The sequence below is a fragment of the Sceloporus occidentalis genome, unplaced genomic scaffold, assembly GCF_023333645.1.
Source record: "Sceloporus occidentalis isolate IW3139 unplaced genomic scaffold, rSceOcc1.0.p SCAF_210, whole genome shotgun sequence".
Classification (NCBI taxonomy): Eukaryota; Metazoa; Chordata; class Lepidosauria; order Squamata; family Phrynosomatidae; genus Sceloporus; species Sceloporus occidentalis.
In genome coordinates, this window is record NW_028317190.1 from 226,480 (window position 1) to 298,568 (window position 72,089).

General features: G+C 39.6%; 1 protein-coding gene across 1 annotated transcript; it reads left to right on the plus strand.

Annotated features, from left to right (window-relative positions):
- Positions 1-574: 574 nt before the first annotated feature.
- Positions 575-43,424, plus strand: LOC149277542 (protein delta homolog 1-like). The gene is made up of 5 exons (XM_089502746.1): positions 575-596; positions 38,480-38,543; positions 39,811-39,941; positions 41,067-41,208; positions 42,713-43,424. Exons 1-5 carry the CDS (start codon positions 575-577, stop codon positions 43,422-43,424), a joined length of 1,071 nt encoding a protein of 356 aa, XP_089358872.1.
- Positions 43,425-72,089: the final 28,665 nt, after the last annotated feature.

The window sequence follows — 72,089 nt, forward strand, 5'->3', positions numbered from 1 at the left end:
ACGTGGCGCCGTTCCCGCCGATCCGATCCTTGCCTGCCCGAAAAACGTCCTGCAGCAGCCGCTTGACGCTTAGCCGGGGCCGTTGAAAGCTGCTGTGCCGATCCGGAACCTTCGTCTCCTACCCGTTGTTGCACACGGACCTCAGGAGAGACGTCCCTAGATGGCGTACGTACACCATCAACGCCGGAAACGCGTTGCTGAAACTGGAAGACGCTAGAAGCAGGAGAAAGTTCGCCGCCCTCTTCAAGCTCGGACTGTGATCCTGAAGTCCTGCGAACCCGGACACGAGCAGGATGGTCCCTCCGCGCTGCATCACCAGATCCGAGATCAGTATGCCGTTTGCGAGACCCGCTTACATCGCGAACCCCGGCTCTACCGCTCCTAAGGCGACGACGGCATCGCAATTCAACTTCTGGACTCAGCCGTACCGGAGGTCTGGAACGCCGAGCCCGAGGTGCCCGGTCCTGTAGCTCAGGGATAGGAGGACAAGATGGTCCGGCAGTAAGCTCACCCATACGGTCCAGAAGCCAGGATGTCCCATTCTCCAAAGCAGAGGACCTTATCCGCTCAATCAATGACTCAAGGTCTGCCATCAGGTAAAATCAGAAAAACTTTCCTTCTAAATTCAATAAATTGTGATGCTGTGATGCTGTGTGCATTGTTTATATAATGTTCCCTAAACACCTCAGATGCCCATACACCAATCAGTGAGGGTGGGCTGCCCAGCAACAACCAGTGTCCCCTAGCTGACCCCACTGCCCTCTCATTCGCCTATCACAGGCCATGTCATGCCGCCCTTTCTGCCTAGCTGTCTCCAGGGCTCCCTATATGTTTCCAGGCTTTTATTGCACCAACTCAGTCAAACAAACATACAAAGAAAAACCTACTGCTATTTAGGAGGCTTACTAAACAGTAGTCTTAACACAGAATTTACCAGCTAAGCTGGTTTCCAGTATAAAATAAAACAGAATATACCTTATTTGCTCCATTATAAGACGAGGTTTTTTTCAGAGCAAATGCTCTGAAAAATACCCCTCGTCTTCTAATCGGGGTCGTCTTCTAATCAGACCTCAAATAGAGGTCTGATTATGAGACTAAGATCCAGTTCCCCCGCACCACTGCAGGGGACCTGGATCCTCCTGTCTCCCCCCCCCATTTAACACCCCCCCACACACACTTACCGGTGCTTCCTGCTGTATTGCCGGGGCAGCGGGTTGACGTCTACGTGATCCGCGTACACAACGTCCGCTGCAGCCGAAAGGAGGTGTGGCTAGCAGCGGGGTTGTCTGCGTCCATCGCGCATACCTTCCCCAAATGTCAGAGATCAGAGTTCCCCGCGGGGAATTCTGATCTCTGACAGCCGGGGAAGGTATGCGCGATGGACGCAGACAAACCCCCGCTGCCAACTCCACCTCCTTCCGGCTGCAGCGGAAGGAGACGTCAACCCGCTTTTATTATGGGGCAGAGTGGCATATAGGGAGGTATAAGGCATTTCAGGAGGCAGAGTGCCGTTAAGGGGGCATTTAATAGAGCACTCTGCCTCCTGAAATGCCTTATACCTCCCTATATGCCACTCTGCCCCATAATATGCCTTTTAACCCCCTAAATGCCAGAGTGGGATATAGGGGTATAAGGCATTTCTGGAGGCAGAGTGGCACATAGGGGGTCAAAAGGCATACCATGGGGCACAGTGGCATATAGAGGGTTAAAAGGCATATCATGGGCCACAGTGCCATATTGGTGTGGCAAGCCTGGGGGCAGATGTGCGTAACTGGGGGACAGGTTGGAAAATACAAGGAAATAAAAACAAAAAAAATATTTTTCTCAATCATAGCTTTTATTAAAAAAAATAGTTTACATTAATTAACATTTACTGGTAAAACTTTTTTCCTTTAGGCTTTTTCTTTTTTTCCTAAGTTAATATTCAGATTTTGGGGGGGTCGTCTTATAATCAGGGTCGTCTTATAATCGAGCAAATACGGTACTTCCCAAAAGTCATCTCTCCTACCAGCCCACCTTGTAGCACACTGAAGCTCAGGTACACCTCCTGTTCCTTCCAAGATGTGGACAAATTGTAACAGGCTGTTCTCAGTCAGAAAAACCTGGGGCACCTGTGTTAATTTCAGTTAACCCATTAGTCACTGGGATAAACTGCTCTTTCCAATCCCCTGCTTACATAGAAGCCATCTTTCACCCTATCACATATTATACATATGTCCCTTTTTTGCCCTGTGGCCTGGTAGCAAAGACTGTTATGGAGAAACAGTTAATTTATGCAGTGATCGCGTGAATAGAAATCCATGCACATAACTTTCTCTTATACAATAACACCCAACTTCCCTATTTAGGTTGGGACAGGGTTCTTTTCAAGGAAAGGAAGGGCACAATCCACACATGGGACATGGCAAGGACTGGCCTTGGTGGGCAACATCAAGCGCAGGGTAATAAAAGCAAATTTTTTTTCTTTTTTTTCTATTTCCTTAAGATCTTTGCAATGTGAAGCAAGCCCCTTGTGCGCTGTGCCCATAAGTAGTTAAGGATAATACAGTGCTTTGTAGAAATGTTTCCAGACTTGCTTGAGTAATCTGCTATTGGTGTTTAACTTCCTGGGGTAATCTTCTTACTTTGAGAAGCATGGTTTGTTCTTTTATACTTAGGGCATAATAGCCTAGCAAATGGCACAGCCCCAGCCTAGAAGCAGAAGTATCACACGATAACAGAATCCATAATGAATTTTGCCAGAGCTGTCTTGGCAGGATGATACCACTAATACTGTTTTCATGTTAACGTCTCTCAGAATTCTTTAGATGAAAATTATACAGGATTATCGACTGGCTATGTATAAAATTGCTTTCCAAGTTCAGTAAGAATTGCGTTTGACTGTTGACAAGTAACCAAATTAATATGATGTATGGAAATAATGTAAGGGGATTTACACCAATTTGCTGCTCTTGAAGTAATGGTTTTATTACTAAGAAGTACAAGACTAAGCAACAATTGTGGAACTCTGCAATTTCAAAACAAATTACTGATTTATTCAGAGTGAAAGCCTAAAGGTTAGGGAGTTTTACATCATTGATTTAATTGCATCTGGAACCCCAGATTATGTTTCTTAATGGTTTAAAAGTTGGAAAGGCTGATATAGATTAAAATGATCTGCCAGGAGGTAACATTTATAATATCAAGTGAGGTAAGGGGTTGAGAGAGGGTGAGGGAGGGAGTATGTAAGAATGTATGTATATATGTTAGAGTGTATGTACAATAGTTTGAGCATTAATATGTATGTGTAAGTGTGTTTGTGTGTAAGCATGAATGTGTGTGTGTTTTTGTGTGTTAGCATGGATGTGTATGTGTAAGTGTGTGTTAGCAAGAGTGTGTGTGTGTTAGTGTAAATATGTATGTGTAAGTGTGTATGTGTGTAAGCGTGAGAGTGTGTGTAAATATGTATGACAGTGTGTATGTGAGCCACAGGTGGCAGCCACAAGGGGACAATGGGGCCACTTGGCTTTATCTGCCTCCTGGGCCAGAAGTTTCCAGCCCTCCCATGCTACACTTAATGCCAGCTCATTATCTGTTGATTTTGTTACACATATGTTATATATTGTAATGTTTAGATGCTGAACCCCTTGAATTCTATGACATTTTTCAAACCTTAAGTAACACTTGCTATGCAACATTTGCCTGAGGAAGGGACCTAACAACTTGATCTCGAAAGCTTACAATTAAACTCTCAGTTAGCCAATAAATGGTATCATTTTAACTATACTTCTCAATGGCTTACACGGTACAAACCCTTTTATCATTTCAACATGTGCTAGGCATGTTCATTGTAAGAAAAAAAGAAAAGATAAAGGTAGTGCTGCTAAAACAATCAGTGGAAACACCCAGTAATCTAGGAAATAAGAACATGCTGTCTAAAAATCCACTTTCTTAGAAACTAATAGCTATAAAAGGTGCAACAATGTAATTAAGTGATCCACATCATTCCAAATTATGAAGCTCAGAGCCATGAACAAATATAATTTACAATTGTTAATGGGAATACATGGGTTTTTGATTAAAATGGCAACATAATTTGTTTTCAGTGCAGGAGGTTTGACTAATTCATTTTTATCATAATTTTATTGTTGTGTATTCAACATATAGCTATGCTGGAAATTTGGGTGGACAGATTTAAACCCCCCTCAATTTTGGGTTGGCCCTTAGAGGTATCCTGTGTGAGCGGCATCCCAATGTTCTTCATAAATATCTTCAATATCCCCTTAAAGCCCCCCTACATTTCTGGCAGATAGAGAAGAAAAGATACATTTGGATAAAACTATCAACTGTGCTAACCAGGAATGGATGAGGCCAGGCCCGGACTGGGACAAAAAATAGGGGGCACACGTATATACCAATCCACACATACACCAATCCACACATACACCAATCCACACATATATACCAATCCACACATATATACTAATCCATTCTCACTGAATATTTTCCTACCTTTCCTCTTTTCTCCTTACAGCTCCTTTTCCTCCTCTTCGCTCCTCTTCTTCAGTTCTTCTGTCTTCTCTGTCTTCTTCCGGTTCAGAGGGCACGGACAGCGGTGGGCGCGGCTTCAGTGTTGTGCGCCGGGATCTAACAACAAACCCCGGCGCACAGCAGCTGTTGCCGCGCGGATCACAAGGGAGCGGTATCGGAGGTCTTTAGCAGACCTCCGGCTCCCTTGAGCCGTCTCTGGAGGGGTGCCGGGTGCCGCAAGTTGGCACCCCCTGATGAGCGGCACCCGGTGCGGACCGCCCCCTAGAGTGTGACGCCCTGTGCGGTCGCACACCCCAAAGGCCGGTCCTGCTCTAAGGGGCCGGGAAGCCCCCACCAGGGCCGGCCTTAGGGGTTTGCGGCCGCACAGGGTTTAAATTAAAACATCGGGGTTTTTTTTCAACTTTATTTAACATCCTCCATGTTAAATAAAGTTAAAAAAAACTTTATTTAACATGGAGGATGTTAAATAAAGTTAAAAAAACCCCGATGTTTTTGACAGCCCCTAAGTCAATGCGGCCCTGCCGTGGCCCGGCCCACCGGGCAAACGCCCGGTGTGCCCGATGGCCAGTCCGGGCCTGGATGAGGCTCTCCCTGTGGTGTACTGGATGGGAGAAGAGGTTTGGTGCTCTTGCTGCACAGATATCCATGCTAGCTCAGCATTAAGATAGAATGCAGAATAAGTTCTTTGCAGTACTTGTAACACATGTATCATGAATAGGGTCTGCAGAATAGATGGGTTTATTTATAAACACCAGTTGGATACAATCACCAAGATGTCGGTTTCTTTAAATCATTAAAGGGACACTTCAGGCGTCATATGCTCTCTAAAGCATCTCTTCATATGTTTTTTGTTAGAACTATGTTGTTCTTTTACATTATGTTTATAATGAAAGATGACGAGCTAAACAACTATCCAGTCCTCAGATGGACTGCTTGCTTAATACTTTACATGTGTTGATCAGCAATACATCAAAAATATATGTATTCTGTTGCCATTTTCAGGTCAAAGGGTGTTTGTTAACAAATCAGGTAGCTTTAGTCATATGCCTTGATCATCAACCCTCCACTGACCTGTCCAAAGCATTTTTTTTATAACTGTCAAGAAAATAATAAACTGTATAAAACCCCATTATTATTTATGACTGGTGAAATGATAAAATAAAAATATGATATATAGCTTGCTAATCCAGAGGCATAAGAAAGATAAAAGTTACATGACAATGCTTATCAATGCTCGATGAAAAAACAAAAAGATTGGTAAATACTCAATCCAAGAGTCTATAATGTACAATATTTTAACATAATCAATATCCTGAAACATGTGTTAAATGCTGTTGAGGGAGGTGGCAGGAAATGAAAAATAACCAAATATGTAAACGAAAAAAATCTGGCAGATGCAAAGGAGCTAAGAACTATCCAAGTTTGCCCTGGAGTCTCTGAGTGAAGCGCTGCATTTCCTGGCTCTCTAGGTCAGTGCTGTGATTTATTTCTTTACCAAATTAATATGTTGTATACTGTGCTTCTTAGTTTAAATATGATTTGAGCTTCAATTGCGATGAAGAATCAAGAATAAATCAATCACATGGGTGTTGTGATTTATTGTAACTAGGTTTTGTTTTAATCTATTTATTATATGATTTATCTATGACGGTTCTATTTATACATTCAAAGCTCATCTTCCTCACCTCGTTACTATTAAGCAGCCTCTTTCTTGAGACTGTCTTTTGGGGAAGTTTATTTCTGATGTCCTTTGTCTCAACCCTAAACAACTGCTGTCCATAATTTACTTCCTGTGGAGATTTATTGCAGTTACTGTGATTGTTACAATGATTCTGTCTGTTACCGAGACCAGATGTTATCAAAGAAGCAGAATTTATTGCTGTGCCATCCTCTGTCTCATTACCTGTTAGTTTGCTATTTTAGTGGATATCAACTAAATGTAACTCTTCTGTATATATATATATGTCAGATAAGCAAAATTTATATTTAGAGTATGTATACAGAAAAATATGTTAATAGGGGTAATTAATAGGCAAAAGACTTAAAAAGTGGTACATGCTACCTACACATATCCGATAGAAACACTACTCTGATACTCTAAACATCCTGTGCACATAAATTATACATCTTGCTAACAGACTTTAACCTTGAGAACAGGGACCATACTGATAAACTGACCTGTGCCTATCAAATCCAGAGCTTAATATACGATTAGAACTTATCTCAGAGTGAGTGAGTGAGGATGTTTCATGATGTCCCAAATGGTCATGTGATATAAATGTCACAACACTAGTGATGCAAAAAATGTTTTTTCTTCTGCCTGGGCTTCCAGGAGCCACTTTTCTTAGATGACCAAAACTTCTCACTCATGGCTACCAGGCACAGGCTGGCCAGAAGGACAATTCCCCCAGGCCAGTCCAAAATTCTTCACAAAGGGCAAGTCCGACCTGTACCTTGTGAACAATTTTCACAGGGAGGAATGTAGCGGGGTCTCATAACCTGAGGCTATGTGATTCTGTGCTAACAGCGAGGCTTCTCTCACCAGAAGGGAATGATGGATGGAAGGAGGGAATGAGTCAGATGGTAAGGGAGGGAATATGTATGAATGTTAGCATGCGTGTTTTGGTGTGTGTGGGCATGAATGTGTGTGTCTAAGAGTGTTCAAGAGGAAGTGTGTGTTAGCATGAGTGTGCGTGTTCTGAGTATCAGTAAGCGTATATTAGTGTAAGCATATGTAAATGTTTGTATGTGTAAGTGTGTGTGTGCACATATGTGCCAGTGTATATGTGGAGGGGGCAAGGGGCCAATGTACTTTACTTGGCCCTTGGGACAGAAGGTGCACACCCTCCCCTGATGGCTTCTGTTATTAAACACAAAACCTAAGCCAAATTAGTCCCACCTAATATGACATTTGATTGTGAATGCTGGTTCTGTCCTTTTTGTCCTTCCAAGAGTTGTTTGATTTTCTTGTTATTATATCTATCTTACTAGCAACACAACTATTTCACATTTGTGTAACTCATATAGCTCACTATGTATCGTCCTAATATGACAACCGTTGGATCATCTTCTTTGAATGTGGTTTTTCCTTTCTCTGATTCTTGGAGACACCTTCCTCCTCAAGCACACTACTCCATCACAATAACAGGTAATTACTAGAACAATGTTGACATATCGACCTGGGGAAATATCATACACTGGACAGCTAACTGTATATTTTAGTGGGCTAATGAACCACTCAATCTTCAGAAACCTATAAAAAGCCCCCACTTCAAAGTCATCATTGTCCATGTTTCAATAGCTTACCAAGGAAATTGATTGCCGCTCACATGTTAGGAAGTCATGTCCACATGTCAGCTCTTCTGCCAAGTTCAGCTTTAAATTTCAGCAGTGTAACTACATTTCTCTTCCACCCATTCTTGTGTTTTTATAAATTTTTGCGATACAGGAGACACCTTCTCCTGTATTCTAGTGGGGAAACAGGAAGGTATTTGTCTACTACAGAATCAATCTGACTTCCACTTCCTATTTTTTTTTGTCCACATCAGAAGAGATAAGGGTGTCCCTGTGGTTACTTCGATTTTGAGTATAATGTCAATTGTTAATTTCACTTTTCTTTAAATTTTTATTTCTCCCTCTGTTCTTTATAATAAATAATAGTTATTTTGTAATTAGGAAATGAAGCACTTGCTTATGTAAGCGTAGTTATGATGTTAGAGTAGTTATATTAATCACATTTAATAGTGTAAAGTTTACTGCATGCATTGAGAACTCCCGTGGTTTCTCAGAGGTAATTATTATGGATACATATGCAAAGTCTAACTTGAAGTGTGCAATCAGTTTCGTTAATGTATTCTCTCTCTTTTTGTAAAAAATAATCCTGCATCAGCATGTTTAAATATTTATTTTCATGTTTTCCTAACTTATGTTTGTATGTAGAGTTTGAATAGCTGTTGAGACCTCTTCCCCATTGGAAGTATCACAAGCTGTTAGTAATAGATTCTTCATGATTGATGCATTATATAATAGGATTTAGTGGAAATATCCTTTCTTGGATGCTGATACTCTTTTCAAATATCTTACAAGCAATGAGTGTGGTGGCATTTGTATGAATGTAAGAATCAACACCAAAAAGCGTATCAAATGAATACAGCTTCCCTTCCTAATATCGGGAAATTTTGCATTACGAGTCATGGAGGATATGGACACTTAAATTATCAATATTGTTGGGGAGATACATGGGGACACCATATTTTGGATGTATATATATGCAACATGAAAATCAGATGGCTTTTACTTCAGGTGGTTTCTGTTGTCTACTAAACATGATAATTCTGGATGTTCTCATACCAATCAAAATAAAACATTATCGGTGAAAACATGGGCGTAGGAACCGGGGACGGGGACGGGGGAGACAGACCCCCCCCCAGTAACTCATGCGGGGGAGACCGATAATAAAGAAATCCCCCCCAGGGCCGTAGGAACCCCCCCAATAGAAAAGCCACAGGAGGAGAGAGAGGGGTGCCGAGCGGTCATTTTCAGCAACCATTTGGCATCCTTCTGTCTCCTCTGCTCCCTGCCACCACCCGACTGCAGTGGTGGGAACATGAGGCGTCTATCTCTGTGCCGGCGCTTCATGCTGAGTGCAGGCCTTGCGCTCCCACCACAGGACTGCACGGTAAGTGACATAAAAGGGGGGTAGGGAGAGGGTAGCTAGTGAGAAGGGGGGTAGGGAGAGGGAAGCTAGTTAGAAGGGGGGTAGGGAGAGGGTAGCTAGTGAGAAGGGGGGTAGGGAGAGGGTAGCTAGCGAAAAGGGGGTTAGGGAGAGGGTAGCTAGCGAGAAGGGGGGTAGGGAGAGGGTAGCTATTGAGAAGGGGGGTAGGGAAAGGGTAGCTAGCGAGAAGGGGGTAGGGAGGGGTAGATAGCCTGAGAATGGGGAGAGGGGGTAGATAGTGGGAGAGGGGGTAGATAGTGTGAGAAGGGGGAGAGGGGGGATAAAAGTAACAAAAGGGAGTAGTAAGCATATTGAAATAAAGAATGAGAATGAATTAATATGTGGACGAATTGTGTGAATGAGTAAGAGAATGCATTAATCCACGTGTAGATGAATTGTGTGAATGAGTGAAATAATGAATTAATGTGTGGATGAATTGCTTTAATTATTTGTGAGCTGGGCTGTTTGGGACAAAGTTGGCTCACACTGGGCTGTTTGGGGACAAAGTTGTCTCACTCTGGACTGTAATTTGTTTGTGTAATCTGAGTGCTGGTCAGGTTCTATGTGGAGAATGTGGACGCCAGGACTGGCCTTTGGGGTGTGCATCCTGTGATCTATGCCTGTAATTTAGGGGGTTTCTATCTTTAATGCTGAGTTTATATGAGAATTCCAGTTGATTTATACCTGCAAAGCTGGGTTTATGTGTTATTCTGTTGGTCCATATCTGCTTTGCTATGTTTCCATACATTATTTATATATACCTGCAAATACAGGGTTTGTAGGTCTTATTCAGTTAATCTATACATGCACGTGCTGTTTCCATGTGTTGTTTATTTGATCTATACCTGAACTACAGGGAGTAAGTAAAAGAGAAGTGTGGCTTAGTGAATGAGGGACAAAGGGACTCAGGGGATGATTACGGGAGGGGGGTGAGGACCTCTCAATGTCACAGAGTATACACAGAAACAAAGGTTGGAATGCAGCACTCAGTTGTGAGATGGTGCACGAGCCAGGGTACCACCAAGTCCTTCAATAAATCCAAAATAGAGAAGCAGAGGCTCAGCATTCAAATGGTAAGGTGAGTTTATTTCATACAGGCAACATGAAAGACGTGTGTCGAAACATTGCCTGTGTGAAATAAACTCACCTTTTCAGTGCTGAGCCTCTGCTTCTCTATTTTGGATTTAATGTCACAGAGTAGTCAGAAAGAGGGAAGACTGCACTGACTCTCACAGTCTTCCCCTAATCTACAGTCAGTGTGGCACATATATTTTTTGGTGTGGGAGCGGAGGGAGTGATTGCATGCTAGGGAGCATGGAGCGCGGCCAAAGGAAATGCTTGCCTAGGGTCCAATTTTTCAATATATAAAAAAATGTTTTTGTTACAAAGATTAGCTGTTTTTTCCTATCTTTACTGTACATTATTATTATTAACGTACATTATTTTTACCAGTGTTTCAAGATATATATTATTGATTTTTAAGGGTTCCTACGCCCATGGGTGAAAATAATAACTACCAAAATAATGTAAATAAAACAAAATATACTACCCAAATGCACAGCCACAGTCCAAAGAAAGCGCTCTCCAAGACTATAACAAAGGAAAATGGGGCGCTAATGCAGAGGTGAAAGAGAAAAGAAAAAACAATGGTGTAATATGTCAAACAGTGTGACAATATCTGCTAAGTGTGGTTTAATGCCCTCACTAAATATAAATAAAAATATAAGAGAAAGAAATACCAATGGCGTAGCATCCTCACAATTAAACAGCAATTATAAATCTAAAACACTTACAGAAGTAATTTGTGCAAACAGCGCAGTGTAAACAATCCACTCTGAAGTCCTTCAATGAAGTTCTTTAATAAAGTGCAAGATATTTGGGTAGGATACTTCCATAAAGTGCAGAAGCAAAGAAATAAACAAACAAGAATAAATAAATCAATAAGTAAATAGCGTAGAAAATCAAAAAATATGTCCTCAATACGTTTCGTCACACTACAGTCTACATTTTTACTCCTGAGGAAGCCAAAGGGTGAAGAAACAAATTGAGAACGCAGCTGTTTTTCCCAAACCAAAGTCAACCAATAAACTGACCTGAAATACTGTAACCCACAGGCTCGAGGTACAGGGTTTTCTGCCCACCAGACATGCCTCGGATTAGACACCATGTCTTGGCAAGGGTATATGTCTACAATAGTGACTATGAAGCAACATAGACAAGCTTAAAAAAAAAACCTAAAAAAATAACAAGCAATGCAGACAGTTAAAGTTGATCTTCTAATATACTTTTCTTTTTAACTCTGTTTATTGTGAAATATAAGTATTACAATTATTGATATGCTAATTAAAATGAATACTTTCAATATGGCACAAATGAAGGCAGCATTGAATATATTGTTGAATTTTGAGTCTCAATTAGTTAAACCATTTTAACCATTTCATTTGATACCTTTATACGTTTCATAGGCTAGTTACATAAATTTATAGTTCCATAGGAGATAAATTCGTTAGCACTTCTGCTGATGGGGTTCGGAATGTACTTTATTTAGTAAGTGATAAATTATTCCTGACAGCAGATGAAGTGGGGAATCTTCTGATTTGTTTTTCTCAAGTGCTATCAAATTAACGAAGACTATTTTTATCCTGGAATACTCTATTCAGCTGCCAATGTGGTTCCTTTTCCCTAATTGAATGAAAGTATGTTATAGCTTTAGGGTATTTTAAGATTTTATTTTCCATACAGAAATGTGTTTAAAAGCAGAATGTGTTACCTTTGTGATTCTATGCATTTTATTTTGACCTAATATGGGCTAGAAGTGAAAAAAAAAAGTGAAGTGCCAGTCTGATAAATCAAGATTAAAATTCCAACACTCTTCTGGAAATGTGGTCTTTATGCTAAAATACCTAACATGATTCAGTATTTTTTATGTTTTTTTTTAATAATATAGCTACCTGAAAATTAGAATTGATTTATCTTATGGACACTTGTAACACACAGAAATGTAAATGATTTTGCCTTGGAAATATTTATTTGAAATATAATTCATTATTTTATGGTTATGTAAGCCTTATTATTTCTTCTAGTTTTTACACCAGTAGAAACATATATAAAGTGATGAGCCAATCAGAAAGAGAAGGGTGAGTGCATTCTGGTAAGTGTTACACGTACATGGTTATCCATAGTACACAGTATAGCGTGCTGTTGGCCAGCGGCCCACTAGGCTCTGTGTGCCAATGCTGAGTCTGGAAATGATGGCAATATTGCATTATGATATCTGAAGAACTGCTTTGCAAACAGTCTAAAAAACTGCTCAACTGTTGGAAAACATAAAGTAGAGATTTTTTTTAATGAGAAGATAATTCTGTAAATTATTTCAAGGCAACAGATTTCAGCAAAATGCTGTAAGCCTTCAATGATACAATTATTCCATCCTGTGTGAAAAATGCATGATTTGGCTGATGACTATTTTTAGATAGAACATCAAGTACCTAATACAAGCCATGTGATGACATAAAATGTTGTTTTTTATGTAACAAATGTATCTCTTGGAGGGGAGAAGTAACTTTTTAAAGAAGGAAATCAAAAAGTACTTTATGAGAAAGGGCTTTATGAGTACTTATATATAATATGCATTCTTAAAAAAGCACCCTCGAGGAAGCTACAGCTCCAGAGCTGCATCTCCTCGGCTCTTCCATGGTCAGACGATACTTGACACTGATTGGCTGCTTGAAACAGGAAAGTGATTACATTGAAAGCAAAGGGAGTGCTTTTGTTGCACGTGCCTATGTTCGCTAAGCCATGACTGAAGCTGACTGTCAGTGCTTAAACAATGTGTCGGTAGATGTGTTTAGCTGAACACTACTCCTGCACAAGAAATAGCAAGGGGGTGGGGGAAAGAGGCAAATGTATATCGAAGGAATTCTGCAGAATACCTCAATGCATTTGCAAGGGTGACACCATGTAAAGTGACCTCTTAGATATCATATGCATTAAAGCACGTATGATGGCTGGAGTGTCCCATTAAGTGAGGGGTTTATATTCATTGTAACATCTGGTGAGTTAAGTGCAATTTAAAGTATAGTAAATAGCAGTAAGATAAATGAGTTTCCTACATCTATTCTTCTCATTTGGAGTACTCTAAACCCGTCTATGAATGAGAAGTCAGAAGAGAGGTGGTTTCTTGACTTACAGTCAAGGGCAAGCAGTTAAGTATTTATCAGGATAGAATAGGAAGCAGTCTAGCTGTGCCCTATTAGCAATCCGAGTGGGTGGATTATGAGAAGCAGCCTGGGCTGGAACACAAAACGAGCTTGGCTTTCTAACAATAAAATCAGCTGTTGGATTGTGAATTGTGCTGAATTCCAATGTTTTTTCAGGATAAAACAATTTACCACAATCTACAATAAACTTATCTACAATAAAAGACATATATTAACCACATATGAATATTAAAGCAGGTCTGTCACTTTCAGGGATGTGCAATGGGATTTGTATAGGACCTTTTAGTAAATACCCTCATTTTCCTGGGGTTAAATTGCTGATTGTAGTTTCAGACAGCCTTTGTAAGAATTTGGTTATAAGAATGGACAGCACTGCAGGACATGCAGTTGACTGGTTATACAAGTATTATCATCACTTGCCACGTATGTTAGCTTATCCCAAGTATAATAATGTCTTGGTTTTAAATTAAATATCTCAAAATCATTTAAATGTGTAGAATAAATTAACATTAGGTCATTTTGATAAATTATGTTATGCTGAAAGTTTAAAGATGAAAATACCCTTTTAATATGTATATTAATATCTTGTAACTAAGCTGTCGGTATCAGCATTGTGAATTTTAAAGCATGTTGATAAATTAATGGTATCGGAAGATGTGTTGTTGAGACCTAATTTTCATGACAGATGGTCTGGGTATTTTCTCTGTCTTTGTTTTTCCACCCACCTTTACTTTCTGCTGTGAATTAGAAATTTTCCTCTTTGATTTTTCACACACTATTTTTTTTTTATTCATAACAATAGTTTAGTAAAGTCCAAGAGAGAACTAGTATTGTATCATGCCATCAGGACTGGCCCTACCATGGAGCAGAGTGGGACAATTGCCCCAGGCGGCACTTTTGAAGAGACGGCCCTGCATGCCATGGTTTTAAACAGGGCGTATCTTAGTACAAGGCTGCCAAGGGCTCCTTGATCAGGGAGGCCCAGCTGCTGGAGGAACAGGGCTCCCTCTAAGCGGCCCGCAATGAAGAAAGCACAAGGATTTCATACAGACCTCTGTTTCCAGCTCCCTCGCACTGTGTGCAGGTGATTGATGCCAGGGAGCACCAAAACAGAAGTCTGTATGAACAGATTTCACACTTCTACAAGAAGACAGAAAAGGAGAGGAAGAAGGGTAAGAGATGGGGAGAATGGGGAGTGATGAAAGGGAGAAAAAGGGAGAGATGGGAGACAGAATATAAAATGAAAAAGAAGATAGACAAAGAAAAAGGGTATGTGTAGGTTTTGAAAGCATGTGGCTGCAAAGGCCAATGTAGGGCAAAATGTTTCTGTGTAATAGCAAGCATGAATGTGCGTGTTAATGTATGTATGGGTAGGTGTGTGTATTGGCAAGCATTTGTAAGGGCAGCATATATGTGTGTGTATTTTGACAGTCTATGCATTACTATTGCGGTTTTGGGCCTCTATGGAATAGACTGATTCACACATGTTTAACCCAGGGGCACTATCTAGTCTAGCTCTGTGAAAATGTCTGCCATGAACCATGTCCAAGCTTTTCTTGTATGTGTGTTAGTGTGCAATGCTAGAGTGTGTGGGGTGTCAAAGTATGGTGTTAGAATGAGTATACATGTTAGGGGGTCAGTGTACAGTGTTAAACTGTGTGTGTCAGTTTGGGTGTGTATGTTTTTGGGGATGTCAATATTTTGAGGATAGTTTGGAATATCAATTATCGTATGTTTATATGGAATTTTGCATACATTATGTGCATTAAACTTGATTCCATTAAACTTAAGATATAATTTAAGATATCATTTATCCTTAATGTTGTGAATAGGACTTCAGGCACAGAAAATCTTTGGTCTTAGGGTATCTTGTTGATAGTAGAGCGTGACATACCTCAGGTTTATATTTTGCTACATGACTTGGTTCTGTCATATAATAATTTGCACAAGGGAACATATATTATAAATCTGACCTGGAAGAACCACCCGGCCCTGCTAACCTGTGAACACGTTGGGTTAATATTTTAAAAATACTAACCTCCTTTTTCAATATGCTGTCTTGGGCCATGTTACATTAGACCTAAATGATTCCTGTGCAAGTACATATTAAACTGAATATAAAGTTGGTGTAATAAGAAAACATACAGCAAAAGTAATAAAAAAATAAACTTGTTTTTTTCTTTTATTAACTTTTTTAAAGCACATATACAATTTTATCACATTGAACATCACTGTGCTCATTTTTAAGGGTCATATTAAATAAAATAAAAAAGTTGTCCAATAGGTATTTTTATAATGCCATTGACACATGAAAATACCCTTTGTAGTGGTATTTAAGAAGGCAAACCAAAGAAAAAAAATGCTTTGAAAGAAATTTATATTCGGAGAGTCTTAGTGACTCCATTTTTAATTAAATGTACACTGTCTGTCTGGGTGATCAATGGTCCTACAGATCACATACCTACGGCTGCTAATTCTTTGTCCCCCCCCCCGACATATTTCCCAATTTGTGCATTTAGTAGGACATCATTTTCACTTGCCACTTGTTTTAAGTGTTGTGTTACTTTAATACAGATAACGCAGAGCGTTTATTGTGTCAATTAGTTTGGTATGTTAAGCCATAATAAAACTGTGATAACCCAGTCTTTCCACTCACTGTATACATTTAGTGAGAGCGTAAAAGCATTCAACCGTTCATCGTTTCATGACATTTTGAGCATTTACCTTTCCGGCAAACATCTATGGTTGTTTTTTCATTCTCAGATAATTTACTGAGAATGGTTCGATAGATCTCATTGCCACATTTATTACAAGCGACAGCAGATGAGGAAACTCAATTTCTAAAAAGTTTAATGTCTAGCGTCTTAATTGCAGTTTATTTTGCCCCTAAACAACAAAAGCAATACTTTTAATGCAAAAGAAGTACTAAAAGACATATTATGATCTGACAAAGGAAAGTAAGATTTTTAGTGCAGAAATGTTAAGGCATAAACACTGGCAACTTTCCCTACAGCTCTAAAAAAAACAGACGATTAAGAACAAAAGATAGTAAATGGTTGAAAATGGGTGGTGGCTGGGTTTAAAGTAGAACGGGATGTATGTGGGATTGGGCAGAACACCACCATGGTCCTCCTGATGCATTCCATGACACCTATAAAAACAGGTTCTATATGTGCCTTTTGGTTAATCAAGATCCAAAGCAATGGGAAAACTATACTAACCATCAAGATATAAGAGGTTGCAGTTTCTGCAAGTTCATCCTTCTAACTGCCCTATAGCCATTGTGGTTTTCTCCCACCGTAGTCTTTCCTTAGCTCATGTTTGTGGCTCATAGATAACCTGCGGTATAATTTCATGATGTTTTTAATTGGAATATGTAATATTATTATCCAAAGCTGTTAAGAAGAATTAATCAATATGAGTTTATTTGTTTGCTGCTTTAGGTTACAATCATCCATCTGGCCTCTGCAGTATGCATTATACTGCGTGTTAATGGTCCAAAACATTAGTCATTGCAGTTCTATTCAGTCTAATTTATTAAGTATTTTTTTCTACGCAGTTGGTTTAATTAAATTAAATGCCCCACTTTAAGAGGTTTGAAATTCATGTTCAACACAAAGTACACATAAACGCTAGTGCTTACAAAATATTTACCCAGGAAATATTCTAGCAAATGTACAATTACTATACATAAATGTAAGTATTAAAATAATTAGGTATTAAGCAGGAGCAGATTAAGAGCCTGGCCTCGGGTTGGGTACTCACACTAACACACATGCCCAGACACTAAACACCCATACACATGTCCACTAGACATTCAGATTCCTACCAACTTTGTTTTTAAGAAATTATGACAATTTTGTGCAAGAGATTACATACAACAAAAAAGGTTATAGTTAACCATTGCCATTTCAGAGATATGTATACTGAAAAAAAATCCTACCTAAACGTATAATATTATCTTCTAAAATAAAAATAAAAAAGCACGACTTGTAAAACAAAGGCTGTTCCATAAATCCACATTCTCTCAAGAAAGTAAATCTTCCTTACAATAGGTAAAACCTTTTTTTTTTACATTAGATCACTGCTTTATCCCATTCTTTAACCTCAGTAGTCAAGCGAGGATTCGATTACATTTTAGGGCAACTGAGTGAGGTAACATTAGTTTTCTTTTCAAGCCCTTTTTACTTTTATTTAATGTAAGGAAGCTTTAATTAACATCAGGATAGGCATATAGCTCCTGAATCTAATAAAATACCAATGACTGATTCATGTTTGAGTCTTTAGAGCAGGTAAAACAGACAGACAAGATTGTCAGAATGGGACTGATCTGTCACATTCTTTATGTTCCTTTACAAAAAAAAGATAGAAAAAGGAAAATTCCAGGGACACTTTGCCACCAGGAAGGTACATTTTTCCACAATACTGGGTGTTGGAGGTGAACATACACTTTATGGGCAGGACAACAAATGTTATCAACTAATACATATTATAAAAACAAAGCATCATTAACATTCAACTGACAATTAAACATTTAAGTAACTCTAAGGAAAGCTTTGCGTTAAGTTTCTTCTACAGATAAGCAGGTATTATATTATGATTGCAGGCAGTTTTCATTGCAGGGACTTCCTAGTTACTTCTCTGACAGCTGTACATTCTCTCAAACACTAAAACACTCTATCTCTTGCACTCCCACCTCCACTGTTAGTATCTTATCTGCAGCTGCACGAAGAGATCATAGGAGACCAGACAGTACCTGGAGAAGGTGAGTGAGCAGGTAGGGGTAGATACATGGCAAGGTGGGGGCAAGGGTACAGACAGGCAAGGAGAAGACTGTGGAAAATAGGTAGAGTAAGAAAATAAGAACAGGGGGCACAGAGATACCTAGACCTAGGGGGTACAGGTAAGAATGAGGGAGAGCTCTGGGGGCCCAGAGAGAGAGATTTATCTTTGGTCAATAAATTATTTCTCAATAAAAAAGCCCTCCGATTTTTTTTCTGGACAAAAATGAGCCAAAAATGAAACAGACCCTTGCACTAACAGAACCAAACACTCAACACTAATACACATGTATACACACTCACTGGCCACTTTATTAGGTACACCTGTTCACTTGCTTGTTAACACAAATAGCTAATCAGCCAATCACATGGCAGCAACTCAATGCATTTAGGCAGGTAGACATAATTAAGACAACTTGCTGAAGTTCAAACCCAGTTTCAGAATGGGGAAGAAAGGGGATTTAAGTGACTTTAAATGTGTCATGGTTGTTGGTGCCAGACTGGCTGGTCTGAATATTTCAGAAACTGCTGGTATTTTCACGCCCAACCATTTCTAGGGTTTAGAAAGAATGGTCTGAAAAAGAGAAAATATCCAGTGAGCGGCCATTGTGTGGACGAAAATGCCTTGTTGATGTCAGAGGTCAGAAGAGAATGGGCAGACTGGTTCGAGAGGACAGAAAGGCAACAGTAACTCAAATAACCACTCGTTATAACCAAGTTAATGCAGAATACCATCTCTGAATGCACAACACGTCGATCCTTGAAGCAGATGGGCTACAGCAGCAGAAGACCACACCGGGTGCCGCTCCTGTCAGCTAAGAACAGGAAACTGAGGCTACAATTCGTACTACTACAACTACTCTAGGTAAACGAGACTGTATCGACACCTTCTCCGCTTCCCCCAGCAGCTGGCATCTTGGATCCATTTTTTTATTTGTATTTACTATTGCCGTTTTTTATTTGTATTTATTACCTGTTATTAGAGCCTTTTTGACACGCATGCTAACATAACCAGACACACATACATACTCAAAGACACACATACATACCCAGGCACACTTACATTCCCAGACAAATGTGCTAACATACCCATACACACTAACATAACCAGGCACCCCCCCCCCACATGCCTAGATACAATACATTAACATAACCAGACATACACATACTCAGACACACTCAACACACTTACACTGTTGCCACCCTACTCCTGCTCAACCCCATCCCCTCCTAGGGGGGCATAAAGAGGTAACTCTGTGACTTGGTACCTCTTTATCACTATTCATAAAGTATGCTGCTTGCTTTTTCAGGGAGGGGGGTGTATCTGCGCCTGGAATTATGTGGTTATTGTGGTTATTGGTTATTTGAATTATGTAGCAAATTGTGTTGCTATGTGTGTATGCCATTCTCAATATAGATGGAGAAATCTTCCTTTTAGGGATCCATCATGGGGTGGGGGGGTAGTTGGTTTGAACAAAAAAAGAAAACAGTATTAATAAACTATAATGCATCAATGTGAGTGAATAATGTATGAATAAAACCAGTAACAGCAATAAAATGAAACAGCATGTTTACTCAACACTTAAGCGCCCACATTTGAAAAGTCTGAAGCGTGGAGGTAAGTGGCTTCCACAGTGAATGACCAACATTCAATAACATTTTATTGAACCAGGACAATGTTGCCATGATGCTTGGTTCATGCAAATTTTACATTCAAATTTACCTTAATTCATTCAAATTTATCTTAACCAAAACATGTATCTTCATTGTAGATATGCTACTGAAAGCTCATGAGTGATAACTTTTAAATCTTTGACTGATGGTGATAGGAGATCATCCTCTAACTTGAATCATTGCTAGAACTGTTTACTGCACAAACTTTTCCCAGAGTTAGTTAATTAATCATGAACAATTTTGTCTTACTCAATTTTTAAGGGAACATTTTATTATTACATGAAAGAAAAAAAGCACAGAAAGTGAAAACCCTCTTTTATTAATGTATTGTTTTTATAGCACAATGAATGAAATGACCAATCTTTGTGTCTTTCATGCTAAAGAAACTTAATTAAAAAAGGAAAAATATTTCATCTTATACAATATAAACTGCAACTGTGTTTGTTACTACAATCTTGTTGTAATTTGTATTCCTTTTTATATTAAAGGCTTTACATGTACAAAGCTAATAGAATGGCTTTTGTCATTGACTTGGTTACCTGTCCCTGTTTCATTATTACTATGGATATGTCAGGAACCAATTTTTCGCTGCCTGAACCATGGCTTTTTTATACCTGTGGCGTTTACATCTGCGACCACTAGTGGCCACCCTCCGCCCTCTGGAGCACTCAGAACTCAGGTGTGCCTTGGTACCAGGGTTGAGCCCTAGTCTACATCCAGCTGGGCCTTGTTACCTGGATTACCCTGCCTTTATGACCCTGCCCTGCCCTTCAGTCAGGGCCTTTGTATTGAAGTCTATGGACCTTACCTGCTGTGGCTCTGCACCTGTACTGTTCCTGGTTCCCTGCTTTGTGTCCTGATCAAGTGGATTCCCTGCTTTGTGTCCCTCCAAGTGGACTCCCTGCTTTGTGTCCCTCCAAGTGGACTCCCTGCTTTGTGTCCCTCCAAGTGGACTCCCTGCTTTGTGTCCCTCCAAGTGGACTCCCTGCTTTGTGTCCTTCCAAGTGGACTCCCTGCTCTGTGTCCTTCCAAGTGGACTCCCTGCTTTGTGTCCTTCCAAGTGGACTCCCTGCTTTGTGTCCTTCCAAGTGGACTCCCTGCTTTGTGTCCTTCCAAGTGGACTCCCTGCTTTGTGCCCTTCCAAGTGGACTCCCTGCTTTGTGTCCTTCCAAGTGGACTCCCTGCTTTGTGTCCTTCCAAGTGGACTCCCTGCTTTGTGTCCTTTCAAGTGGACTCCCTGCTTTGTGTCCTTCCAAGTGGACTCCCTGCTTTGTGTCCTTCCAAGTGGACTCCCTGCTTTGTGTCCTTCCAAGTGGACTGCCTGCTTTGTGTCCTTCCAAGTGGACTCCCTGCTTTGTGTCCTTCCAAGTGGACTCCCTGCTTTGTGTCCTTCCAAGTGGACTCCCTGCTTTGTGCCCTTCCAAGTGGACTCCCTGCTTTGTGCCCTTCCAAGTGGACTCCCTGCTTTGTGTCCTTCCAAGTGGACTCCCTGTTTTGTGTCCTTCCAAGTGGACTCCCTGCTTTGTGTCCTTTCAAGTGGACTCCCTGCTTTGTGTCCTTCCAAGCGGGCTGTGTGCCTTTCGTACCCTTCCAAGCGGGCTGTGTGCCTTTCGTGCCCTTCCAAGCGGGCTCCCTGCCAAAAGACTTATTACCGGTATTTATTTTGCCATACGTCCGGTTTCTTGCTTTGAGTGCATTACCCTTATTTGCTGGTCCTGTTATTTACATAAAATACACTGCAGTACCTGCCATTCTGCTTGTGGTGTCTTTGTTTGCAAATTAACCACCGTGGGTTACATACTGAACCCCAAGTATCCCCTGCGCATGGGCTCCTACCCGGCCTGATCACCCGTGTCCTGACAGGATCTTCCTTTAGACAGATTGTCTACACTGTCAGTTTTCATCTATCGGATATTCATGATAAGGTAGGTCTATTATTTCTGCTTCTGACAGTTGTGTATAGGTTATATTAATATACTGCACCTTCTAGCATGTATTTCTCTTCCTTCTTCAAAAGCAGTTTTATTTATTGAATGGTACCAATCCCACCTGGAACCTCAGGGGGGTTTTCAGAATATGCCCAAGCCCATTGCCCATGGAAAGTATGGCACAGTGATGATGTTCCTGGGGCAATGCAGGGCCCAGGACAAATTAAAAATACTGTGTGGCCCTTGACTGCTCCATGGATAATTCTGATGTCCGGAAGTTACAGGGCTTTATTAGTGGTCTGACTACAATGTCCGGTAACTGCATGGGCTGATGGGGTATTCTTCCCAGCAGGTACATGATGGTCAATACGGATACACTCGCAATGCTAAATGTTAGGCATTTCAACCCCAAGTGTGGAACTCTGATCAACTGCTCGTCTTCCCATTATGGACAGACCTAGCCCTTAGGCAGAATTTACACAATCACTGGATCCCCCTATGAAGTTCCTTTTGCAAATGACTACTCTAAAAGTCAAGATAAGCCAATATGGAATAGTGTAAATATATACCACTCCACTGTGATTGAGATATGCATAATATGTCCCTAGTCCTTGAAGGTACAGTTTCATAACTAAGTTACACCTGTTTATTCTGTCTTTTTGCCTATCTCCAGCTGAAGTATTAGAATTTATTCAAATATAAACTTACTCCACAAGCCTATAATAGCCCTGAATTTGTGGAAGCATAATCACTTAACAAGCACTAGCAGTGCAGAATTAAATGAAAATCCTTGCTAACAAAATTGCATGCAAACCGTTACAGATAAACCAGGGAAACATATGAAAGTCTTATTATTCTCGTGTAGTTTCAGTTAATTGAGAGCTGTTTGCACAATTCTGTCGGCATCCTGAGATAAATATTCCATTGAATATATCAGTACAAGCACAAGCAAGCTAGAGGCTGGAAGCTATTCTAGATCTTCTTATCAATTCATTCATTAGTGTGGAGGTGGGTGTATGGGAGATATTTATAACCAAGCCTAGTCTTTCATCTTCTTATATTGGATTTTTATGCGAAAAGGAGGGAAGAAGATGATTAATGGTGGAAGACTAAAATCATCTGTTTTGCTAAAATTTAGCAAAACAATTTCTATATTATTCTTACTATATATACATATATAAGTATTGGTATAAAAATAAATCTCATTTTCATTGTTTACATGCCTATCTATTTGGCAATCACTAATCTCATGCTCCTGAAAATTATAGGTGATGCTTAATATATAGAACTCATCCCATGAACCATGAGTTAACTTAATAGTCAGAAAAATCCTTTTATTAGGATGATCATGGATTTCTATGTAAACCTCTATATATACAGTAGTTTAAAGAACCAACTTTAAAAGATTGTAAATTCAATATGAAGTTTATCATATTGTTGTTTATCATATGTTGTTGGCTACTTAGATTTAGCAAACTTTTAGAAAAGAAAATAATTTCAATGACTATTGGATAACCCAAGTACCATAATCAAGCATCGATCTTAGTAATTTACACGCGTTTAACTCAAGGGAGGAACAGAGGAGAGATATGTTTCCCAACTTGACCACCAAGAAACGATGGGACATTTATGTTAATTATAGAATCCATGCTATTTGGTTTGGGATACTACAATTAAAGCTCTTCCAGCTACATTTTAGCTGAAACAAGATGGGTTCCTGCAGAAAAGTATGTGTTGAAGTTTTGACAGCATGCATCAAAAAGTTCAAACCAGGAGAGAAAATAACTTTTGTAGCAGTCATGTTGCTTAACTTTTTGTTCAGTAAAAAGAGCCCTTATAATTTCGCAAGATTTAGTGTTTACTAAAAATCTGTACAGACCTAGCCAGTGGCTATGCTTATTTGATTGACCAAGTTACTGATGTAAACAAAAAGGCTTCACAAGAAAAATCCCAAGGGTTATTAAAGATGCATAGTATTTTTCTGCAAATACCTTTTGGCTGCAGAATATTGGTTTGACTCATGTGGCTTGCGGTGCCACTCAAGGCATACCTGATGTACTACCTGCCAAATCAAAAGACACACATAGGTCAGCGGTATTAGGGGGAAATTATGAAACAAATTAAGACAGAACATGCTTAAAATACAGTATTTTAAACTTAACAAGTTGATGTAATTGGGAACCAATTTCCTCCTTAAACACAATGAAAGTAGTGTGTTTTTCAGATGAATTATGGTTTGCATGCTTTCCAGAGAATGCTTTATATGAACAATTTCCAACTTTAAGTAAACCTTCCTGCTAAATAATACACAAATGCATCCCTAGATTTGTATAATGGTGTCTAAGACAGGAGACCAATGGTGCATATCAACAAACTATGGAATTTATACGAATCAGTTCATAATGTTTTAGCTTCCAGACTAAGCAGAGAAAATGTCCTGCAGGGTTGAAGATTTTTATTGTAAAGTTTTTATATAAAATCTTATACTTCTAAAATTCTGATTATTCTGGCAATGCAGAGACAGTAGAGAATATATGTGGCTATTTTTTGCTTTTATGTTCTTTTGGATGATTACCCATTTCACCTACAATGTAATTATCAACTATTATATCTACTATATGTCCATTTAGTAAGAATTTTAAATTTAATAAATGATTAATTGTAATATCAGTTTAGTAGATTTAGGATTTTATTCACTAAGGGGAAAATTGGCATGAGAATTGTCTTTCAAATATTTCACTTCATTATTCATTAGACGATTGTGCAATTGTTGATGTCCTGAAAGTGCGGCCATTTTGCTCTCTGGCGAACCAACCAAATTGCGTCGCTCTCACTGACGTTCTTTCCCTCAATTGGAGTATCTAAGGAGAGGACGACAGCAAAAGCATTGTCGTTTTCGTTGAATGAGAGTGTGAGAGAGTGAATGAGAGTTAATGTGGGCACCGGGCCATAGTTTGTACTTTGCTTTACTTTGTTTCTGTCTTGTATCTGTCCCTGTCCATACCATGTATCTTATTAGATGATGTTGCATATTGTATTCATTGAAGAAGGATATTTTCCCCAGGATATAAATACATATTCTATTCATATACATGAACTGTGTTTTAGGCTAAATAAAAGGGAAGACATATCAGTGATGCGTCACATGAGTGTGAACATTGACAGCAAAGGCTTACACGTGAATCTACTCAATTTAAGACCACAAACTGCAATTTCATGGATGACTGAGAGGTCCAATATTTTATAGAATTACAGCCAGATACTAATCATAGCACTTTGATGAGAAGCATAGAGGAAGATAAGTCGATTTCTGAAAACCTAGATTAAAATAACCTTGAGTTGGAGACCCAATTTATATTTACACTATGAGAACAGTACTGCATTTACGATTTCCATGATCTATTTTCTTCCTATTATCTCTGAGCTCTGAATATGATTGGCTGAGCCAGCCTTTGTAAGGGTAGAGGGAAAAAAGCGAGAGAACAGATTGTTATGCTGGTTTTGCTACACTCTGCCATAGATATCAGTATCACTGAAGAAAAATAGTCCCAGACTTTTAAAACAAATGTCTTTAAAAAATGCACTTACTGATCTAAATAGCAATGCCTTGAATGGCATGTAGTTGTAAGGGATATTGTAACCAAACAACAATGTAACCTCTCATACTTATTTGAAATAAAGACAAACTCTCAATTTGGAATAAACAGGCCGTGTACTTTCATTTAGTTTAACAAACATTACATACTTTAAAGAAACTCTTGGCCCAAACCCAGAGTCTCACCTCCAGATAATTTAACCCAATAAATATATATACAAAGCCATCCGCCCTAAAAACCAGAAGGCCAACACCATTTCACCAGTCCATCCCAATAAGGGACAACTTTAACCCCAACAAAAGCACACGACAAATAAATAAAATATTGCAAAACATTTTTTTCATTTTTTGGGGGGGGGGCGGGAGGGGGGTAGGAGTTTCTCAAGAAGCAGTTCCATCTTCCGCCTGCGGCTCTCCTGCACAGCCGAAAATACCAGCCTTGACAGGTAAGTACCAACAGCTTAGCAGTTCGCCTTGTGGCATGAACGCTAACACTACCACCCCTTCTATTTATAGCGCAAATTTGCGCCTTTTGCACTGCGCAAGGCGTCTTGAGGCGCTTCAGAAGTGTCCTCGAGGCAAAGGCGGCAAACTACTAAGCGGCGCGCGCACCTCCAGCAGCTTCTAAGTTATATAACTCAGGCTATTTTTTTTTTTTTTTTTTAAAACAACTGTCTGAACTTTTGAACCCTGCCATATAATCAATAACTGACCTCTGTGTGAACTCAAACCTCCTATCCCCACAACTACATGCCGCCCCGCGCTATTTAGGCGGCAGGGGTCTTCATTATAAAACAAAACAATTATTCAGAGAAGTAGATTATCTACTTTCCAAATTGGACATAGTTAATGTGTGTGTACTTTCATTGATACAAAATTGTAGTTTTGTAAATAGATCTATTTAAATTATATTATATCAAATGCTATAAATATATTAAAATATATGAAATAAAAAAACAAAAAAAAAATGCTGTACTTTTTGAGAACTAATTTTATGCTACACAGAGACATCTGACTTTTATATTTGATAACGATACCACTTTCTATGAGTTTGATCTTCATTTATTATTCTGCTTTGCTGTAGCCCACACCAGGGGCGGGCTGGGCCGGGGGGCAATTGTCCTGAATCCGGGCCGGCAATCTGGCCGGGCGGCCGGCAGACAAACATTCATGGCAGCCGCAAAGTTAAAAACTAAGCGGCTGCCACCGGGACTGGCCGCCGTGCCGGTAGCATACCTGGCGGAGGGCGGTCCGCCTGGAGTGCCGCTCACTGAGGGGTGCCGGCACGCCTCCAAAAACGATGCACGCGGCAACTGTGGCTGTGTGTCGGGACTTGATGTCAAATCCCGGCGCACAACACTGAAGCCACGCCCACTGTCTTCCGCGCTCTCTGCACCGGAAGGACGGGACACAGAAGAGGAAGAATAAGAGGAAGAATGAAGAGGAGGAGGAAAAGTGACAGTGCCAGAGGAAAGGTAGGAAAATATTACTAAGTGTGTGAGAGTGATGGGTGTTATGCTGTAGTTTATGATGAATGTTTGTGAATGAGGGTTTCAGATTGCATGGAAGTGTGGGGGGATAGCATGGCATAGGAAGGCTGTATAGGCATGATAGGAGTGTGATTGCTGTTATCAATTTTTTTTTTGTCCAACTGTGGTGTGTTAACAACACTTTTATTAAAAGTAAATTACATACCAAAATTGGACAGAAAAATTCAATAACAGTATTAATAGATATATATGATTGCAAACAGCAATCACACGCCTATCATGCTAAGTCAGCCAGTACATGCTAGAACCTGGGCATGATAGGATTGTGATTGCTGTTAATTATATATATGTATATATATATATGTATATATATATTAATATTGTTATTGATTTTTTTTTTGTCTAATTTTGGTGTGTTACTTTTAATAAAGTATTTTAAAAGTTGTTTTTTTTCTGTTTTGACCAAATGAATGCTGAATTTTCAGTTTCGGTCCAGAATTTTCATTTCGGTGCATCCCTACTATGTACTAAGCCAGTCACTGAAGTGTTAGGCCTACACCACATCAATGTTTGGCTTAGTATATAGTGATAGGGGTTGTAGTGCAGTATTGTCAGTGTCTGGCTCAAAGTATAGGCACACATTGACGGTGGTACAGCGTAATCCCTAAGTATATAATGTTAGCAGTTATGCTGTACCACCGTCAATGTGTGCCTCAGTATATAATGATAACAATTTTGCTGTACCCCTGTCAATGTTTGCCTAACCATAGAAACTATGCAGTTTTAAAGTGTGTGTGTGGGTGGGTGCCACATACAGGATCTGCCACAGGTGCCAAATACTCTAGGTACGCCCCTGCGTCGTTCAGCAGTCAGGCCCAATGGCCATTCCTCAGCTCTTCGTCCCACGTCTTAAAAGGGGTGGGATAAAGAGCTGAGGTACGGCTATTGGGCGGCGCGGTGCGTGCACTCCCGCCGCTTTAATTTCATTAGGCGTCGGTGGAGTGACTGCCGCACGACGGCCGCTTTCAATGTCGCTTGCAGCCGCTTGGTGGCGCAATGGGCCACTTGACTAGACTTGCCCCCCAGGCCTTAGGCTGACAGTCCTCCCCTGGCCCACACTGGCATTCCTTTTAAGAGAATGTTAATGAAAACATGTTTTTATTACATTCGTCTCCATAGCAAACATTCTAAGAACGAGTTAACTTTATGGTGTTTTGTTTTCTGAACAGAATAAACCAAAGTGTAACGCAGTCCATAAGCATAATGTGTACATTATTGGATTAGACCAGCAGATGGAGCTATATCTTAGAATCAAGTTACCATACTTTTCATGTTTTTTTTATGAAATGTAAGAAATGGGATAATTCAGAAAGAATTCCAATCAGATATAAACATGTCCAATAGATATTATGCATTAAAAGTGATTGTAGTGTAAAGCAGAGCCATAACTTCCTCAAAGCAAGAGGGATAGTCAGAAGATGACCAACAAATGTGGCATGGGCTGCTCTGACTTAAAGATTTTTGTCCAGTGCCTGAAACTTTGATTGTTTTATTGTTATATTGCAATTTCACATATAGCAACTAACATTTCTATAGTGAAAATGGCTGGAGCCATTATGTATTCTCTTGATATGTTTTTATGAATTCCTTTTCTGTTAAGATGTTTTGGATGGGACTAGATGGTATGCATTGAACATATTCTCTTCCATATTAGCTTTTGGCTAAATTTTTATTTGGGGCGACCTTTCTGAAATTACCTCCTGGGCTCAATGTTGCCAACTCTGCCTTGGGGGCAATTGCCCCAGGTACTGCACATTTGCAATGCTCCTGTGCCTCAATGTTTTTTCCCTTAGCTTCTGGAAGCAGAGGGGACATCAGTGCTGGAAATGACCTCTTATCACAACATAAATACCAAGATCCTGAATTATGATTCTGAAGAAAGGTTTGAGAAGTGTTCTTATCATCATTGCAGCCAATGAGATGTTCTTGCTGTCTGGTTGCCACTTCTCATTGCATTTGCACACTGCTGTCCAAGGTGCTGAAAATATCTGTAGTTTAAAAGCCAGGGTGCTAAATGTATCATTTACACTCCCATGCTTATGTGTGTGGGTATGTTCGTGTGTGTTTGGGTATGTTAGTGTGTGCCTGCTTGTGTTTTTGTGTCTGGGCATGCCAGTGTGTGTGTCTGGATGTTATTGTGAGTGTGTCTGGGTATGTTAGTGTGTTTCTGGGTATGTTTGTTTGTTTATGTGTGTGTCTGTGTTTGTTTATGAGCACACTCTATGAACACACTACATGACATGAAGAGAAAGAAGCAACTGAGGCTGCTAACATCCACAGAAGTGCGGTTAATTCTCTATGATGTTTGGAACCGACTACTGAAGCTGCCGAGTTCCTTAAAAAGGAATAATAATTTGGGTTAGATTTTTTTTCAGTTCACTCACTTTGCATTTTGTTAAATAATAATAAAATATTAGCATGTATATTTGTTTAAAGTATTCTTACTTTACAGCATATTTCACACCTGTCTAAAATGTTTGCACAGTTAATTATTGAGATTAGGGTTTGGGCGAGGCCCAGTGAATGAAAATCTTAATGCTTCAGCATACCAAGACATTTTGGACAATGCTATGCTTCCAACTTTGTTGGAACAGTTTGAGAAAGGCCCTTTTCTATTCCAGTATGACTGCCCCAGTGCACAAAGCAAGGACAATAAAGGCATGGTTGGATGAGTTTGGTGTGGAAAAACTTCGCTGGCCGCACAGAGACCTGACCTCAACCCCATCGAACACCTTTGGGATCAACTGGAACAGAGATTCTGAGCCGGGCCTTCTTGTCCTACATCAGTGCCTGACCTCATAAATGCTCTACTGGATGAATAGGATAAATGTACTCTGCCCTGCCCCTGCGCCTCAATGTCCTTCCTTACTCTGGGGGATCAATTCTTGTTCTTTGTTTTAATATGGGGAGGGGATTCAGTCGTGTGGCTTGATGTGTCTGTTTGTCAGTGTCTTCCCTGTACCCTGCCCTGCCCGTGCACCTCAATGCCTCAGTTTGGATGTGTCTGACAGAGAATGCCTTGTGCCTTGCCCTGTCTTGGCTCTGCCCTGCCCATGCACCTCCTTTACTCTGGATAATCAATTCGTGCCTTTTTTTTCTAATGTGGGAGAGGGGATACAGTCTTGTGGCGGGATGTGTCAGGCCAAGTTCAAGTGAGGGTAAAATGATGGCGATTGGAGAATCAGGGAAAGGAAGTCACCGCAAGCTCTGTCGTGTTTGCTGAAGTTCCTGCTGAGTTATGTACGTAGAGATACGGACGAAGATAGAAGACAGCAAATTTAAGATAGAAGAGAAGGGCAACAAATTTAGTTCCAAATTAAAAACATCCCCGGATTTTCAGCTATTTTGAATGGGCAGGGAACAATATTTGTTGCCTGAAAACGGAACAGGCCAAAAACTTGATTTGTTGGAATCTTTTTTCGGCACTTTTGCACATGTTTAGTGTATTGCCCACCGAATAGTGTTTTGGGCTATTTGCTGAAATGTTGGCTGCATTGCGCCATCACAAGTGATTATATAATGTTTATGTCACAATTTTTATGAGGCAAATCATGGAGCATATGCAACTGTCGAAAAAGATGATTGTTTTTTTCACGAATTTCCCCAGGGTATAAAGAGCTACTTTTTGGTGCTGGTTGAAGGTTTTCACCCACCTCTAATTGCAGTCATTTCATGCTTTTATCCAGTGACATAAACATATGCCCTTAATACATTTGCAGTAAATCACTAACTCCCTTAAATGGTTCAAGGGCTCGTTGCTGGGCATTAAACACATAGAGAAAGGTCGGATGGAATTAAGTTGTGAAGAAATGTAACGGAGTGTCTCTTTGTTTGCTTACAAAAATATAATTGAAACATGAATTTTACTTGACAAACCCGGATTTCTTAAGTCACTCCAATAAACACTAGTCAATAACTTGACACGTCTGTCAAGCGTAATCTCCTACTTTGACATTTCTGCTGTGATCCTCATCATATTTGTTTTGGGGGAAAAACATCCTGAGCTCTATAGTTCCAGATAATAAACATTGTTGAATGCATTAACTGTCTCCCCAACTCTCTGCTTGGGAATCCTGTGGAATAACAGTTTATATGACAGCTGTAGGCACAAGAGATGCATAGAATTGATGACTAATATAAATTAAAAAAAAAGGTTTTTTTAATAACCACACCCTGAACCAAAATGAACACTTTTATGGAAAATTTGAATCTATAAAAATATTATTTTGCATAAAAGTATTAATTCACAAGCAAAAGGCCTTTGTACAAGGTCAAGTAATACTTTTTTTAAATTGTGGCATTTTTGCTGTATTCCAAAATCTCTACCTGAGAACTTCCTAAAGTGGCTTTGTGAGTGGGCGGGGCTGCCATATATAGGGACATGGCCAGTGGTGCATGAGGCGGGGTTAGAGATGCATAGGGGCCAGACCACACCAAGAGCTGGGAGAAGGAGGAGCCTAGAGAATGAGGAAAGTGACCCTGAGTTCCACGAAAGCAACGTTTCACCTGGAGGCTCCAGGTCAAACCCAAAGATTCCCATATCTCTGGAAACTCAATGTCTTTTGTTGTGAACTCCTATGATTCAGAACCTTTCTTTCTCTGCACCACTCTGCCTTTTAATAATGAAGTTTGCTATTCAATGTCTTTCTCACATTTTGAGCTTAAACAATGATATCACAGTAGGATGTTGATCCCTGGAAAATCAAGTAACCTTTAGAGTGAGGAAGGCATTTATTTTCCTCTCTACGTGTACAACTGGCGATGGTTGAACTGAATGAAGTCTTTGTTTACCTTTCTCTGTGCAATCTGCCAAAGGTTAAACGTATGGGACTTCTCAACCTTCACTAATTATGTACATATTGGACCTATAGCCTTTTCATTCTTGAAGACACAGCACAGTGACATTGTTAATCTCAAGATCCACATGGTAATGCTGAGTTCGGCAGGCATGCCCTTTAGCACAATTATTTAATTCAATAATGAATAATAGTTAGACATCTAAAGGATATATTTATTGCATCAATAAAGCCTTTTACATTTCACGTTAATTATACTGATATTATGAAAGGGGGTAAACCAGGTTAGCATACATTAGGACAGGCTGTTCCTGCCCTGGGGAGGGGGAATCTAAACCTTGTGCATGGGACTCCAAACTAGCAAATAATATGTCAAAATATTTATCTTAATCAAAATTAATTCAATTGATTTAATTACTGGTGCCCTAGCTCCAGCTCTTTGTCTAGTCTGTGGCACTGAAAGCCTGAACCCAGCTTGGAGAGATTGTGAGACTAAGGGTTAAATGGTGTTCCCGGGTATTAAAATCAACTTCCATCCAACTACTGAATATGGCATCAATGCCAAAAGCAAATGAGGACATGGTAGAGAATGTGATAAATATGGGGTCTACTACTATACCCTTTGACCCGCAGAATCAATGATAGCCAGTTGGACCCATTCTTTAGGTAAAATTCGGAAAGGTTCACACAGCACTCACTATTGATAGAAAATAAGGCATATAGCAGACAAATAATTTAATGTATGGGGAGTTTCATTGCCCAAACGGTTATGAATCTAAGTATGATTATTTATGAAATATCCTTATTGCTGTTTATTTAGGAGGCTGCCATAATTTTAGTTTGAGTGTAGAGAGGCAATTATATGGGGACCAGGAATATGCCTAACCCAGATGTATTAACTGGTATGAAGAATGAATACTTCATAATGTTTTCTTGTCCTGCATAGAAGGGGCTATATGACAAGCTTTTTGCCCCATGGGACGGAGCATAAAAGAGAAGTGCATTTATTTTGGGGATACCTGGCATGAAATTTGTTAACTTGGATTATGTCATCCTGTTCAGAACTATAATTGGTGGCTTAATTGCCAGGGAATTCTTCAATTGTTCTAGACATGGAGAAAAAGAACGAGCATGTTGTATGCGGTTCCAGGAGACAAGACATGTCTTTTGTACATCATGGAACAGCTTTGAGCTGTGAAGCTCATTAATATCACTGACTCTGGTAGCAGAATGTAATCCTGCAGTTTGTTAGCAAAATCACACCTTTTCATTTAATCACACTTTGGTGCACCGAGAAACGTTTTCAGTTGGTGAAACAGATGATCCACCTGTGTTTTTATTTTAGCTCAATTGTATGTGGTGGGTTTTAATCATATATATATATTGTGTTTTGTTTCTTAATTTTTCATTATTTAAAAATATTATCTTTCATCTGTAAACCAGAGTACAGGAATACAATATTGGCAACATTCTTGATAATCTGAATATTGTTAAATATTATTGAATGAAGAAAAATTTTCTTTTGTGAATATGACAAATAATGCAACAAAGCTAAAGGCTGTTTATAAACAAACAACAAATAAAGACTTTCTTATTAATGCCATGGGAATTTTTGCCCGTATTGATAGGCTGAATCAAATAAAACAGGGAAGGTACGTGTTTAGAACCCTGTTTCTTATTATGATGTATTGCTGAAATTGTTCTATGTATCTGTGATCAACCTATGATTATGATTGACCAATATTTGTTTATGATCTTTTAATTTTTTAACAATGTACACTAACAAGGCTATGTCAAGTTTGGGGGGGGGGGGGTTTGCAAGTCATTAGTAATTTTATTGCCTAGATATGCCTAGAAATTAAACTTAGCCCAGGATAATAACTACAAAAGTATTCCAAAGTCTATTGCTTTAAACAGCAGCACATAAAGGGGTTAATTTAAATAAACAGTGGTGCTAGTTATCACTGCTATCGAAACAACTAATTGTTGGCTTTGAGCTGTTTTTTTGCTTGAAATAATTATGTATGTAGTTTCAAAGTATTTTCCAAATTTCCAATAGAATAAATAAAAAAAAAATAGAAAAATAGAAGTATGGTGTGATAGATTTTTTTGTTTTCTGGAATGACCCTTCTGACAGCTAAAGAATGACGTCTGCATGTGCAAACAGCATGGAACAACTGCTGGAATTCCAACAGATTTTTCCAACAAAAAACCCATAATCCACTTCACATTTTCCGTTAAGCTTAGAGAATGACTAACTGTGTTCTTGTAGGCGTGCTTTACACTGAGCTAAGGAGAGTACAATTGTTGCAGTGTGGAGCTGGAGTATCGCTGTGTTGAGGAGGGGGATTCGATGCAGGCTGGATCACTAAATGACATGTTGATAATAATATTGCAAAGCCGCAAGATAACAGATTGTTTTTTTTCCCCCTTTAGTGCACATCAAGCCAAGAATGACCGGATAACTCCAGCAGTACCTTGTAAAACCCCCTGGATACTAAACTCATTAGAAGAACTGATCATTCTTCAAGAGGATCAGCATATAAAATTCTAGAATAACATTTCAGCCGATAGTGCTTTGTTAGTTTTAAAGTTAATTTACTGAAGAGTTAAAAGATTTTTTTTGGGGTGTGGGAGTGGGGTAAAATGAAAAAAAATATGACCTAAATGGTATGAACTTTGACTTCTAACCTTGGCACCTCCACGAACAATTCCATATACCATGGAATTTTGACAATCTTGGAATATCACAGAAACTACAATCAAAGGTTAGTAGAAAGCTGGGCTGGTTTTAGTTCTCCGCATCGAAGCCCTGTGCTTTAAGATTCAATGTGCAGGCTATGTAAGGAACAAGACGGATGAGCAGATGCTCCTCTCGATGTACAGTATTAATCACGAGAGCTCCAAATGAAGAAGGCGGCAGCTTCTCCTAATGTACTATGGTAACACGTGTATTCTTTTGCAGGCACCCTCCAGGGGAAAAGCAATGATGGATCTACCAACTGCCTGTATCGTGTGCCTCGCTTTTTGTCAATTTGTTGTTGCTGCGACTCAAGGTAAATGTTGGATAATAATCTTGGGCTTTATGTCTTATCATTTTTCTACTTTGCTTATAATAACCAAGGGCAGTGAGAAAGGAGGGTTAATAGGACCATTACCTTCTCTCCCCCTGGCGTATATTTAAGGGTCAATATCCAATGATTACCGTCATTGTGCTGGGGGATTCTTATGTATTTATCGCTCGTAATAATGAGAATAGGAAAGTTAACCTGTTTGAGACCAGAGCGGTGGGTGCTGCTTTTGCAGAGCAAGCCACCGGTCAACCATCTGGCACCCAAATAGGCAAAAACAAAAATGTCTTTGTTCTTGTGTTCATTTTCACTTTTGTGCTTTCTTCTAAGATTTTTGGTCTCGTTTGTGTCACATGCATACAAACTGATCTTTTTACCCTTTAAATTTTAGAAACCCATTCTAAATCCATCTCGATGTTATTCACACCACAAATAAAAGATGTTAATGCATCATATTTATTTGTGTTATAGATACAGCAGTTTTCTCAGGGCATCCTTATCATCAGTTCATAAAGATTTCCAATACCACCTTATCGCTAGGCGGTCACATCCCATTGTGGCACGATGTCTATATAAAATATAAAGACTTATGCTGCAGAGTAAAATCTAATACTCCAGAATATTATGAAATAAAGCATAACCTTGAAAGTGTTTTTATTTCATGTGCTGCTAGTGTAGTGTGTTGTAATAAAAATCTTACTTTAAAAAGTTTCAACTGATGCTGAGATTGGATACTGAGCCAAAGAGGAAATGTTGTGTTGTGACTGTGTTTGAAAAATCAGGACATTTGCAAGATGTGTATATATATATATATATATATATATATATATATATATATAGTTTTCATGAATTCTAATCACAGGTAAAATTGTATATTTTGCGTGGTGTTAGCATATAATTAGTCAAGGACTAATTTGATTTTTTTTTTTGTTTCATTTAGGCAAAAATAAATAAGTTAAAATAAATAATCGATAATGCAAAAAATAGCTATTTCCCAAACCAAGTGAATATTGAATATCTGTTATAAAGAAGGCTTTGTATGCCTCAACTAATTAATTTTGATAGGAAACTGAAACAAAAACAAAGGGCAAGGCCTAATACCATCTACCTTGAGTGTCGATATAGATTTTCTTTGCAAAGAAAAACATTTTGTGAGCATTTAAAGGGCATGGCTGCTGCTAGGTAAGTAGGTTTCCAACATTAATAGGGGGCACATTATGTCATCAACAAAGGTAGTCAATGTGTCTGCACCCGGATAGCAGTGTCTATGACACGGCTTGTGAAATTTATTTGTTTGCTTACGGGGGACTTTGTCAAATGTCCTTCACAAAGAATGTAGCTACCTACCTCTGATCATCAATCAATACCTGTTTGCTGGGCAGAAGCAACGACAACAAGTTTTCTCAATGTTTAACAAATGAAGAAGAACAAAGTAGCAGCACTCAAATCCATACCCACAAATATATACGTTAAATAAACAAAATTACTATATTTTAGCTGAAGCAACTGTGCCCACCCGCCACGTCAAGACACCCCATGTGGAGGAGAGAAAAAAACTGTGTTAACATTAGTAACATGTACAAGAAAGACACATGTGTCTATGTAACATCATTTTGGCTTGTGGTCATAGAAAAGAATGTTGAAGATGACCTAATATTACCAAATGTCTTTCTTTGGCATCACTAATGCTAATTTTTGGAGACTTTTTTTACTTTGTTTACAAAGTACACCAAATAAATAAACAACCGTGAAAGCTTTTTTTTTTTAAAAAAAAAAATTGAGAAGATATATTATAGACACATCAAAAAAAAATTAAGAGAGGTCGTTGAATCATTTTTTCTTTGCTTATCGATCTCATTAGACAAAAATGCTCCATTGCTGGAGATCTAGCAAATGTGACAATGTTGTTTGATCCAGATGGGCATTAACATCTTAGAGCAGATATTTAATGAGGAATAAAAACAATCAATTTGTAGCAACTATTTCCTACTGTTCCTAGCGGTTCAAAGGCTCAACCAGTAGCAGCAGGATAAGGAGATGTACACAAATGTATAATCTATAAATGGATTAAGTGAAGGAGGAATATACAGAATGCGTCATGTAGCATAATTATTATGCAGGTATGTTTATTCCTCCGCATTAATAAGTGAAAACAGATGGCATGCGGATATAGCCGAGCGTGTTTTGTTTAAATGAGGAAAATATATTTTGTCAATTTTATCATTCTATTTAGGAAGGACATTTGGGAAAATCTAGAAATCTATGGCCCTGGACTGGCTATCTGACATAACAGCCAAATGTTCAGGGGTCCGATGACCAAAAACAGGCATACTTACCCTTAATGACGCTACATGGGCATATTGGGTCCTGCACCGTGTGGCCGCATTCTGTGGAAGTATGAAAACATTATGTATCCAGTCAGGGGTCGCATGTATGCCATTTGGGCTCTGTTGGCCTTAAATTGCCAGGGCAGCATAGTCATCTCTCGTCTGGCCCTGGTCCAGAAAAATGTAGTCACACAGGAAATGTACATTTAGCTTTTACACACCAACATGCAATTCTCTGTCTATTATTATCTTTTATTTATACAGCGCAAACAATTTACGCAGCGCTTAATACAATACATATTTTCAAGAGGTCTGACGAGACGGGAATTGACAGACTAAGACAAACCAATACATTAGGTGGAGAGAGCCCGGCTCGCAAGCTTACAATCTGGAGGCATAAAAACGTATTGTTTCCAAAAGAGGAGGGAATTATACAGTAGCAATTGCCATTTGACCATTTTAATACCAGAAACGCACATTACAAGGCACACGGAAGAAAGTGCTGGAGCTCTGATCTGCAAAATGTTTGTGAAACAAGCTGTAAATCCGTAGAGTAAACAGATGTGTCGCATCAGCAGCACTGGTTACACGCAGACATAATCTGCACACAAGGGGGCAGCTGTCGACATGAAACCTACGCAGTGGGCAATGGGAAGTTCATTTATTTTTAGAAACCGATCTGCCTTCGCAATAATTTTAATACAATGTAAAGTAGTAATGTGTAGTACTGAGCTGACCAATTCTCCCTAAAGAATCCCCCTAAACAATTTCCTAAAGAGTGTGTTAATGCAGATGATTTCTCCTTTAATGCTGTTTTATAAAAAAAATAAAGAAATAAAACAGAATATTAGATACCATGTGTATTGTTAGTGACTGTAACTTTTTTCTTTTACTGGCCTCTTGAAAAAATAACAGCTATGGAGGTTTATAGGGAACTTATGAACTGGCTTAGCGAGGCCATTCAGCTGACCTTTTCCGCACTCTGTCTGAGGTTGGGTCTCACCACGTAATCTGAGATGGTGTAGCTATATGCTAGCGCCTGGTCACTGGTCAAGAAAGTTGTCTTCTGATTAAGCAAAAGTGTGGAGAAGGATGATTTCATATGATTAGAATAAACCACAAGATACTTTTATGATTGCAGTGATGTTCGTTTATTTTTATTTTTTTCTTCTGTATGTTGGGGAGCCTTTTATGGGTGAATAGAACTTGCCAAGAACCTTAAATCAGTAAAACCTTAATAAGTAAAGTTCATGCCAATCAGAGATGTAATCCGTATGATGTTTATTGTTTAAGGTGTGACCTGCAAGGCTGGCTGCCATCCTAAAAATGGATTTTGTGAGCATCCTGGAGAATGCAGGTACTTACACTGTGCTGTGGAGGAGTCATTATCATTGTAAATGACTCCCTGAATCCTGCTCTATCTTCATGCTTAATGTCCTGGATCTATTGTTGCCTATAATGCGACTCTACTCTCCCATTATTCCCATTCATTTCTTCCCCACAATGCCCCTGTGACATTCTTTTTTGAAGATGTCCCACCTTAAACTGCATCTTACTTTCTTTTATTTGTAAGGCTAACCCTACCATATAGGCAGATATGGGCACTGAGCTGCTTGGATGAACCACTATGCTAATTTTAGCTAGCAAATGCATGCAGATGCCAGCCCTGTGTCTTAAAACTACTACATTTTTCATCTCATACCCTAGTCTGCTCAGGCTGCATTTTCTCACTCTCCTCCATTCTACCCTTGCCCACTATTTCTCTTTGTCTGCACATTTCCTCCTCCTACTACCCCTCTCCTTCCTTTCATCTTCGCCAACCTCAAGTTTTTCTTTCTTCTTCATTCTGCTCCATCACTTTTGTTTTGAATACATTTTTCTAAATATCTTTTTAACTGAGGATCCCTCACTTGTGATGTGAGAACATCCTACATCCTAACTGAAATGAACTTCCATTGGAAGCAGTACAAGCAAGTACAGCAAGAAAGCTTGAAATGTGCACAAAGCCTTCAGAGAATTATTAAGTAAAAAGTGATTCAAAAACACAGAGTAGACATGTCAATTTGTGCTTTTCTGTCATCACTATCTACGTATCTATCCATTCCGCTGGAGCATAAATTGTTCTTTAGAATATTAAAAGGACTCGTTCATCAAAATAAATACCATGTGTATTTAGTAACTAAATTGTATGAATGGAGCAGTTTAAGACGGCAGTAAACCTTCTTTTTTGATATGATTAACTTAATTGCTGATGTTTACTTCCTCCTACACACCTTTTTTGTTAGTTGTTCTCCTTTCAGCTCTGACAGCGCTCTAACGTGCTGTAGGATCTTCATTTTAGTACTTTTTGTTTTATTACTTAACATTTTAGTCATTTGCATTTTATGCAGATTCTGTAGCACTACTACAAAAAGGGAGAATACAAACCAGTAAAATTAAAACTGAAAATATGTAAAATTAACAATAACATGAACACACATTAAGTCGTTCTGGTACAGACGGAGAAAAAGCCCTGCCCGTGTGAGCTTACAATTTCTTAGGAGGTTTAGAGGGAAGTGAGGATCCAACTGCTGAAATTCTGTAGATCTATTTGTAAAGCAGTTATTTTTTCTCTCTATTGGTAGATGTCTTGCTGGCTGGAAAGGACAGTTTTGCAATCAATGTATTTCATTTCCCGGGTGTTTGCACGGCAGCTGCACTGAACCATGGCAATGTGTTTGTGAAGAAGGATGGATCGGTGCCCTTTGTGACATCGGTGTGTATGCAATATATTAACATATTTTTTCCATCAATAAAAATATAGCTTCTGGCTTATTAAGGCCCACACCCCTTATGATGCCCATCAGAAATCCAAAACATGTTTCCAGGTTATGTTTGTTAAGATATCTTGATTCTTACATATGGACATCTTAAATTACTGGCATTATTCTGATATCTTGTTGATGGAGAAAGGTGATCTAAAACACACTTTAGATTTTCTCATGTGGATCATATCACAAGCTATTAAGCTTTGTTTAAGACTGACATTGTTCGTATAATAGAACACAGCCCATTCAAATGCACTGATTGGTACATTTAGAAATATATAGAATGTTTTTTAAACAACACCAACACCATTCTGTGTAAGTAAAACTTAGCGTATGAATGCGGATCTATCTAAAATAAATACAACAGTGCCACCTGGAGGTAGTTATATAGAACACACTAAGGGTTTCCTGATAACATGGTCGGCTTAACCTTTATTGCAGGAAAAGCTTGTTTGGCCATTATAATGCATGGTGATACCAGTAATATAAAATGTTCAACTCTCCTGCAAACACCTACTTTAGTAAATACCACTGGTAGAGAAGGTATCAATCCAGCCCATCCTCTACTACCCCAGTGGTGAACATTAAACTCAGAGCCGTAGCTAGCTCCTTTTGCACCCGATGCAAGAACGGAAAATTGTGCCCCCAGCTATTTTTTTTTTTACAGAGGTTGTTTTATTTACACTGCCCTTACACACACCTGTCCATTAACAAGCATTTACAAATACACTGCCCTTACACACAACTGGCCATAAACACATAGATTAAAAAAACAGTTCTATAGGGGAGGGGACGAGCGGAGATCCGTGATCTCCCCAACTAGTCCTGGAGGCTGCAGCTACTGATTGGGCGGCTGTGCGCCCCCTCGCAGCTGCGCCCGAGGCTCGCCTCACCCTTCCTACGGCCTTGATTAAACTTATTTATTATTATTATTATTATCTTTTATTTATATAGCGCCAACAAATGAATATATTGAATATAGCCACCAAATGATCACAGGTTTTTTTTCAGGCACCAGGCTTGATAACATTCTGTATGAGTTTTAGATAAATATGCATTTTGTGTTACTGCAGATATTCATCCTTGTGCTGCTAAACCCTGTTCCAGCAGTTCTACCTGTATTGAAACTGGAGATGGTGGATACATATGCCTGTGTGCCCCAGGATTCACAGGGCAGAACTGCCTTCTCAAAAAAGGACCATGCCTTGCAAATGGGTAACTATTCTCCTGCGTCTTCTTTCATCTTATCTCTCAAGTATTTTTTCTTCTTCTTTTGATACCAAGTCTGGAAAACGCTGGTTTAATTAATTAGTCATGAATTCACAATGTAATGTGTCTGTAAAGAACTGGTTTGATGTGCTCAGGGCCAGCCCAAGATATTCTGTACACCTAAACCAGATGAATACAAAAGCCTAGACAAACATTCACACACAAACTCAGACAGGCATATACAAACAAACCCATGCAAACACACATGTACCCAAACACATATGTACCCCTACACACACATACCCAGACAGACACACAAATCCACACTCATGTATACCTACATGTATACCTACACAGAAATCCAGGGAGACACACATGCCCAGACAGACACACACACATACCCAGACACACATGCTAACATACCAAGACACACAGATCCAGGCAGACACACAAATGCAGACAGACACAAAAATGCAGACAGACACATGCAGTACCCCTTAGGTGAAGAGGACTTGGCGTTAGTATGTCTGAGATATAACCTTCTTCGATATGGTATTTTGGTAGAAGACTTTCTTTTTGCATAGTGACTTGTTACTTTGAGAAAGCTGAGAACAAGACAAGAGATCTTCTGTCTGAGACTAAGGATCTCTGAGTTCATATCAAAAGCTTGGACACTATCCTTGGAATAAATATGGTGGTTTAGTTTCTTTGTTACCCATCAAACCTTTGCTATAGTGAAAACACATGTGTAATAACCAAACAATCACTGGGTGACTGTCGAAGTGGACTAAAAAGTAAACACGAAGCTGGTGAGTTCCATGTAAAAACACATGTCTCTTAAGGGTAAGTATATTACTTGTGTGAATAAAAGAAGCATTTTCCTTATGACAGTTTTGTGCAGAAATAACTTCACCAGTTGACATTTTGTCTGGGTAACGTGCAGTTATCAGGATACTTGTGTAATGAAATACAAATTAATGACCACATTTTTCATAATTGTAACAGCGCAGAGACAAAGTACATGTTTCCCATTACTAAATGCCACCGCTGTGCAGAGGCCATACCATTAATATGATAACAGCTGTCTGTCAGATATAAATTTGCAATGCAAATAACATTTTAGGTCATCTAAACTATGTAAATTCTTCATCTCTTTGAAATTGGGTTGCCTGACCAACAGTCCCAGTTTTGGGCAGCTTAAACTGTTGATGGATTACTATTCCACATGTGTTGCTTATGTTGTAAATCTGCTTAATAGTCATACAATAAGTAAATGCATCCCACATTATTATTAGGTCCTTTCCTAATTCTTACACCTAACGAATACTTAATTAGGAATTTATGTTTCCACAAAAGCATCAATAACTCTGTTGCTTTGTTTTTGTTTTATTGTATTTTTGTGCTGGCATATAATATATTGGAAATGGAAATAGTTCAGACCCCTTGAAAAGAAATTTCCTGATGTTAGTTCAATTTAAAATGCTTTGCAGCAATTTCTTTATATCTTTAGGTCTCCCTGTCAGAATGGAGGGACATGCTTTGATAACAATGGATATGCATCTCTTGCCACCTGTCGATGTCCCCCAGGCTTTACAGGTAATTATTGTAAAATTGGCACAGGTGACTGCAGTCCTAACCCTTGCTTATATGGGGAGTATTGTAAGGATATTGCATTAGGCTATCAAAGTCTTTGTCCAGTGGGATTCACGGGTCAGTCTTTCGGTGACCTCATTCCGCTCTACAGTAGCAATCTATGTCAAAATGGTGGAATATGCTATAATAAGTCACAAGGTTTTCAATGTTCATGTCCTCCTGGGTACACAGGGAACACTTGTGCTGATGTCGACAAAAACAAGAGTGTGAAAGCCGATACACAAAGTCACAACGTCTCTCCATACCACAGACCTTTCAAGCATCAAGGTCACGAAGTTCTAAAGATCACAGTCAAAGAGACAATCCACAACATGGACCCACTTCTCAAAAAGAGCCAAGTAATTTGCTTTATTGTGTTGGGTTTGCTTACTTGCCTCATTGTCCTCATTACCACAGGAATTATATTTTTGTCCAAATGCGAAACATGGTTTGCCAATGCCAAATACAGACATTTGCTGCAAAAGAAAAGGGATTTCTACATGAAGTCAAACCGAGAAGGGGACGTTAAAATCATATTTCCAGAAAAAGTTAAGATCGCAAACTATAGTAGGAATTACACTTCTATTTAATGTTTAAAACAATGAACTGAAATGTGACTTGTTTTCTGCACATTGCTCTTTTCCTGGAGCAGTCTTTAAATGTGGTAATTACTAGGAAGTCCATTCCAAGAAAATAGTAGAGAGATGCATAATGCAGGACTTTGACCCGATTCTTACATATTTGACTAAGTCTGATCTTTGGGGGCACCTACTGTAGACATTCTGGTCAAAGCTGTCCATGCAAAGACTGTTGTTGACCCCTTAACACCCCTCTCCTGATGCAGTATTAATGTTTATTGAGAGTGTATGCTCTTATTATGCCGTACTACTCAATCTATGGTGACCATTATGACTTAACAGTGCACATTGTAGTTGACCTAGGTCATCGTAGAAAGACACATAGCCCTTTACAATTAACAGACTTCAAGTTCCATCATTCACTGATAGTCGAAGAACAGCCTGGAAGTTTGTAAGAAGTTCTACCATAAAAACAAACCCCATTGCTGGATCAGATTAAACTGTGCTGCATTAAATGTCAGTGCATCTCTTCAAAGTGCAAAATCGTGGGTGTAATCGTGCTGTGTTGTGGTACAATGCTGTAAGATTATAGAATTACAGTAATGATGAATGTAGACTGTGTCTTCAGTACAGCCAGGGCAGCCATCAGGGGGGATACAACCAGTACATATGTATAGGGCCCTGACCTCTCAGACCTGTCATTACTTTGGACTGAGACCTCAAGCCTACAACCCATGTCTGTCAGGGGGCTCTTCCTTTAGGTTTGTGCTGGGCCCCAAGATTTCTGATGGTGGCCCCAGGTACAACTAACACATGCTGATGCTACAAGACCTAAAATCATAAAGAGTTCGATACAAAAATGCTGGTTGTTTTGTACAAAACAAAAAGAAACTAAGAAGACTCCAATGTGAATTGCAACTAAAACACATCTATTTCTAATAAATCTAAAGCATATTACATCGTCATATATATTTCATAGCACTTTTACTTCATGTTTAATTTAATAAATGTGCTGTTTGATAAGGCTGTTTGACTTTTTTCTCTCAAGGCTCTCAAGATTTTGCAATTCAGTGTGTAAGTCAAACATGATACAACAATTCTGTGCTTGGAGTTGCTGTACATGCAATACGCAAGAGATAAGGTTATTTAGGTATTTATTCAAACATAATTATTGGATTTTACTAAAACATGACGTAAAGTCATGATTTTATGAAAGACACAGAGGCGAATATTGTGCTTAACCCTTTCTTTACTCCCAAACAGTAGCAAAGAAGAACAGTATATAAGAAAAAAATCAAATAGGAGTGTACATAACATAACCCCTCCCACATAACATGCATCCCATAAAAGAGACACACATCCCAAAATCCTCCTCTTTCTAGGCTGCGACGAAGACTGGACTCTCCAATCCGGCACGAAAAACCAACTGGACCAAACAGGAACCGTCTCCAAAGCGAAGAACGACCAACGGAAACACAGAGGGAACGGAGATGACCTCACCAAACATCAGCCACCACAATGTAGCCAAGGATTAGAAGGAGGAACCTGGAAAACAGAAGGTAAGAAGAAAACACATGTGCACGAGTTAGTCGGCCAGCCTCCAAAAACAACAGTAGTAGTAAAATGAAGAAACACAGAACACAACCATCCAAATACAACCTGAGGGGGAAAAAACCCACCAGACCACAGGTACCATTAACCTACTATAAGCCATGAATAAGGGCGGGAAGAAAGAAATGAGGAGGGAACAATATTCGCCTCCGTGTCTTTCATAAAATCATGACTTTACGTCATGTTTTAGTAAAATCCTATAATTTTAAGTCAAGACACAGAGGCTCATATTGTGCAAGTTCAAAGCTAGGACACCACCGAAGAAAAAACATGATCAATAGGCTTGAAATAGAATTCTCGAAAGGGGGACCAATCCGCCGCACGCAGAATATCCTCCAGACGACCACCTAGCGCCAGAGTTGTGGACGCCGCAGCACTCCTGGAAGTGGGTGCCCCCCAGGCAGTTGATATAACGCACTGCAGAGACATTGTCCATGCGCAAACGGATGCAAGAGTTGATGCGATCCTTGGAAAAACTCCAAATGGCAAACGAGCCTGCCAGGAGTTCCAGGCAATTGATGTGTAGACCCGTCTCCTTCCGGGACCAAGGGCCACCCGTGGAAAACCTCGCCACATCTCGCACCCCACCCATGAAGGCTGGCGTCGGAATCTATGGACAGGTCCGGGGAGGTGCCAAAAATTGCCTTGCCGTTCCAAGCGGACATGTTGGCTAGCCACCAACGCAACTCCGCTACGGTGTGAGCATCCAGGGTGATGAGATCCGCATTGGACGCCCCGAGGCGGAGGTGGTAAATCTTGAGGCGCTGCAGAGCCCTGTCGTGAAGAGGGGCTGGCAATATCGCTTGGATGGAAGCCGCCAGAAGGCTGATAATGCGGGCTAGGTGGTGCAGCGAGATCACCCGCAAACGTAGAACCCTCCGAATTTCCTTCTTGATAGAGTGGATCTTGGAGGTCAGGAGGCGAAGAACACTTTCCTCGGAGTCCACCACAAAACCCAGGAACTCCAAATGTCTGGACGGAATAAGGTGGGACTTGTCTTCGTTTATGAGGAAGCCCAAGTTTTGGACTAGTTCCAGTGTCCACTGGGTGTGTAGGTGCAAGACCTCCTTGTCCTGAGCCATGAGGAGTAAATCGTCCAGATAGATGATCAGACGGACACCCCGAGACCGCAGGAGAGCAACCACCGGCTTGAGAAGCTTGGTGAAGCACCAAGGAGCTGAAGGTAAGCATCCTTGAGATCTATCTTGACCATCCAATCGGACAATAGGAGATCTCGTAGAAGATGGATGCCCTCCATCTTGAAATGGCGGTAGCGTACATAAACGTTGAGGTGCCGGAGGTTGATAACCGGACGGAGGCCGTCTCCTTTTTTGTGTATCAGGAAGATATTGCTGAGGAAGCCCGGGTGTCTGGGGGAACCCGTTCTATTGCGTTCTTCCGTGCTGAGGAAACCTCGGCATCCACCATATCTGCGTCGTGTCGTGAGAAGTGGAACGGTCTCGGAAGGGAAGACCAGTTCGATGACATAACCCCTCGCCGTCTGCAGCACCCAAGCGTCGGAAGTTATGGACTGCCAGACCTGTAAAAAAATGGGTGAGTCTGCCCCCAACAGGATAATGGGAAAAAGGGTGTGACAGAAAAGGACTTACCGGAGGGACGGCGTGTGAACTGGGATCCGCGATGACCTCTTGACCGCCACGGGTGTCCGCGTTGGGGAAAGAACGGCTGTCTGCTGGAATAGGTTTCCTGGAATTGAGGTCGCTGAGCATGGAATGACGAGTAGGAGCCTCGGCTCGATCGAACTGAGCCTGAAAAGGTACGGCCGGACAGACGGCTCCTGCCTCTGCCATCCCTGGGGGAAACCCGAGGGTTAAAGACTTTTCTCATGGAGGATTGCGCCTTATCCAGAGCTGTGAAGGCTCCCACATAGCGACCGAGATCTTTAATGAAGGAATCTCCAAACAATAGGCCCTGGGCGTCGCTACCCATCTCTACGCCGTTCAATAGAGAGGGAGGTGTTCGTGTTGCCGACAATGCATACAGCTCGCTGCATCCAGCCCCGGAGGACCATAGGGTCCGGAGTGGAACCTGAAGCCACCCATTCCTCAATTATTTGAAACATTTTGGTCAAGGGACCAAAAATATCCAAGAGCTTGTCCTGCGTGGCTTTAAGGGCTTACGGGGATTCCAGCCAGATTTTGCCAGAAATTGGACCATTTTAGGGTCAACAACGGGGATTTCACACACCTTGCCCAGGACAATAGGCCGTGGGCATTCTGCGCGAAGTTTATTGCGCAAGCTTTTACTTAAGGGCTTACACACCCTGGCTTGCAAGTAGCGGGCCACATGGTCAGACGGAACCCACTCAGCTGATTGAGGGTGGTGAAGCTCCTTGGGGTCAAAAAATGGTTCACCAAATTGATCACGCACTACAGTGTCCGGGGATTTAGTAAGATGACCAGCCTGGGAAGAGCTCGCCTGCGCAGCAACCTCAGAAGGGTGAACAGAATCATTAGTCAACTGATCCTCCATATTGGAGTCAGATGAATTCCAAGCCTCCTCAATAGATTTTGGATCAGAATCAGAAGAACTAGAGGATAGTGTCCTGGCACTCCTCCATTTCCTCGCCTGTTCTGCCCGGTGGGAGAGGGCTCTTTTGCGTTTAGGTGGAACGCTATCTAGGATGGGATTATCCTCATCATTCACAGAGGTTCTGGAGGCAGATACACCAGTATGGTGAGTTTTAAAGGCAACCTTCTTTCCCCCAGATGCCTTATGGGAAGAGTCAGAGGGGAGATCAGGGTTTCGTATAGGCACAGGCAGAGACTTTTTAATGGCTTGGGTCAATGAAGCTGACAAAGCTGTAGTCATAGAAGACATTGCAGAGGCAATAGCCATAGAGACAGAGTTATTCAACTCCTTTAAAGGATCAGTATATTTGGTAAATCAGCAATGTGATCCTCTCTGGGGGAGGAATCAATGTCAGATAATTCCTTAGATGGGGATTGGTGCCCAGCCATAATACTGTATATATATGTGCAATTTACAGAATATATATGAAACAAATGGTTAATAGGGAAATGCCCCTTTAAGAAAAAACGGACTGAAAAGGAAAAGATCCTAGAAAAGAAGAAACTTGACTAAGGGTCGAGAGAAAGATGAAATTGAAGGCCAGGCAATCGACCCGAGGCTCCTACCCACACTCTGTCTGAGGACTTGAGAGAAAAAAGCCCGCGAACAAGCGTGGGAGGAGCCAGGGGCAGGAGCGGACGAACGTGAAGGCGAGACATCCGCAACGTGAAAATGAAGGGGAATGGCCCTAACGGCGGCAAGAAAAAGAAGACGCGACCGCCAGAAGAGAAAAAACAAATGCGGACCACGCCGCCGACAACCGCAAGTGGAAACCAGCGAGATGCGACACGTAGGCACTCGTCTGAAAGCAGTCACCAAGGGAGGGGGGAGGAACAAACCTGGATTGCTCTAGGAGCGAGCAGTCCGTAAGTGAACACAGGGAACCGAAACTCAGGTAAGGTAAAACGAAGACACGGGGTAGATGCAAATGATAGGATAAAAATAAAATAAAATCGATATAAAGAAACTAGATAAATAAAATCGCTCAGACCGCGGGAAGCCCCCACAGGGAAGGAAACCGCGGTCAGAACACAACACAAGGCCAGTAATACGTTGAAAAAGAAATATTGTGTTTGCTCGATTATAAGACAAGGTTTTTTTCAGAGCAAATGCTCTGAAAAATACCCCTCGTCTTATAATCGGGGTCGTCTTATAATCAGACCTCAAATAGACAACTAAGATCCAGATCCCCCGCGACCCCAGGGCGCAAAACCCAACCCCACCTTGGTGATACCGCTGATAACGGGCCGGTACGCAATGCGGAATTTGTGGCGGTAGTAGTACCAGGCGAGCGGGACGAGCATCGAGCACCGAGCGCCGAGCAGGTTGAACGGGATCTGACTTACCTCCGTTAGAGGCATGATTGCGGCTTATGCTGCTCGGAAGGGCAGCATTTAAGTTGGTCCGGCACTCCTAGATGGTCAGAGGGCGGCTGCTGCCTAAAATATAAATCTTTAATTCCCGGAGGAGGAGAAGCGTCGAAGAGCTTTTTAAAGTTATATTTTTGGACATTAAATTGTGAACAAACTCGGACAAATCTGGACATATGACTGTGGAGGAGATACTTTATTCCAGATAAGTTCTCAAACTTTTTTAACAAGATATCTGTTCAAACTTCATGGCTGTTTAACTAAATGTATTTATATATATTCCAAAATCTTTGATATATACTTATTTAAGACATATGAACTTGATATTTAACCTGCACTAAGAAGGTACCCTCAACTTTAGAAACTTTACAAAGATACAGCTATATATACTTCTTAGAAATACCTTCATATATATATTGACTCTGAATAGCTATATGCTCTTCGAATGTCAAATAACACCAAGAAGCCATTTTATTATACAATTTCATGTTCAAATCATATAGTAATTTAAACTTGTGATAGATACATCTTTTTGTGAACTCGCTATAGCTATTTTTTTTATGAACTTCAAGCATTTTCTAAGAAGGCTCTGATACTATAAAGTTATATTCCTAAATTGTATGGCTGCTCAATTACAAGGACATATATATCTCTTAGACATATCATTAATAACATCCTGAATCTGAACTTGAAGCCATAATAAGAAGGACTACTTTATATAAAGCTATAAGCCCATACTATATGTTATTTTGATCACACTGAAGTATACATTCTCTAGATATTCAATATACTTATTTTGAATGCGAAGCTCAGGTATATATCAAGAAGGCTCAATCAACATAAAGCTATAAGCTTAAACTGCATGTCTGTTCAATCTTATGGGTATATACACACCTTCTTAACGTATTGTTATATATATACCTAAAGAGCATTCTATGAAGCTGAACTTTAAGTTATCTTAAGAAGATACTCCCACTATATAGAATCAAATAAGTGAAGAATCAAAGACTTATAAAGAAGCCTGTCGAAATCTCTGCAAGCAATAATCTATGCAATAATCTTGCTTAAGTAATATTATTCTTTAGGATATTTAAATTAAAGTATAAAAGAACAGCAAAGAAGAACTAATTTTATGATGGCGACAAAAAAAGTAACTGATAGAGCCTCAAAGAGAGAAAAAAAGAGATAAAAAGAAAGATAGACCAGACAAAAGATTGTCTTTTTTTCTCCCCTCAAACCTCTAAATCTGAAAAAGAGAAAGCAGATCAGGATTCTACAATGAACAGATCCAGTTCAGGCGAAGATAAACAACATATTAGAAGTTTACCATCTCTAGAATCCACATCTCAAATACAAGAACATCTGAAAATAGCGCTTGATACACAATTTGAAAGTATAAAACAAGAAATTCATATACAGATTCAAGACCTGAAAACAGATCTCCTATCGGTTGCTACACGAGTGAAATCTAATGAAGAGAAAATCGAAAATTTAATGATGATGAATTTAAACCATCAGGATAACATTAAGCAGAACAATACAAAATTACAAACCCTGGAACAAAAATTTACAGATTTAGAAGACCAGGCAAGACGCCGGAATTTAAGAATAAGGGGGATTACAGAATCTGTCTCCAAAGATAATTTGGAAAAATATCTTAAAGAATTTTTACTAAATATTGGAGTAAAGCAAGAAGGACAGACCCCCATATGGGAACGTTGTTATAGGACAGTAAAACCATCCAACCTCTCTTTGGAGATTCCTCGTGATGTCCTTATCTCGTGTATAGATTCGAGCATAAAATAAAAAATCTTGAGAGCGTATAGAGAAGTAACACCACAAGAACAATTTAGCAAAATAAAGATTTTTCCGGACTTATCCTATTACACTCGTATGAAAAGACGGCAATATGCGCAATCAACTGAAATTCTTAGGCAAAATGATATCCGATATAGATGGACATTTCCAGTGAAAATTCTTTAACTTATGATCACAAAACATGGATGTTTGACACACCTGAGAACTTGACGAAATGGTTACAAGACCAAAACATACAAGGAACTTCGAAAAATTAAGATCCGAGGTAGGGGTTTTTTTTTTTTTTTTTTTTTGTTTTTTGTTTTTTTTTCCCCTTTATTACTAGACAAAGTCACCTGACTGAAGTCATAATTTATAATGATTACTGCAGGCCTTTCATCCTGTCCCTAGAGGATTTAGAATTTATAACAATATAATTATACAAATATAAGTAATATAATAATATAACTAATTTCAAGCACGTCACGTTTTTAATAATTTTACAAAGATTATTTCACTCGTATTTAGTCATTTTGTTATTATAGACAAAACGAGTTTATGGAATGAACAGAAAAAAATTTACTGATATTAATACCGCACAAAAGTCCTATATAGTAGGATACATATCAATAACACTATACAATATTTTTTGGTTTGAGAAATTTTGTTTGACATGATAGATTATAAAATTAGACACAATAAGTCACAAACTAATAAGTAAGGAGCACACACTGTGCAATTCACATATTATTAAAATAGTTACTTAACGTAATTTATAGTTGGTGTTTGTATACTAGACCCTATCACGGGTATATTATGCACCATAACTATAGATGAAGGAGGTGGGATAAACAGCATTTAACACTTTAGTGTTTTTTTTTGTTTTTTTTTTTAATATACCGCTTTAAGATAGACAAAATTATCTAATACAGATTGAAGTAATAACTTATAACACTCACCTTAGGTTTCTTATGCTGTCTTTAGATGAGCTAATTTATAACTTGAGCTGGTATATTTAATTTTTGCTCAACAATATAAACACAAATAATGAGGTGATATAATTAATATGTAGCACATCACGTTTTTAATAATAGTACACAGATTATTTCACCTGCATTTAGTTATTTTGTTATTATAAATAAAGTGGGTCGATGGAATGGATAGAAATTTTTTTACTGATATTAAAACCGCACAAATAAGTCCTATGTACTAGGATACACATTAAAAATACTACACAGCACTTTCACAAGATTTGCGAAATTTTGTTTAATATGACAGATAATATAATCAGATATAGATATAATAAGTCACAAATTAATAGGAAGGAGCATATATTGTGCAATCACATTAAAATAGTTATTTAATTTAATTTATAATTGGTGTTTGTATACTAAACCCCATCACGGGTATATTATATATGATAACTATAAATGAAGTAGATGAGATAAATATCAGCAAGTATATGTTTTTTATGTTATGTGTGATGTTGTATATATATATGTTGATTCCAAGTCTTTTCTATACAAATTGAACTTGATGTGTGATTTAAAGGATTATAATCAGAATTTAGATGGGTCAGCTTAGATTTGGTATAATAAATACCCAAGGCCTTAACTCTCCGCAAAAAAGAGCCTTAGTACTCCAGAGATTATGGAAAGAGAAGATAAATGTCTGTTTCTTGCAAGGGACACACTGGCGAATAATGGATAAAATTAACATAAATAACCAGAGATTTCCAGTATTTATACAAGCTTCTCTGAAAATACAAAAAAAAAAGAGGAGTGGCTATATTATTCTACAAAGATTTAGATGTAAAATTTAAATATGTAGAAACAGATCCAGATGGTCGGTTCATTATCAGTATAGTTGAAATAAATAATAAGATATTTACTCTACTTAATGTATATGCACCTAACACTGCCCCAGTAACATATTTAACAAGACTTTTGGAAAAAACTTTAAAAATAAAACAGGGCCCACTGATTTGGATGGGAGACTTTAACTGTGTTTTGGATCCTCATTTGGATAAAATGACATGTAAAGGTTTAATCACCGATCGAAATATCTTCTCCCAAGCACGTAGATTTCAAGCATTATTAAAAAAACATGCTCTCTATGACATATGGAGAGTATTACACACAACGGAAAGAGATTATACATGCTTTTCAAAAACACATTGTGCCTACTCACGAATAGATCTAATTGTGGGAGATTGTGGCCTAGTATCCAAAGTCAAAAATACTAAAATATATTACAACACTTGGTCAGACCACAATCTGGTAATAATGGACATTGATGAAGTAGGAGAAAAATTAAGCAATGAATGGAGATTAAATCATAATCTAATAAAGAAAACCACAGATGTTGAACATATAAAAAGATTAACACAACTTTTTTTTGAAGAAAATGATGTGGAAGAGATGTCCGCAGCAAATCTATGGTGCACCTATAAAGCAGTAATAAGGGGCCACTTTATTAAATTAGGTGCGGAGGCAAAGAAAAAAGCAGAAACCAAATTGTCCGATTTGTATATCTCTTTATTTCAGCTAAACAGAATTAATAAACAAAGTCCATCTGAAATTAACACAGAGAAAATTGAGGCCTTAAGAATGAAAATAAATATAAAGCTTATTGAACAGACTAATAAAGTGCTAACGGCATTAAATTCAAAAATATATTACAAGGGAAATAAAGCTGATAAAATGTTAACGAGTCAGTTAAAAAAAAAAAAGAGAAAAGAAAAACATCTCTAAAATAGTATAACAGTAGGACTCATATGGCCCCAAAGGAAATAGGTCAAGCATTTAATGAATTTTTCAAGGTATTATATAACTTACCAGACAATCTAGTAGACGCAGATCTACAGGACTATTTTCTGAAGAGATCTTTTCCTAAACTCTCTAGGGAAACTTTAACTAGTCTAAATAGTAACATCACTTTAAAAAAAAAAAAAAAAAAAAAAAAAAAAGATCCAGATCCCTCGCAGCTGCAGGGGGCCTGGATCCTACTCCCCCCCCCGCCCCACTTACCGGTACTTCTGAGTCCCCGGTGTGTAGCTGGGGCAGCGTGTAGATGTCTACGCGATTCGTAGACAACTTCCGCTGCAGCAGGAAGGAGGTGTGGCTAGCAGCGGGGGTCGTCTGCGTCCATCGCGCAGACCTTCCCCGGCTGTCAGAGATCAGAAATGCCTTTTAACCCTCTCCTGAATGCCTTAAACCTCCGTATATGCCACTCTTCCCCATAATATGCCTTTTAACCCTCTAAATGCCAGAGTGGCATATAGGGGTATAAGGCATTTCTGGAGGCAGACTGGCACATATGGGGTCAAAAGGCATATCATGGGGCACAGTGTCATATAGGGTTAAAAGGCATATCATGGGGCACAGTGGCATTTAGAGGGTTAAAAGGAATATCATGGGTCATATAGGGGGTATAAGGCAGTTCTGGGGCAGATGTGCATAACTGGGGGGCAGGTTGGAAAATAGAAGGAAATAAAACCAAAATATTTTTCTCAATAATAGCTTTTATTAAAAAAAAATAGTTTAGATGAATTAACATTTACTGGTAAAACTTTTTTCCTATAGGGTCGTCTTATATTCAGGCTTTTTCTTTTTTTCCTAAATTAATATTCAGATTTGGGGGGTCGTCTTATAATCAGGGTCGTCTTATAATCAAGCAAATACGGTAAATGCAATTAGACATATGAATGACAAGAAATACTTATCTGCTGTCTGGGAGCAGCAAAGAAAGAGGAGGATTTTGGGATGTGTGTCTCTTTTATGGGATGCATGTTATGTGGGAGGGGTTATGTTATGTACACTCCTATTTGATTTTTTTCTTATATACTGTTGTATTTCTTCTTTGCTGCTGTTTGGGAGTAAAGAAAGGGTTAAGCACAATATGAGCCTCCGTGTCTTGACTTAAAATCACAGTTAAACCAATCGGTACCTTCGGTAAAGAAAAGAAAATACGCGCGGTTGTTGCATAAAACGCAGCTTTTAATCTACTGTATGTCAACAAGTTACACAATCAAATAATTCACCTGACGCATTTCGTCTGTCAACACGGACTTAATCGTAGGTCTGAAGTTGGGCATGGCGTACAAAGATAACTATTTTGACCAGATCCATCTTAATTAATGAATTAATTGAACAAATACAGCACTAAAATTAAATTAAAACAAAAATTAAACAAATATAGATTTATGGGCATTGAGCACCTATTAAGATGATTGTGTATATTCAAAAAGTATTAAAACTCTAATATTACAACATGTATATAAATATATATGGTGAGTGAGAGTGAATGTGGACCCACAAAGTTCGGATGAAAATACAGAGATTTTTGCTTAGTTTTCGTTTGATTCGTGGGAGGTCTGGCCTTGTTTTCGGGGCTTCATACAAATCTTTCAGTTAGTTTTTGGCACATTCGTTTTCTGGGTAATAAATTACGTTCCCTGCCGATTCAGTTCGGAGAAAAATGGAGGGGGACATTTTTAATTTGGAAACAACATTTGTTGCCCGGCGCATATTCTCATTCATGTTTCCCTACCTTCTCTCCCCATAACTTCCGCTTTTGCTTCCAGTTCTGCTTCCACATCCCCTTGTTCTTCATTTTCTCTCTTTCATCTTCTTTCTTCGCCCGCTCCTCCATGGGCATAACCTGGTGCAAACCTCTGCCAAAAATGGCAGCACTTCCGATGACAATTGCCTCCAAGTATGTTTAAATCTTCTAGACAGTATGGTAGGACATTTTTACCCTGGTCAAATTTGACCACATTGAGGCAACTAAATATTTTATGACTACCGCAGGGGTATGAATTGAAGTCTTACACCTATACTGAGTGGAAACCAGTTTCTCTGGGGCTAATCTGACCCTTTATATTAGGAGATAAATGAGCAGTACCAGAAAGTATTGTTCTGTGTAAAGCAGGTGACTGTTGAAACGTACTACCAACTTTTTATAGTTTCTGGTCCCTCTAGTCGTTAACCCTTTTGGTGTTAACATAAAATCGAAATATTACCTGCTGGAGGATGAGGTCACGTACAGAGAAGTCATTCAAGTGTGGAACATCTATTTCCACCTGCTTATCAGTGTACTTTTACAGTAATAAAATATAATTTAATTTTAAACATTTCTCCAAATGACAAAATCTTGAGAGATAATTTGAGGAATTTAATGATATGTTTAACCTTAATTAACAATTGGTAGTTAGGCTAAATAAAGTATGATTGTAAAGTAGCAATACAAAAGCATTAGCATTGTCTTTTTTTAAATGATATTTTGTTTAATAATTGAGCTTCTCTATATGATAAATAAATAAAAATATTATTTTTTTCCAGAATTTGGAGTATACTTTCAGTACAAATAAAGAATCTACATATAATTTGAAATATGAAAAAGAGACAAAGTTGAGAGACGAAAATCAGATTTAGTAAGTGGTAAAGATGCAGAAAAATACACAGCATCGGTTTGGATTATTGTGCCCTACGCATTTTATGACACATAGTTTTACCTTACGCATTTTGCTATTTTGTTAAGGTTCTAAACCCAGATAAACATAGCAAACTTGACACTCTAGTGTGAGACTGGCCACCTAGAGCTAAATGATATTCAGAGTTTGCCAAGTGTGATACAGCATGAATGGTAGTTTCCCATGCTGTGATCTTCTGTTCCTGTACTGTTTACAAAGTCTGTGAAACAAAAAAATTTATAAAATCAATTTTTAATCTTGAATGAAACCCATCCAGACATTTAATGCAACAGAAGCTTTATTGAGTCATAGTTTCCTTCTTTTTTATTATGTCTGAATGAAAACCAGTGTGAAAAAATATAATCTCCTGTTAATTAGTGGGACTTGTCATGGTATAGTATGACTCATGTTGTTATTTTGCTATTATAATATTTTCTGTTAGTGTGAGATTTGTACTCACTGAAGCAGTTTATTAAATATTTTTCGGTACACAGAAGGAGGATTTATGAGACCACGTCATTTGGATTGTAAATGAACAGTCATTGATTTCCCAGTATTGTCTTCAGCCATTAAAACCAAAAATATTAAATTGGTTACAATCACACTACATCCTCAAGCCCCCAAGTTATTTACCAAAACATTTGGCTCGTGTCCCTTTTTATCTGTAGGGAAAAAAGACTGTATATGGATGGATGAATACATAGATTAGGGTTTAGGCATTGAATATTGTCTGGGTTTTTATATAGAGTAACATTTCATTTAAGTATCCATATTACTTTATATATCTTTTAATGAATATAGATTATAGGTTTACTAACACATACATTTAGTCCTATATTAGTATTTATTTTCATAATTTCAGTATTTACATATTTCAGTATTGATTATGTAGTTAAGAATATGTTCAAAAGATGAACAGTCTAGAAATATAATAGATTTTTTTTTCCCATCACTTGTTCATTTTCCATTGGATTGTACTTATTTCGGCAAAGTATAATTAGTATAGGCCATGAAACCTTCCCATTTAAGCTAGGCAAATGATAGCGATGATAAAGTATAACAGGAGAATAGGACTAATAGGGTCAGACAATCATATAAAACTTGGACTATCCACCTATTTCCCTTTATTATTTTCACTGATATTTGGTCAAACGCACCATAACAGACATTACTTGTCTACTGAACTAACAACTTTTCTAAAACTCTTCCTCCTTCTGACTGATCCTTTACCTGATCTTTCTGCTATTTGACTATCATTCTACGATGAGCGGTGGAAATGATTGTCCATGCGCAACGAGAAAGGACCCGGACTGGTTACAAAGCAGTTACCAATCAGGAACCTGTATTTGAGTGTTATAGTATTAAATTATTTTCCTTGCATCCTATTCTATTACAGTCTGGGATGAGTTGGTTGGGATTGCAGGAGAAGTAGTTTATTGACCCACTAGGTAAGAACTTCTATCTCCTCTGACTTCCAGAAGCTGGGCTTGGGGATAGATGACTGTTTGTCTGAACTGGGCAGTGGCATACTATCCATTTTGCGTCTTTTGTTACTCGTTACTGATTGTGGTATCAATTGCATAATAATATTGTCTTTATAGTGCATTATTTAGTTTCCCATTAAGATTATAAAGTAACCAAAGTCATTATTCAGTATATATTGTTTTATTCTATTATTCTATAGATTAACACATAGTTAGAATTACATTAATATTTAGAATGATTCCCATATTTAAGTGCTTAGTGTCCGTATTTGATGTTCAAGTAATTTTTTCACTTTTACTTATTTACCCACATTCTCATTCATGCTCTCTCACACTCTAATTGACTCTGATGCTGCTTCAGTCCCTATCTCCATGCCGCACAGCTCCACTTCTGATTTTGCATCTTCTTGTTCATCTCTCTTCTGTCTTCCCCTGCTCCAAAAATTCTTCATTTTCTGTCCGCTTCTCTGTAGACAAGGGGACAGGGATGTCATCTCCCGGTGAACTCCTGCAAAATAGCGAGTCTTCCGTGCACATCCTGATTGGATCACTTTTGGGCACATCCATTTTGCTGAAGTTCACTGGGAGGTTAGGTCAGGTAAAAGGATCCTCTCTCTAATCCTCCAACCGGGGCAGAGGATGTCCCTGTGAGTTCCGCCATTTTGCTGAAGTTCACTGGGAGGGCCAAGCCCTTGGACACACCCTCTCCCTCAGATCCTCCAATGCAGAGTTTCATAGGAGGTTACTTTGGGCAAAAGAGCGGAGCCTCTAGGCACATCCTCTCCCCGGTTCTCCAATCAGGGGACAGGGTGTGGCTGGAAGCTCCAACATTTACTGGAGGCCATGGCCCTCTCAATTGTATGACCACAATAGAAGTAGCTAACAGACCTGCATTTACCTGCACAACATGAGAACGTTAGTTTACAATAGCTGGAGTGGTAAAGCTGAGCCACAACTACTCCAGTCTACAATTCTTATGGTGTTCAGCCAGTAATGGCTGATTGTATGTCATGTGAGCTGTAAACAACAAAAAAGTTAGTGTGTAGTGTAGGCCACACAACCCCAGTCTATAACTGCAATTCTCATGACATTCAGCTAGCAACATGGCTGGCTGAAAATTATTGTAGATGCAGTTAACAAAAGTAGTACTAAAGACCAAGCTACAGTAACTGACTACTATTCCCTTTACAAAAGTAGTGCTAAAGACCAAGCTACAGTAACTTGACTACTATTCCCTTTACAATTAACTAGCAATGTTGCTTGTACAACATCATGGGAGTTGCAGCGAATAAAGGTTAAGGTTTTGTAGAGGTATTACAAACAAGAGAATAGTTAGAGGGTAAAAAGAACATTAAGGCTTGGAACAAAAAAAAAAGACAATTTGTAGTTTTTCAGCAGTTGTGGCTAACATTTGGCACTGGAAGTGTTGTTATTACATTCCACAGCAGCTGCAGTACCAGCCCATAATGATATAAAATCTAACCTCCAATTGTTAAGTACTCACTTTTCCATAATGCTTAACATACCAGACTGTCTGAGAGCCATGGGGAATGCAGTCATAACAGTAACAGGTGGAGTATTAACTAATCCTAGCTGCAGTACATGTTTGAAAAGCTACATCGTGTCTGCAGCCTGCAAATTGTGTCTCAGCCGAGGCGGGGACTCTGTGTCTGTGAAGGAGCAGCTGCCAGAGTGAAAGGGAGGAGACCAGCTAGAGGGAGAGGAAGAGAGCAGACCAAACCACTCTGGCAATAAGGGGTATACAGAATTAAATAAGAGCTTATTTGCTGCAGTCTTGTGTTATTTTTGATCTTCTATGTCTAGTTAACCTGCTCTAAAGAGACTACCCTCTTGCTGCTCCAGTGGGCTTCTTTGAATTTCCAGGGTGGGGGAATGCAACTGCGCCTCTTCTCCGGACGTTCTCAATGTGGCGAGGGACAGAAGATGGTGATTATTGGTCCCATTGTTAGTGCACTCATGCAGTGTAATTAATATTTCTATTTTTAGTCATATTCAGCATCTTTTCCCAAAAGATTAAGCAGAGTGCTGTTCCATCTACCCCGCTAAACTTAAGAGCTTTATAACTCAGTGCAGCAGTACTCGAAACCTTTCCAAGAAACAATTATTTAATAATGATCTAAAATTTTGTTTCATTATCAATCCCGGGAAACCCCCAGCACTCAAAGGGTAAAGCTCAGTGTGCACATGAAACAGTAGGGATTTGTCTTAGCTAAATAAGAATATTTATAGAATCCTCGTATGGCTAAGCCAATAAAACACAACATATTGATCTACTCCCAGATCTATATGGACGTGTAAACTGTTAGAGAAGTTGACAAGGACAGGATGTTTTGCATGAGTTAGTCAGACAGTTTAATTCAATATTTCTGTTCTTCTTCTTACCCAATAAGGGATAATGGCAGAACATTTCTTTATTTTTATATTTATTCTGAGATATGAGTATAAAACCCACCAGAGAAAATTGCAATGTGTAACCACAAATAATTTCTAAACCCCCAACTATCTTCTTTTTTTCTTGTTCAATGTTTTTAATAGCAAGCCTATTTATTGTTTCTTAAGAATGCAAATGTTGGCATGAGATTGATATACACAGATGTACCCATTGCTGTCATAAAGTTTCTGCTAATTTCATGCATTAATTGATAAAAATGTATTTTGTTTATAACTTTTTATTATTTTTGCAAAATTAAAAATGTTTTGTCTTCCTTTTTATTTTATTTGTATGTATATAATGAACTAAAACAAAAAACTCATATGTAACGTTTGCTAACAGAAGCTGAAGTCCATACCAAAAAAAACCTAATTTATCCAGTACCAGAAAATAAATAAAGGACTGCAGGGCAGATCCCCCCCCCACACACACACACACAAAAAATAATGTTGGCAAGAATATTTATTTCACAAACCTGTAAACTGTATGTCAGCTGGAAAAAACTAGGAATCTGAAAAAAATAAATTATTAACTTAGCCAGACATTGATAGTGGCACATTGTAACTCCCATCACTATACACTAAGCCAGACAATGACATGGTACACCGCTGTCCCTTTAGCAGCCTGCCTGTGCCACCGCTGCTCCTGAAATAGCCTGCCTGTGCCACCTCTGCCCCTGAAGAAGTCTGCCTGTGCCAACTCTGCCCCCGAAGCAGCCTGTCGGTGCCACCGCTGCCCCTTTAGTAGCCTACCTGTGCCACTGCTGCTCCTGAAATAGCCTGCCTGTGCCAGCTCTGCCCCTGAAGCAGCCTGCCGGTGCCACCGCTGCCCCTTTAGCAGCCTACCTGTCCCACCACTGCTCCTGAAATAGCCTGCCTGTGCCACCGCTGCTCCTGAAAAAGCCTACCTGTTCCAACTCTGCCCCTAAAGCACCCTGTTTGTGCCACATCTGCCCCTGAAGCAGCCTACTTGTGCCAACTCTACCCCTAAAACATCCTGCCTGTGCCAACTCTGCCTCTATACCAGCCTGCCTCTGCCAACTCTGCCCCTGAAACAGCCTGCCTCTGCCAACTCTGCCCCTGAAGAAGCCTACCTGTTCCCAGTAAGCCTGCCTGTTCTCACTCTGCCCCCTTAGTCAGCCTGCCTGTCCCATTTCTGCCCCTAAATACTCACTCTCCCGCACTCCCTTAACTTTTTTGTTGCAGGTTCCATGGACCAGCCAAGCCGTCTAACGTGGCCCCTTACGTTTCAGAGCGGGGTGGGTTACAATTAGTTGCCATAATACAAAATTATTAAGTTTATTTTTAGAATTATCTAATGCTAATCATCTCAGTTAATATGTTATAATACCCAGTGAGTACATTTTGTATTTATATGTTCCTTTGGATTTCTTCATGTGGTTAAGATTGATTGTAAAGCATTTAATTTAGTTCTTATCGCTGTCTCAATTATTAAAGGAAAGTCAAATGGCAAAATACTATTCTTCTTGTGCATAAACCCAGCGCTGTATACTATGCAATAATGTACATCGGCATTGACAGAGCCTGTTAACTTCCTTAATCTCCAGACCATGTGATTAAGAATGTGCCATTCTCATAATTTATTGTTCATCTGAAAAAATGATGGTAGCTCATGTTTCCACTTCCTTGATGTAGTTTTTAAAAATTGCCACTAGATGACAGCATTTTAACACAAAATGAAATTATTTTGAAATCCAGTTAATACAATCTTTTATATTGACTTTAAAACCATGCTATGTCCTTGCTTTAAGTCTTATGAGGAAACAGCTATTACTATACCTTGGTGGATACAAATTAATTGCATAGCAAAGTATTGGCCCCCACACTTACTGCATTTAAAAGGGTTACGAATTTACAGATTACAGGGATTTACAGAGCAGATAATAGTATTTTCAAATTAGGATTAGGTTAAAAACAATTGTTTATTCATTAAAACTAGATTTGCGCATTCGTCTTCGGGCGAACATGAAAACGAGCACGAAGAGGCCGTTTTTTTGTTCGTTCCGAAGACACGCCGAAGAGAATACAGTGCCGGCAAAACGTAGGAGAAGACGAAGACTCACAACCACGAAGAATCGAACGATCGTCTTCGTTTTTGCCGCGCAGCCGCCAAAATTTCAAACAGGAGTGAGCTGATCTCGTCTGTCCAATCAGCTCACTCTTGTGACGTCACGCTAAGGGTCTCGTCCAATGCCTGTGCTGCTGTTTTTTGAATTCTGAAGGCGCCTTTATAAGACCAGAGCTTGCCTGAGAGATCCATTCATTTTTCGCTGTGACTGCTTTGGCAACACTGCTGTGCTGCATCCGAGCGTTACAGAGAGATTGTTCTGTGTGAGACTGGTAAGCCTTAGCCTGCCATTTCTCACAGTGTACTTCATCCTCAATTCAGTGCTACTTAATATAATTAATAATAATAATTTGATTAATTTAATTTGTCATCAACTGTAGTGTAAGTGCTGTTGAGTTGACAGTGCACCCAGTGTCTCAGTGGCACTGGGGTGCCATTGCCCTGGGCTGGCACTAGTGCCTACTGCCTGTCCTGCTTAAATAAATTAAATAGAATTTATAAATAATTTAATAGAATCTATAATTTAATAGTTCATTATAATATTATATATATATATATTTGTCAGTCATATATATATATACACTATAGTATACTAGTGTAGCGTGTACTGTAGACATTCATCTACTAGTGTCTAATTTAAAATCAGTAATATTAATTAATATAATTAATAATTGAATTCATTATAAAATTATATATATTTAATATTATTATTATATATACGAAGCCAACAGAATTTTAGGAGATACTAATACTTATAAAAAATTGAAAAGCGATCCTACCAAGGAGTTTAGTATTCAACTATTTAAGATATTAAACCAAGGTTTAGAGGAGCAGATCCTTACTAAACAAGAATATCATTACCTAAAGAAGGAACACCCAAAGATTGCGGTATTTTACTTCTTGCCGAAGGTACATAAAAACCTGCAAGAACCCCCGGGAAGACCCATAATAAGTGGGTTAGACTCACTCACCTGTAACACCTCAGAATATGTAGATCACTTTTTACAAAAATATGTGACTCAAATGCCCGCCTACTTGAAAGACACTTCACACTTACTTAATGTCTTAAAAGAAATACAATGGACCCAGGGATGGATATGGGCTACATTAGATGTTTCATCACTATACACAGTAATAGAACACCAGCAAGGTGTACAAGCCATCGACAATGTACTCACACGTGACGAAAGTATGAATCCCATACAAAAAAACTTCATTTTAGATTGTATCAACTTTATACTTAAGTTTAATTATTTTTGGTTTGAAAACGAATTTTATTTACAAATGTGCGGAACAGCCATGGGCACCAGGTTTGCACCTAGCTACGCCAACCTATTCGTAGCGGAGTGGGAAAGACATGCCATCTGGAACAACAATCCCCACGGTGCAAACCTGGTGCTATGGAGAAGATATATAGATGATGTCCTAATCATATGGAGAGGAACGATGGATGAACTTAATACATTTGTACAATATGTTAACAACAATAACTACAACTTGAAATTCACTTCCAATATACATAAATCACACATAGAATTTTTAGATGTGGAATTATTTACCGAAAACAATATAATTTGTTCCAGAAATTACACAAAACCCACAGATAAGAACGGTTATATAGAATACACAAGTTGCCACCACCCATTGTGGCTCAACAATATTCCTAAGGGTCAGTTCACGAGAATCAAACGAAATTGTTCAAAGCTGGAAGACTTTAACCTTAAGGCTGAAGAGCTAACTAAAAAATTTAGAGAAAAAAAATATCCTGCCGAGAGGTTACAAAGCAGCCTTCGGCAGGTACAACAGTTAGACAGAAATCAACTGTTAGAGGGAAAGAAACAGGACACAACCGCAAAAGATAAAGACTTTAGTTTTTCTTTCTTCACAAAATATAATTCACAAGCACATAAGATAAAAAAGATTATGGGAAACCATTGGCACATATTAAAAAACGACTGCGTCTTAGGGAAGTTACTCCCAGACAAGCCACAAATTATTTACAAAAAAGCGGACACTTTAAAAACTATACTAGCACCGAGCGTACTCCCTAAGAACACCAAACCACAAAATGGGGGCAATTTCTTAAGCACAAAACCCAAAGGCTTCTTCACATGTGGCCATTGCAAAATGTGTACATATTTACCTAAAAAAACGGAGAGCTTTATAGGCAATAACACAGGGAATACATATAACATCAAACATTTTATAAATTGCAACTCCAAAAATGTGGTATACCTTTTAGAATGCCCATGTGGGCTACAATACGTCGGAAGGACCATTAGACCACTAAAGGAACGTATTTTGGAACATATGGGTAACATAAGGAACCAAAACATTAAACACAGTGTACCCAAACACTGTAATTCTTGTCCACGCTTCTCCATAGAGACATTAAAAATCATGGGTATAGATTGGGTACCTCCGAATTGGAGAGGGGGCAACAATATAGAATATCTATCGAAAAAAGAAACCGAATGGATTTTCAAATTAAAGACATACAAAAAGGGCGGTCTGAATTTAGAAATAGACATTGTGTCTTTCTTGTAGGAACATTAACATTGTGTCTTTCTTGTAGGAACATTAACTTCTTGTAGGAACATTAACATTAACTACGTCCCCACTTTCATCATTGGATTCTATGTTAAGATGTTTGCGCACAAATAATTAACTCTATGGACAAATCACCAGAATACATGATAAGACACGATCAAGATTTAAAGAATTCATTCTAACGAAATAGGTTTCCTCTACACAATTGAGAAAAACTCAGTAATATATAATCACAAACTATAATAATAACGAAAAAAAAAAAAAAACTTCGTTTGGTGGAAACCAGCACGACCTCCTAGGAACCTCATTAAAGGATTGACTCCACTGCAGGACGACAAATCAGATGAGCTTGATATACCTCGACTAAATGTGAGTGCACTACCACACAGCACACATATTGATGGTAATGGTATCACCCTATTAGATTTTCTTCTCTTGCATATACGTGGAGCCAAGGAATCCATATACACACAGAGGAGTGGTTGTGATATACGCGCTAAAAGTTTATCCACATTGTGAGTGCATTCATTGAAATTCAGTGCCGGAGTTAAATTGTTTTTACTGTACTACACTATATAGTTTTTCTTTTTCCTTTTTCTACATCGGTATATGAACTATTCGAGACCGCGGTTTTAAGCGCCCCTAGACAGAAGTCAATTTTGCATTTCCTTTTTCAACATTCCGTGGAGAGTGTTTTGTAGGGCTGCTGCTATAGACCCGTCCGCAAGAAAGGAAAGTATTTCGGTTTTGTTACTTTTTTGATATTGGGTTTCACTCTTTTACTTTTTATATATATATTTGTCAGTTATAGTTAGTAATAGTATACTAGTGTAGAGTGTACTGTAGACATTCAAGACATCTACTAGTGTCTAATCTAAAATCAGTAATATCAATAATTCTATAATTCTTTCTTATCTTAATAGTTAATTAAATTAGCTATAAATAAAAGTAATAATATTAATTAATTACTACTAGCGTATAGTTTAGCTAATCTTATTAGTACTGGTGCTGCAGCTCTATAGTTTGTGCTTTGTTTTAGCAACAGCAAGAGACCAAGTCAATTTTTCTTAATTAATAATCTTTCATTTTATTTCATTTGTTTTGCTCACCTCAGTCCATCAGTGAAGTGAACTTGTTGGGCTAGTGAGTGCAGCCGCATAAGTGCTGTGTTTTTTTTTGATCAGCAAGCAGTGACGTTAACTGTTTTGCAAAGATTTTCTCATTTATTTTACATTTTATTTCAATTTTATTAAAAGTACCCTTAGTGTTTTGCTCACCTCAGTCCATCAGTGAAGTGAACTTGTTGGGCTAGTGAGTGCAGCCGCATAAGTGCTGTGTGTTTTTGTTCAGCAAGCAGTGAAGCTAACTGTTTTGCTGTGACATTTTATTTTATTTCTAATTATTTTCAAGAAAAATTGACTGTGACGAGCTGTACTAAGCAAAGCTTCAAGCTACTAGCTGTAGTACTAAAATAATTCTAATCTTCTTTAATCTTAATCTATAATATATTATAAATAATATATAACAATATAAATTCTAATTCATAATCTATAATATAAGTAATTCTAATTCTAAATTCTAATTCATAATCTATATTCTTCTATCTATAATACATAATATATAAGTAAATTATTTCTAATCTATTAATATTATATAACTTAATATTAATTAATAAATCATACTGAATCTCATTTAACCTCACTTTAGCTTAGTGGGTTTGAGAGCGTCTGCCTAGAGGTAGACTTATAGTAAGGAAATATAGCTTTAGGCTAGCATAGTAGTAGGCTATAAACAAAATTTAATGTTCTCAGTAGCATTCCCATTTTGGCAGCGTAAAATGGGAATGCTGTCCGAGGAGGGAGAGGTGCAGGAGGAGGAAGAGATTATGTGGTCTGCTACTCCTAGCAGCAGCATCAGCAGCAGTGCCACAAGCAGCACAACACAGCTGAGTGGAGCAGCTGCGTTTTGGGAAGAGGCACTTGGGAGTATAGTTGGACCATCTGACAGAGCTAGCATCAGAAAGGAGAGTAGTGCTGCTGAAATGGTCAAACTTTACCTCTGTGAAGTTCCTTCTGCGCCTAATGTTGATCCTCTTAGCTACTGGGATGAAAAGAAGAGTGTGTGGCCTGCACTCTCATGGGTTGCGCAGCAGCTACTATCATGTTTATTAATTATTAAAGCAAATAAACAAGGCAGCTAATCACAATGAGGTGGTTATTATGGGGGACTTTAACTATCCCGACATAAACTGGGAAACCGAGACCTGTGAATCTCATAAAGGAAACCGGTTTCTGACTATAAGTAAGGATAATTATCTGTCCCAAATGGTACAGGACCCGACCAGAGGGGGCGCCCTACTGGACTTAATATTAACCAACAGACCTGACAGAGTAACTAATGTGCAGGTCAGGGGACATCTCGGAAATAGTGATCACAATATGATGCATTATAACTTGTCCTTCAATAAGGGAACTCTTAGAGGAGCCACAAGAACTATGCACTTTAGGAGGGCAAAGTTTGATCAACTAAGAGAAGCCCTTAACACTGTAAATTGGGAAAATGTCCTCAAAAACAAGAGTAAAGACGCTCAATGGGAGATTTTTAAGAATATCTTAAATTCTCACTGTGAAAGGTACATACCGTATGGGAATAAAAGAGTCAGGAACAAGAGAAAACCAATGTGGATAAATAAAAATGTAAAGGGGGCAATAAATGGCAAAAAAAGGCATTTAAGCTACTAAAACAGGAAGGCAGTGAGGAAGCACTAAAAAGCTATCGGGAAAAAAATAAAATATGTAAAAATCAGATAAAAGCAGCAAAATTGGAGACAGAAAGACTCATTGCCAAAGAGAGTAAAACAAACCCCAAAATGTTCTTTAACTATATAAATAGTAAAAAGGTTAACAATGAAAGCGTTGGCCCCTTAAAAAGTAATGAGGGAGAAGTTATAGACGGGGATCAGGAAAAAGCTAATCTATTAAATATATTCTTCTCTGCTGTATTCACAGAGGAAAATGAAATGCCAGGTAATATACAGCAGGATGAGATAAATGCCCCAGTACATGTCGCCTGTCTAACCCAGGAAGAAGTGCAGTGCCGCCTAAAAAAAATCAAAATAGACAAATCACCAGGTCCAGATGGCATTCACCCCCGCGTTCTAAGGGAGTTAAGTAATGTAATAGACAGACCCCTATTTCTAATATTCAAGGACTCTATAGTGACAGGGTCTGTTCCCCAGGACTGGCGCATAGCAAATGTTGTGCCAATATTCAAAAAGGGGACAAAAAGTGACCCGGGGAATTATAGGCCTGTTAGTTTAACTTCTGTTGTGTGTAAACTGTTTGAGGGTTTCCTAAGAGATGCTATTTTGGAGTATCTCAATGAAAATAAGTGTATGACTCCATATCAGCATGGGTTTACAAGGGATCGGTCCTGTCAAACTAACCTGATCAGCTTTTATGAGGAGGTGAGCTCAAGACTGGATCGGGGTGAATCGCTGGATGTCGTATATCTTGATTTTTCCAAAGCATTTGATACGGTGCCACATAAAAGGCTGGTACATAAAATGAGAATGCTTGGGCTGGGGGAGAATGTGTGTATGTGGGTAAGTAACTGGCTCAGTGATAGGAAACAGAGGGTGGTTATTAATGGTACATACTCTGAGTGGGTGACTGTTGCTAGTGGGGTACCGCAGGGGTCAGTTTTGGGTCCTATTCTTTTTAATATATTTATTAATGACCTTGTAGAGGGATTGCATAGTAAAGTATCAATCTTTGCAGACGATACTAAGCTCTGTAACGTGGTTAACACAATAGAGGACAGCGCACGATTACAAATGGATCTGCATAGGTTGGAGGCTTGGGCTGGGATGTGGCAGATGAGGTTCAACACAGATAAATGTAAGGTTATGCACATGGGGAAGAAAAATCCAGGCTGGGAATATGTATTAAATGGGAAAACACTGGGGACGACTGACATGGAAAAGGACTTAGGAGTTTTAGTTAACAGTAAATTTACCTGTAGCGACCAGTGTCAGGCAGCTGCTGCTAAGGCAAATAAAATCATGGGGTGCATCAAAAGGGGCATAGATGCCCACGACAAGGAAATAATTCTACCCCTGTACAAGTCACTAGTCAGACCACACATGGAATACTGTGTACAGTACTGGGCACCAGTGTACAAGAAAGATATAGTGGAGCTGGAGAGGGTTCAAAGACGGGCAACCAGAGTAATAAGGGGAATGGGAGGACTACAGTACCCAGAAAGATTATCAGAATTGGGGTTATTTAGCTTGGAAAAAAGACGGTTTAGGGGGGACTTAATAACTATGTATAAATATATAAGGGGACAGTACAGAGATCACTCCCAGGACCTATTTATACCCAGGACTGTATCTATAACAAGGGGACATCCTCTACGGCTGGAGGAAAGAAGGTTTCTACACCAGCACAGACGGGGGTTCTTTACAGTAAGAGCGGTGAGATTATGGAACTCTCTGCCAGAGGAAGTGGTGATGGTAAACTCAATAAAAGAGTTCAAAAGGAGCCTGGACGTGTTTCTTGAAAGCAATAATATTACAAGTTATGGATATTAGATTAATAGGGACAGAACGTTGATCCAGGGATTTATTCTGATTGCCATATTTGGAGTCGGGAAGGAATTTTCCCCCTGGTATGGGGCAATTGGCATCTGCTTCATAAGGGTTTTTTGCCTTCCTCTGGATCAACACAGTAGGGACACAATATGTATATAGGTTGAACTTGATGGACTTTGGTCTTTTTTCAACCTTATGAACTATGTTACTATGTTACTATGTTACTATGTCCGCCAACCACTGTTCAAAGTGAACGTGTGTTTTCTATGACTGGAAACATACTGAGTCCACAGCGCTCACGCATGGCACCTCATCTGATGGAGCAGATAGTTTCTCCCCCTGGTTGCACTTGCTGTGGTGTGGCAATGCCTGCTACCTCCGCCGGTGTAGCCAATTTGCGCTAGGGCCTAGTGTCTGAGTTCTGGAAGTCTGCTCCTAAACGCCAAGGACTGACAGGCTTTGGATGCTTTGCCCTGGGGTGAAACAGGTGAGCGGGTCGTCAATTGCCCACTCATTCACCTTTTCTAATGCTGCTGCTGCTGCTGGTGGTGCCAGCGTCTCTTCTCTGCCAGTTCGCTTCCTGGCTAGTGTCATGCCTTAAATGTCCCTAATGGTAAGGGCAGTTTCTCCCCCCTGGTTGCACTTGCTGCGGTGTGGCAACGCCTGCTACCTCCGCCAGTGTAGCCAGCTTACGCTAGGGCCTTGTGTCTGAGTTCTGGAAGTCCGCTCCCAAACGCCAAGGACTGACAGTGTTTGGATGCTTTGCCCTGGGGTGAAACAGGTGAGCGGGTCGCCAATTGCCCACTCATTCGCCTTTTCCAATGCTGCTGCTGCTGCTGCTGGTGGTGGTGGTGCCAGCGTCTCTTCTCTGCCAGTTCGCTTCCTGGCTAGTGTCATGCCTTAAATGTCCCTAATGGAGAGGGTAGTTTCTCCCCCCTGGCTGCGTCTGTTTGCGGTGTGGCAACGCCTGCTACCTCCGCCGGTGTAGCCAGCTTACGCTAGGGCCTTGTGTCTGAGTTCTGGAAGTCCGCTCCCAAACGCCAAGGACTGACAGTGTTTGGATGCTTTGCCCTGGGGTGAAACAGGTGAGTGGGTCGCCAATTGCCCACTCATTTGCCTTTACCAATTCTGCTGCTGCTGGTGGTGCCAGCGTCTCTTCAATGCCAGTTTGCTTCCTGGCTAGTGTCATGCCTCAAAAGTCCCTAATGGTAAGGGCAGTTTCTCCCCCCTGGTTGCACTTGCTGCGGTGTGGCAACGCCTGCTACCTCCGCCAGTGTAGCCAGCTTACGCTAGGGCCTTGTGTCTGAGTTCTGGAAGTCCGCTCCCAAACGCCAAGGGCTGACAATCTTTGGATGCTTTGCCCTGGGGTGAAACAGGTGAGTGGGTCGCCAATTGCCCACTCATTTGCCTTTCCCAATTCTGCTGCTGCTGCTGGTGGTGCCAGCGTCTCTTCAATGCCAGTTCGCTTCCTGGCTAGTGTCATGCCTCAAAAGTCCCTAACGGTAAGGGCAGTTTCTCCCCCCTGGCTGCGTCTGTTTGCGGTGTGGCAACGCCTGCTACCTCCGCCGGAGTGGCCAGCTTACGCTAGGGCCTAGTGTCTGAGCTCTGGAAGTCTGCTGCCAAACGTCTAAGACTGACAGTGTTTTGGTGCTTTGCCCTGGGGTGAAACAGGTGAGTGGGTCACCAATTGCCCACTCATTCGCCTTTCCCATTTTTCAATGCTGCTGCTGGTGGTTGTGGTGGTGCCAGCATCTCTTCTGTGCCAGTTCGCTTCCTGGCTAGAGTCATGCCCAAAATGTCCCTAATGGTAAGGGCAGTTTCTCCCCCCTGGCTGCGTCTGTTTGCGGTGTGGCAACGCCTGCTACCTCCGCCGGAGTGGCCAGCTTACGCTAGGGCCTAGTGTCTGAGCTCTGGAAGTCTGCTGCCCAACGTCTAACACTGACAGTGTTTGGGTGCTTTGCCCTGGGGTGAAACAGGTGAGTGGGTCGCCAATTGCCCACTCATTCGACTTTCCCATTTTTCAATGCTGCTGCTGGTGGTGGTGGTTGTGGTGGTGCCAGCATCTCTTCTGTGCCAGTTCGCTTCCTGGCTAGAGTCATGCCCAAAATGTCCCTAATGGTAAGGGCAGTTTCTCCCCCCTGGCTGCGTCTGTTTGCGGTGTGGCGATGCCTGCTACCTCCGCCGGAGTGGCCAGCTTACGCTAGGGCCTAGTGTCTGAGCTCTGGAAGTCTGCTGCCAAACGTCTAAGACTGACAGTGTTTGGGTGCTTTTCCCTGGGGTGAAACAGGTGAGTGGGCCGCCAATTGCCCACTCATTCGCCTTTCCCATTTTTCAATGCTGCTGCTGGTGGTGGTGGTGGTGGTTGTGGTGGTGCCAGCATCTCTTCTGTGCCAGTTCGCTTCCTGGCTAGAGTCATGCCCAAAATGTCCCTAATGGTAAGGGCAGTTTCTCCCCCCTGGCTGCGTCTGTTTGCGGTGTGGCAACGCCTGCTACCTCCGCCGGAGTGGCCAGCTTACGCTAGGGCCTTGTGTCTGAGCTCTGGAAGTCCGCTGCCAAACGTCTAGGACTGACAGTGTTTGGATGCTTTGCTCTGGGGTGAAACAGGTGAGTGGGTCGCCAATTGCCCACTCATTCGCCTTTTCCATTTCCTTTTCCATTTCCATTTC

What these genes read in the sequence shown, in the direction of transcription:
- LOC149277542 (XM_089502746.1), top strand. Translation starts at nt 575, where the DNA reads ATGACTCAAGGTCTGCCATCAG. An exon ending in GACTCAAGGTCTGCCATCAG is followed by an intron (nt 597 to 38,479) that starts GTAAAATCAGAA and finishes TTATTGTTTAAG; the next exon opens with GTGTGACCTGCAAGGCTGGC. An exon ending in GGACCATGCCTTGCAAATGG is followed by an intron (nt 41,209 to 42,712) that starts GTAACTATTCTC and finishes TTATATCTTTAG; the next exon opens with GTCTCCCTGTCAGAATGGAG.